Source organism: Nelumbo nucifera, chromosome 8 (assembly GCF_055504915.1).
Source record: "Nelumbo nucifera cultivar China Antique chromosome 8, China Antique-T2T, whole genome shotgun sequence".
NCBI lineage: Eukaryota > Viridiplantae > Streptophyta > Magnoliopsida > Proteales > Nelumbonaceae > Nelumbo > Nelumbo nucifera.
This window is the reverse complement of record NC_142656.1, coordinates 9,379,096-9,450,140: the sequence shown is the minus strand read 5'-3', so window position 1 is coordinate 9,450,140 and position 71,045 is coordinate 9,379,096. Positions and strand designations below refer to the sequence as shown.

Sequence of the window (71,045 nt, the reverse complement as noted above, 5' to 3'; positions counted from 1 at the left end):
TTAAAAACACTAGTTTTCCTCTACAAATGTAGCAAATCATCACATCTAAATATAGAAATCTTTTGCATATATTAATTTCATTATTTTCAAAAATAATACCACAATAAGTATTTAATAGAGCAATTCATATCCATTACCAGCTAAAGAAGGTCATTAACTTTATATGATAAGTATTCAAGATGGAAAGTAAATAGAAAAAAACAAGGATGGAATCTCTGTTTTATTTTTTGGAGAGAGAGAGAGAGGAGAAGAAGAAGAAGAAGAAGAAGAAGAAGAAGAAGAAGAAGAAGAAAAAGAAAAATAAAAGGAATCCATCTATACTTCTATTCTTTCTTTCCTTCTTGCTTTTTTCTTTCTTTCTTTTTCTATCCTCAAAACCCTTTGATCTTTTAAATTTCAATAGTAAAACATTAAAACAAAGTATAAATGATATATAAGCATATAATAAAATGTTATGTATTAACACGCATATTAATAAGATGCAGCAATATAAATGATATTATATAAGGCACCCCACCTTGTCATTTTTGTCGACTAGGCAGGTGCCTAGTTGCTATAAATCAAGACGTTTGGGCAACCTAGTTGCCTAGGCGATGCCTTGACAAAAGGTGAACCCTTCAGTGGGTCCCTATCAGATTGACAGTCTGGATCATCCAGAGAATCTCTCCATGTGGCAAAGTGGGGGTTGTGTAAGGAAACTCCCTACTTGACCCAATTAGGAAAGTTTCCAAATTGGTTCAAGTATGGAGCTTCTCTACACATTACACAACCTACCTATTTCTGCCATGTGAAGGGATGATGTGACAGATTTGAACTGTCCATATAGAGATTATCTGAATTGGCCACCTGTGCAATCTTCAGGCCAAAGCAGCCTGTGGTCTACTTTGTATTAGTTTCTTCCACAAGTAATATTGCCATTGAAAGTTCTAATATTTTGATTAAATTTTGCTAAAATCCAACAACGTGGAAGGTCTTTTGAGTTCAAATTTGCCCCGTCAATGGGGGATAGAAAGAGGAACATATGGGACTTTTTGGACCCCATACCAACTTGCCACATGTTAGATTCCTTGGTCATTCAGCATTCTTCTCTAGAAGACTCAACTAGTAAAACCACCCCTTATAAACAGACAAACACATATGTATATAGTACCCTATTTTGGTATAGAATATATACAATACACATTTTAGAATATACAAATGTGTTCATCTTAGTCTAGAATATACAATATGCAGCTTATTAAATTAGTTATTCATGTCTGCATCAGTAACCAAGCAATCATCATAACTAGGAGTGCCTAGTTGTTGGCCAATTGCCTAGGATCCAGGCAGGTATATATACTTGCCTAGGCTTTCAGGCAACATCATCAGATATCATAAGATCCCTTAATTGTGGATTCATTATGGAGATGGCTTGTTCAAGTCCAAGCCATTGGATTTAAAGACCCTTTTTAGTGGATAATATGGCCCTTTATCCTCTATAACATTTCTCTGAATCAATTATATCCTATTAATCAGCTCGAAAATAACCTTAAAGATAAAGGTAATAGATATGAACTGTGAAAATTGATTTAGTAGAAGCAGATCCTCGACCCAAAGAAATGTAATGAATCACCCAAAAGCAAGACTAGGACAGAAAGAAGAGCCTTTGAAGAGTTCAAAGGGAGGAGGAAGAAAGAAGAGAGGCTGAAGAAAGCTATAGTAAGGGAAGGAGGAGAGGCATGGAATGAGGAAGCTGCAGGGCAGAAAGAAGTGCTTGATGGGGAGGATTAGTGGTGTTATTTGGAAGGGGAGGGGGCATGTTTCTTTTGTGAAAAACAGAGTTGAGAAAGCAGTGGAGAGGTGCTGATTACAAATAGGAAGACCGTTGAGAGTGTTTTTTCCTTTTGTGTTGTTAGTTCCCTGTTAGTTATTGGGTAAAGGTATTATCTTAGCACCTTATTGGTGGTTGTAATCAGCTTCTTTTTCTTTGAATAAATTCTCTTTTCTTTTACTAAAAAAAAAAAAAAAAGGAGCAAGACTAGGGCAGACTGCTATTATCACCTGACCCAGGGCCAGGAGCATTTTGGAATCAAAGACCTCCAATAAATGATACCATGTGTAAGGCTTCCTACAGATGCCCCATTCAGGCAATCAAATACTGAAGATACCAGAAATGCTATTCAAATATCACATGTTCATAAAAAGAAACTGGAAAACCCAAGAATGAAATGAACCTTCTATCTTTGATCAGTGGAAATAGCGAACTTGACTTAGGCAAGTATGTAATCAGTGCTTAAAGGCAAGAGACACGAGAAAAGCACAAGGGCCTTCTAGTGCCCAAGAGGCGCACACCCGGCCAAAATAAGATGCAAATTTTTGGAAAAAAAATAAATAATAAATAAACATTACTCATAAAAATGGAAATCTGAATTTTAAAAGAAATTAAATATTTTCAAAAGCTTATTAGTTTACATCAACATATATATAAGTATAGCATATAAAACAAGTTCAAAGTGAAAGTGAAATAAAAAATGGAGAGTTGTGGGCCATACCTAAGTGCTTCAAGAACTCAACAATTCAAGCATGTCAAACTCTCATATGTTTGTCTAACTCCTAGTTGCATTACTTCAAGTAGCTAGTAAACAAATTCAAGTAGCTAGCAGACAAAGGGGTATATTTCTAGAACTACAAAGACAATTTTTACCTCATAATGTTTGAAGAAAAGATTACTTGGTGCAATGGTAAAATCTTAGGCTCTCAAGTGTGAGAAAACAGGTTTGAGTCTGAGAGCAGCCACTTTGTGTGAAAATTTTCTAAAGGTTAGGACTGTATCCAATCCACCCAGTGATTTAAAAGGTGCGCGCACAGGCGAGGCGCATTTTGGGGTATGTGCCTCGCCCAGGTCCTAGGCACACCAGGGTGCGCCTAGGCGTGCGCCTGATGCGCCTTGCGCCTCAGTCCTATTTGCTAATGTTGTTCATTCATTCATTGCAATAAAATATCTTCTTAAAAGGCAATGAAAGTTATAAAATCATTTTTTTATATGAGAAATAAGAATTTCAGACCCTAACATAGACTTGTTCGGGCTTGCCTCGAGGGGCGTGGTACAAAGGCGACTCATAGAATCAAGAATGCAATATGTTTTACATCACATTAGCTACTTGAAGCAATGCAATTAAGGAGAAAAAGAGATTGTGTGTTTTACATGCTTGAAAATGCTTTATATGTTTGCTTTTATTTTTAAATTTTCATTTGAATACGCTTTACATGTTATGTTTATGTATTTTAATTTTAGATAATAGGTTTTCTAAAAAATTTATTTTAAAATTTAAGTTCATATTTTTTTATTAACATTATGTTTAATATTTTCTGAATTTTTTGCATTTTTTTGAATTTTCTGACTTTTTTATTTTTTTAGCTTTTTTTGTAATTTTGTGCCTTTCTTAAAAAGGTGTGCACCTCGCCTTGCGCCTTGCGCCTCAAGCGCAAATTGACCCTTGCGCTTTTTTTGCGCCTTGCGCTTTTAAATCACTGAATCCACCCCTACCAAGGCCCCAGATAGCTGGGACCAACATTAGGTAATGGCCTTTAATGTTTGAAGATAAGATTAAATAGCTCAAATAAGTTATGTTTATATGGAGAATACTTAATTAAAAATAATATATTGATATGTAAATTTCTGGTGTATTACCTATGTACAAAAACTAGAGTTCAAACCTTCTAGTCAACTCCTACTTTCCCATTTTTAATATTGCCATCACTTTTTTATCTCATTCTAATTTCTACTCTTTATTTTGTTAACTTCCTTGTTGTCATTGTCATTCCTTTGCACAACGATATCTCCTACCAAAAAACTCCTCCTCTTTATGTGCTCCATCTACTTTTAGTATCTCCCCCCCCCCTTCTCATATGTTTGTTTATTTCCTTTTCATTTCCAGCTACACCCCCACTATATATAATAACACACTTTCTATCTCCCCAAACATCAGGTATATTAGTTATCTATTTACCAAATTATGTATGCTTTGCTCATTTTGGTTTATTGCACATGCTACAACACACTTACAGATGACTAGATGATAATAAAAACAAAGCATAAAAACAATTTGTTGCTTTGTTATACAATGACTGTTTAGGCTGATCTCCCATTCAACTAAGAAATAGAAAAATTTGAATATAATTGTATCCATAAATAGGAAATGTATATATGGAATGGAGGCATTCCATGAGACTACTTGGCTGTCATTGGGTGATTCCTTTAGACATCCTCATGCTAATTTGGAGATGGCCATCTAGCAGTCAGAAGAGGCAAAGCATTATTGATTCTCATTGCTTTTGGATTGTGTTGGAGACTGGAAGGAAGATAAACAAAGGCTCTTTGAAAGCAGGAGATGCATGATGGAGCAAGTGATTAGCAAGATAAAAAGCGGCAACACACTATGGATGAGCAGAAAACTTAAAGCCTAAGGGAGCTTAGAGAACTAAAGTTAGGTCATTTTTTGTAGTGATCGGGAGGATGTTCATTTATTTATTTGTCAAAAAAAAAATGAACATAGTGGTGGCGTAACAAGGAGAACCATTTGAAATCAGGCAGCTCATGCATAAGACAAATATTGGCAGTCTCATTTAGGGAAAACCTAATTTATCATGCATACATGGAACCATATATTAATCATATTATCAAATACCTTCCAATTAATTGTTTACATGCATTATATTGCAGAAATAAATGACCAGAGCATTTCAGGAATAAACCTCGTTATTATATGAAATGAGACATCAGCTTATAGTCATTTCTAGGTCAATTTCGGCCCCATGCACTTCATATGAGTGTCAGACACCAATGCACGCCATAAAGTACTTATTACATGAAAAGTAGCATATAACAACCAAGGCATGATTAAAGAATGCCTAATATGTAATTGGTCTGCATTTGTCCCATCATCATGCTTTCATGTTTAATGTTGTGTGGTCTTAATTCTTGATATTCAGAAGAACTTGAAGCATCAAAATTAAATTGAAAAAGAAATAATTAACAGAAGGTAGGAGACAGATATAAGATCTTGGAAAATTAAGTACCTGATCTCCCTCAGTTGTGCAAAAAGATCAACAGAATACATGTTATAATAATCTGCAAAGTATACGATTCCATCAAGGCGGTGTGTTTCAATGTGAGATAATGCTACATTTCTTTGGTGCACTCTTCTATCTCTTATACTAGTGAGGTTCTTATCACAGACAAGATGTCTGTACATAACTCCCATTCTCCTCAAGATATCAGCTGTTTCAGTAGATTGGGCTGACATCTCCACGACTATCCACAGCATAGGCGGAGGGACCAATCTTAATGTGTGAGCCAGACGATTCAAATAATAGGCTTGAAATGGAGAAGTCTGTGTTGGAGTCACAACTATCAAAAGCTTTCGATGCACAAAATCTGATTCTAGAAAGGATAAGTCAGTAACAGAGCTATTATCAGAAATCCCATTTAACATGTCCTCCCCCTTCAGCTCTGTCCCCATGCTGCTATTGTCCTTTACTGGGGGAATTTCAATTAATGATCCTTCATTCCTGGAAGTGCCATCATATAGTTGTACATTTCTAGCTGGGGGAATCAGCTCAAAGGAAAAGGCTTGGTGTTTGGATACGAGATTTATGGAGAAACTCATCGAGACAAAAGGGGTAAAACCAATGAAAATCCCGACCATAAAGCAAATGAAGAAATGGAGGAATGCCCGTCTCCAGGATTGCCCCTTAGATTTTGACCTTTCCAAGGGCCGAGAAGATCTGTGTGAGAAAAAGCCAAGCACAACAGAATGGATTCTATACAAAGATGAATGGGAATCCACCAAACCAAGCAACGATGATGATAATCCGCCCGATGGTGCATGGTTCAGAGAACAAGAGGATGACTTTGACAAGGGAGAAGCAACCAGATGTGCCTCCCCATTCTGCATAGCTCCAGCTCGTGGCACCGGAGACAAAGTTCTTCTAATTGAAGCCATTTCCCCAATCAACTGGATATCCTTCAAATTATATAGACTTGACCTCCAGTTACTTAACAAAGCTATTCGACCAGTCAAGAAGAACTAAAAATTTTCAAAAGCAAATACCAGTCTCATCTTGCAAATCTGCCTTGATGCATTTCAATTCACAGTTCCACAAGAACTACCTATCAGACCAACGACAATGGAACCTAGTCCAGACACGCAAGTCTTTTGTTCGAGCATATAATCAGCTATATGTTACCGATCGTCTGCAATCCAAAGTAACCCAACTCAAACACTACATTACAGAGAAGACCCCAAAAGAATAAAGCGTTGTCCCGTTGGCATCATAAACTCAAATCAGAAGGGAACCAGCATTCCGAATTCAATATCTTATTTCAAGAAGGAAAGCAAGAATATAGATCGCACTTACTAAGACGTTCTCTTCGTACTCAATACCCAGAAACCATTCTACTCCGAAAAACACTTGAACCGAACAAAATATATTCCAACCCACCACCTGGAATTTTCATCAGTTCCGTGCTTTCTCTACGCCACAACATCACTCAAACACAACTACTCGGAAGTCGGAACCCAGATCGCAGAGCAACTTCAATTTTGAATCAAGCAACCCAACAAGGATTGTAAAAGCGTTGAAGTACCTGATCTGCTGTAATCTGCGCCTCTGCGGTAAACAAAGGAACTTCAAACTAAAGCAGCAAAACCATCTAAAACATAGCCAGTGAAATCACAAAGCCGCCTGCAAAAAGAGCACCAAAAGTTAAACAGTTTAAACCCCGAATCAACGAGGTATCACTTGAAAATCCAAGATCTCAAACTGTGAACACCAAAATCTCTACTCCAAATGAGTCAAGAGAGCACTTTACCAATAAACGCGATATGGGTTTTCGATATTTTCCAACTTCCAAGTAAATGAGAGTAAAGAAAGACCACATTTAACGATCCGCCTCTTGGCCCTGAAAGAATCTTCGGGGTTCCGGATCTCTTTGCGACGCTATCCGAAATTTTCCGATATGCATGGGCCAGAGTGAGATTACTGAAAGTAAAAAACAAAAGGTTTCAGAATCAGTGAATCACGGCAAAATCTTCAGAAGGTAGCAATGCTGCAAGGAAGATGGTACCCGTGTAAACCCAAACACAGCGACCCAAACAGGAAAAAAAAATGGGAAAATAACAATTTCATTTGATTTCTTTTCTTACTTTTTCATTACAAAATAGAAAATTAAGGTCGAAAGTCGGAAACTCGATTTAGCATTCTGTCTGACCGCCAAAGAATGGATATTTTTCTTCTTATCGCGAGAAACCATTTTCTCGGCTAGTGAAAAAATAAAACCAGCAGACCACCAAATGTTCGTAGAACGAATAGGGATATGCTCCTCACACACAGCGCACCTCCTATCGACCTCACAGACACATCAACCCGTGTATTGGAAATATCTCCGATGAATAATAATACATAAATACAAGAGATGTTCCCCAGTTACGTGCCAACCGAATAGAACCTTGTCAATCCTTCAAATTCCGTTATGGATATCATCATTAGTAATTGGTTAGGGTGCAACTTGGCAAGCCACATATTTGGACCGGGTCAGAAAACTTAAGCATGGCTTAAACTTGGATTGAAGTATCGGGTACCCTAAACCCGACCCAAGCGTGACCCAGCCCAACTTCAACCCAATTTAACCTGAGTCGATTCGAATAAATACATACATATGTATTATATTTATATAAAATTAGATATGTTGATGGGTCGGGTTGGGCTTTCACTTGTTACAAGTGCAATATATTGAGGCCCGAGGCTGAACCCGAACTAACCATCAGGCCTAAATCATAAGTCCAAGGGCTAAGCCCAATGCCCGAAGTTCGATAGATGATTCAAGAAAGTTACATTTCTAATCCAGAGATTGTTGATTTGTCACAGGAAGGGTCGGTAGTCGATGAACTAGAGAGAGAGAGAGAGAGGGAGGGAGAGCTCGGAAATAGAGTTCACTGGTTGTTGCTTGTTGGCTTGCCATTGTAGATGTCGACGACCATTGTTGGGGAGTGTTGGGGACACTGCTACTTTGGAGTCTAGATCCAGAGCTCGAAGAAATGGAGACGTTGTTGAGTACTTTGAGTCAGAGCTCAGAGTTGGTTAGTTGGCTTGCCGTTGTAGATGTCGTCAACCACTATTGGGGACGTTGCTACTTTGGACTCTAGAGTCTGGACTCAAAGCTCGAAGAAATGGGGACGACGGGAGGCCACTAAGTACTCGGAGTCGGAGCTTGGAGAGATATCGTCACCAGCTCGCTGCTTGTAGTATAGAAGATAGATAAACTACCGCCAGTCGCTACTATGAAAGGGAAGAAGTTTCAATTCGTTCGAACAAAACAAGGATGAGGAAGAGTGAAAGGCTGTCAATTTAAATGAATAAGGGTTAGAAAAAATATATATTATTATATTATATATATATATATGTTAGTATTTAAATTATTGTTGGGTTGGGCCAGGCTTTTTTGTAAAATCCCAAGCCCAGCCTGAAATTAAGTTAGGCTTAGATAATAGGGCTCGAGCCTAAGCCCGGGCCCATGGGCCTAATAATATGTCCAAGCCCGATCGCAGTCATATCGGGCCATCAAGCTATCTGGCCCATGAACAGGTATAATAAATATAAATACCCTAATTTTCTATTTGATTGAAATACTCCAATTTTTTAATTTGATCCCTCTCTAATGGTAAGGACAAAAATGTAATTTGAATAATCACTTTATTCCTCATTTGAATTCCTCTCATGAAGTATTGTTTTAAGATATTAACTTCCATTAACATTTAGTGATTCATATTTTTGAATTTGGTCCCTCTCTAATTGTGAGAGCATAAAATATAAATTGAATTACTAGATTTCTCTCATTAAGTCTTATATTTAAGGTATTAACTCCATTCGTTCAATGAATTCTATAATAATTAATCATATTAAAGAAAAATAGGTGTTACAAAGAATAATTATTTTTATTGATGATATAAATAAAATACAAACTTAAAACCAACCCAATAATGGAGTTGTTTTCTTATTTGGGGGTGAGTCAACAATTCAACCTTTTTGGGTCAAATGTGTCAACCCTTTATGTTATAATTAAATAATAATAATAATAATTAAAAAGATGAAAACATGCACAAGTATAAAAAATACAAAAAAAAAGGTGAAAACCAATGTTTCAACTTGTTATTAACCTAGTCAACTGAGCTAAACGAATTATCACTTGGCCTTGATTTCAAGTCCAGTTCTGTTGAAACCCTTGTGTTGGCAAAAATGTTTACCTAGTAAAAATTTGTTTGACCTGGGTGGTTCAATCACTAAACCATTCGACCCGGTGACTAGGTTGTAGGTTGCATAATTAATGTATGTGCAAACTTCTAGAGGCCATAACTTTGCACTCCAATGTTTGATTGGGGTGTTTTTTTTTTATTTTGGGTAGCTTTTCTAGACCTATGTGTCCCAAGGGACCAAAGGCACCTTGCCTCGCTATTTTTTTTTCAAAAAAAAAAAACCCTTTTGGACATTGAATTACAATTTTTAACATTTTTACAAATAAAAAGTTAAAATTTGAATGAATGAATATAAGTTAAACATAGAATAATATTTAGATATACATATATTACATCTAAAAAATAATTATACATTTTTTAATGGTAAAATACATGCTTATCAAACTAATGACTTACAACCCATAGGCAAAAGGAGGTCAGCCTCTAGGTCGGTTTTAAAACATCGGTGGAAACATTTGGGTACATCTCTAATGTCATATATTTATGATGTTGAACAAAAATAAGTATGAAAAATATGATTTATTTTTATAGACATAAAACATAAAAAAAAATGTAAAAAAATTTGGAAAACTATCATCATCAAAATTTGCCACGTGCAAAAGCACATGCAGAGTTACTAGTAAATGCGTATATGTGCACTTGTAAATGAAATTTATACATGCATACAATATTAAAAGATGACTATACAAAAAATATAAGGTAAAGTACAAAGACCCCTATACTATGGGGTTAATGGCAAATATCCCCTGTACTTTCATTTGTGACAAAGACCCACTAAACTTTCACTTTGCAATAAATACCCCATTCTATTAGAGTTCCATCAATTAACTTTGAAAAAGATTCTCATTCAGTTGTTTAATTTTTTTAAACCCTTGTGCTACATTTTTCTTATTTATCTAAACAATTTACGATTCAATTAGTTTTCTAAATATAATATTGAAATCTTCTTAGTTGCTCTAATAGATCTTGGAGGTTTCTAGCTGGATTCAATATTCAGATGAAATGGTAGAGTTTTCTTTTTAATAGGTATAAATTTAATGCTTCATTTGGTTTTTCTTAATTTATCAGAGAAAGGAGTGAATAATCTATATATTTTAAGATGAAGAGAAAAAATCATTTTAGTGAAATAAACAAGAATTAAAAAAAAAACCTGTTTTTCTATGTCAATAAAATGATTCTTGTTATTTTAGTTTATTTTCTTTTGAGAAAATTGAATATTTATGGGTCAATTAGGGTTTAAAAGAATTTGGATGAGGAAAAGAAAATAAGGAAAGTTAGGTTGGTAAGCAGCATTTGTTACAAAATGAAAGTTTAGGTCTTTATTGCAAATGAAAGTTCAACAGATAATTGTCATTGACCCCATAAGACAAGGAGATTTTATAATTTGCCCCAAACACTACAAGAAGAACAGTCAAAGTCAGCAGTCTGAAAACTACTGGCTTAGGCCATCTGACCACGGCCTTAGATCTAGGGTGGCAGTCAGTTGCCCGCCCCCTATTCCACTGCCAGCTTAGATAGAAAAGGCCGTATTTAAAACCTTAGTTCGAATTTGATAAATTTGAACTTAACATTGGGTTGAGCTTAGTTTAACCTTCAACCTGATCCAATCCACCCAAATTGCATACCTATCATTAGTGATCACACAATGAGAATAGATCGGGTCCATAAGATCCACAATATCCAGATCGCAGTACATCCATGTTTCCCTAAAACAGGGCAAGGGGTGGAGGAGAGTGCATGTGCAGGTACAGCGTTACCCGAGTATATGGCCCTAAACATGCTTTGAGTGGCATTATATCCAAACACTGGCCCCAGATGAAGAGGCTCCAGCCCGGCTGCCCGGCTTTGTGGAGAGAAAAAAGAAATCCGGTGTCGGTTGTCAACTTGACTCGGTTATTTTTCTTCCATCTTGTTTGGGGAGACATTGAACATGAAACTGCATGCCCTTATCATAAGAGAAAGAGAGACAGGGAGGAGAGAGAGAGTATTTCTTACTAGTCTCATTTGTGGCCCATAAAGAAAATATCCCTTCGTCTGCTATGCTATGTGCATGCATGATAATTATTGACAGCATTAATTGCGAAGTTGATACTAAATATCGATGGTTGGATTAACTCATAGTCAATGGCTTAATTGATATTATGTTTCTATGCAAGTTGGGTAAGTCTAGAGCGATCATGGCCCGAGCCGGGCCGGGTATTTATTAGGATATCAATTGTATTAAGGCTATCAATTGAGGGTTCGCTCGTTGGTGTATTAGCTGGGTTGTTTCAGTATTGACGTGGAATCAAATCCCGCAATCAGTACGTTGGGAAAAAAGAGGGTAAAGGGGAAAGGGGAAAGTTATTGCTAATTAACCAAAAAAAAAATTTGTATCAAGGTTTGCTCGGTTCCGACCCAGTCCAGCCCTCACCCAGGGTCTGATATTACATGTTTGGGCATGGCCTCAAATCAGGCCGGGCCAAACACCCGGATTGGTCCATATGAATTAAAACTAAAATTTTAATTTAATTTTATGTTCATAATTATAAAAAACATATTTAAAAGGTTATTATGTATGTAAGTGTATATAATAATATATATTTAATACCACATATATATGTCATACATACTTTATATAAGTGTATATTTAGTAAAATATTATATCAGGTTGATCCGGGCCTAAGGCTTGGTCTGCATTGTGTGTGGGCTTGATGCAGGTCTATGCTGGGCTGGGCTTGATAGAAATATAACTGCTCAGGCCCATAAACTTACATGTCAGGCGAGGCCAGACCATAAAAAAATCATTACTAGCTAAGTCTAGGGGTGGATTTGAGCCGAGCCGAGCCGAATAGCTAGTTTTTCGAGCTCAACTCACCAAAGCAGTACGAGGTTTGAGCTTGAGCTTGGCTAGGCTCAAGTTTGACTTGAGAAAAATGTTTTAGAAAAATAAAAATATATATATATATATAAATATTTTTATTTGATATTTAAAAAATCAAGAATTATAATAATTAGTTATTATTACATATAAAAATAAAATATTATATATATAATATTTTCTATAATTTATTATTATTATTATTATTATTATTATTATTATTATTATTATTATTATATGTAGCTATTCAAGCTCAGCTCGCGAGTCTTATGAGTCGAGCTTTATTAGGCTCGAGCTTGGCTCAATTAGTAAACGAGCCTGTAAATTGAGCTCAAGCTCAACTCGAAGCTCAGTTGAAACTAAGCCAAACTGAGCCGAACTTGAATAGCTTATGAAGAACTCGGCTCGTGATCACCCCTAGATAAATCTAATTAGATCATATTTGATTCAGGACCTCAAGGCCACGATTGGTTTAATAGAAAATAAGAGAAACAAAACTTCCCTCAACTATGTCTGTTTTTCTCTTATTTTCTATCAAACCAAACACAGCAGAGAGTTTGGATCTGCTAGTAATAACAAGGTTAGACACACATATCATAGTTTTCTGCCATTTGTCTTCAATGCTTGAATATTTCTAAAAAAATACATATTATTCATGCATAGAGAACAAATGAGACAAGCTTACAATGTGTGTGGCTAGTGTTGTTTGTTACTTACCAAATCTGAACTCGCCTTAAGATGTGTGGGACAGGTGCAGTTTTCGGGTGCCCAAAACTTTGCATAAATTTATGATTGTTTCTTTTCTTGCTAGTCTTATTAGTGGCCGTCAACATACCCTTTAATCTAACATTATAGGCTTGCCCGATGTGCTTGCATGACAATTATTAGCAACTTCGATGGATGAGTTCATATTAAATTCTGATGTGCTGGACTAAGTCATAGAATTAATGAACTAATTGAAAATTACAAGCCAAAGGCCATACAAGTTAGTTGAGTTTAATAGGGCAAGGTGACAACTGATTAGTTGGTAAGGTTGAAAGTTCGTTTGGTGGAAAACCCACAAAGCTAAGGGTAAAATACAAAAGCCTTCCCTAAAGTTTATGATAATCATAAAAACTTTCTCTATAGTTTTATTTTAGCAAAAATCTCTCTTTTATTTTTGAAAAACTTAACAAAAACTTCCCTTCTGTAAATTCTAAAGCCCTCCATAACAGGCCCTATATTCAATACATGGCTCTAAAGAGTCAATGCTAGGTACATAATAGTTTGTGCCATGCATCCATCTTCAATGCTTGAAATATTTCACAAATATGTATATGTGTGTATGCGAAAGAAATAAGAACATATATCACACATTTATTAAAGACAAATTGCACCAACTTGTGATGTGCCTAGCATTGTTTCTTACTAGTAAATGTGGACTTGCCTTAAGATATGTCGAGCAATTGGAATGCTATAATTTGCAAGTGTTGTATTCTAGGGGTATTACCCCCACCCATCAATTAGATTGGCATGTTACATAAGATTTAACCATCTTATCCTTGCATCTTATATTGAGTATTCATTATTTAAACTGGCAGAACTTTCTTAGTAGTGGAAAGAAGCTAGGCTACCTAATCCAATCAAATGGAGGGTTAATTTCTCTACGCAAATCCACTTTTCTCTCCCACATGAAAGAATGTATATAGGTGATCTTGACTGTTGATAAGATCGATTGGGGATTCACTATATTGGTCAATGGATAGAAGATAGAGAATAATTCAGGAACTCCGCTTGATACACTAATTTGCTATATGTAAAATTCCTTACTAACTAATGACCCGGCTTACAACCCTAGCCCGTTTTATCATGTGCACAACAAACAAACATATGACAGTTTATTTGGTCCTAACCACTGAAACACAAATTCAAGAATTTGGATTCAGTACTTACAAAACTGTACTCACAGCTTCCGTAGCTGTGCACGGTGTGAGGATAGTTTTGTAAAAATTGGTTCTGAATTTCAAATCTGGAGTTTTTTTTGTCAGAGATGCTATTAGGAATGGCAATAGGACGGGTTCGGCGTGGGGATCATGCATATTCCTCATCCCCGTCGGATATAAAATTTGTCCTCCATCCCCGATCCCCGATGGGGATGGGTTCCCTGTGGGGACCCGAATCCCCGAAATTTTTTAGATAATAATAGTTTTTTTGAAAAAAATAAATTTACTTAAAATAAATAAAAATTTAAATGATAAATAATGTTTTAAATATACTTTGATATATATAAATAATATATATTTAATATAAATAACATTTAATATATAATAGGGGTTGGGGCAGGGCGGAGACCTCAATCCCCACCTTCGGTTGAGGATTTCTATTAATCCCTGCCTCTGTCCCTACCTTACCTTGCCAAAACAATCCACATCCCCAACCCCATCGGGTCACAGAAGTCAGGTCTCCATTGAGGATGGAGAAAATTGCCATCCTTAAATGCCACTTGTTGTTGCCCCTGTAAAGACTGTCAATGCCATATTAATGGTGTAGTTTTCTTTTCTTTTCTTAAAAGGAATGTTGAATAGGTCAGGCATGGATGCATTAGTTGACCCAACTCCCAAGGAAGTCCGATATATGAGCCAAGGGAGTATAGAAAAAGAGATCATGTAGTCAAGGCTCAATTTGTTTGCAATGCAAATTTCATTTGAATCCGTGTAAATGCTTGAGAGTGCAAATAAGTTGAGTGTAGATTCTGATTTAGTTTTGCTTTAGATTTGATTTTGTTTTATTTGTTTGTATGACTTGTATGAAAGTGAAATGTAGTGGTGCCTGTTTGGGTTGTGGTCGAGTTGGCCTCCGGGGCCATTTTATCTCTTCGGCCACGTTGGCACCATGTAGGATGGATAAACACGACCAAGAAGAGAAGCCCCATATGGATAAGGATGACAACTCTGCCAGGGATTAGAACTTATCCCGAAGACCTCAGCAGACAACCTTATCCCGACAACCTCGGAAGCTTCATCTGAATCGGACATGGATCTCCAACTATAAATAGGTAACCTCCACCCAAGGTAAGGGACTTTTGACTCTTCAAACTCCATACTATTATTTTGCTTCTACTCGGACCAATATTTTTTTCAACTGCTCGGCCCGATCTCCCGTCTCTTCTGTTACTGACTTGAGCATTGGAGTGCCTACCTGAGGAACAACTCCTTAGACCTTTGATCATTTTCTTGGTTTCAGATCTTATTACGCGACTTCATTCTTCTACCTTGGCATCGCCAGTTGGAAGGACTATCTGATTGTGATTTTGATTAGGAACACCTCAGATTGGACAATATCAGTGCCCACTTTATATGAGAGAGAATGGAGATATATAGGATGCTATGTATTTGAGAGTGTGATAAGAACAAACATAGATGAGAGAAAATTTAGATAGGAGGAAGGTGGTGCAGTGTTGAATATAAATGGCATAAAAGTGTACTTTTTGTAACAAGTAAGAGCATAAATTATAGCTACAAACAAATAAATGCAAAACTGAACCGTATAAGATCAAATTTGTACTGCAAACAAAACAAAACAAGCACATAACTTCAACCGATTGAACAGTCCCATCCTTTTTCTAAGTGATGGCCCATTATCACTAGATATTAGAAGCTCGTAATGAGAAAACGTGGTGAATATTACTTTAAAAAAAATAAATAGCCATAAATAATTATTGTGGTATATATATATATATATATATATATATATATATTTAAGAAATATATACATACGATGGGCCAATTTGTGCTGTTAAAAAATCAAGAATCACTGATTAATGGCGAGACAAAATTCAAGCTCACAAGTCACACCGGATGGATGGGTTTGGATGATCCGTTAATCACAGTGGTGGACCCATCTATTCTGTCAAATAATCAACATTCAACAGTCAGTCAGTCACAAAACACGTTCATCATGTCTAATACTGACCGGCAAACATTCAAGAGAAAAAAAAAAAAGGGTCAAAAGTCAAAACCGTTGAGAAGCTTTGGGCAGAATTCGGGTCCGGTGCTTGTATGAAACCCGAGGCAAGGCAAGAAGTTTGAACATAACCCGTGGCTCAGCCCGAGAAATTGAGAGGACTGATATACTCATATCGTAAAATCTCTCAAGAGAAATTGAACCGGTTAAATTTGGGAACCCTGCTTTAATTACCTTCATTCCTTGCGTGCTGATTCCCGAGGGGATTCATAGACCATAAGCTGGCAAAACAATGAATCCAGTTTACACATACAATTCTCTCTCTTTGTCTCTGATGAGTGATGACCTTCCAACTTCTAATTTGCAAATATAAACATGACATGGTCAACTAATAAAACTGTATATTAGTTGAAATCTTACGTCTGCTAATGATTAAAACTTATAACTAGAGTGGAGATTACGTTTATTTTGTGATGAACATGATATTTTATCAAAAACAAGTGATGAACATGAGATGGAAAATTTTGCGTGCACGGGATCTTTTAAGCGGGTCCCATGAGATGGGAGATTGGGCGCTTCTGTTGCTAACTCAGATTCGGATCGAAAATAATTTAAATGAGAATTCGCTCAATATTTTATTAGTTATTTTTTAAAATATATAAGGTAAAAAAAAATCTCCCTGAGAATTCTGACAATCATAAAATCCCTAATAGTTTTATTTTAACAAATACACCTCCCCTGAACTTTTCAGAAACTCGACAAAAGCCTCTTTTTTGTCACCGATTCACCGTCCCAAATGAAAAACGTTAAGACTCTGATGCACCAGTTTTTTCTAAATATCCATTCTACCCTTTTATAAATTATATTACATATAAAATTATTGAAATAATCCCATTTTAACTCAACAAAAATACATATTTCAATAATTTTGTATATAAAATTATTGAAATGGTTGCTAAAGGAGGTTTTTATTGAATTAAAATGGGTTATTTCAATAATTTTGTATGTAAAATAATTTATAAAAGGGTAGAATGGATATTTGGAAAAAAACTGATGCATCAATCTAACGTTTTTCATCTGAGACAATGACAGAAGGGAGTTTTTGTTGGGTTTCTCAAAAGTTTAGGGGAGGTATTTGTTAAAATGAAACTATAGGAGAGGTTTTTCTGATTGTTAGAAACTTCAAGGGAGTTTTTTGTATTTTACTCAAATATATAATGTATTCACGGTTGTCAATGACTCAAATGGTCGGAAATACCTGATAAAACCTAACCTACCATACTAATTATGTCACTTCTAGCGGTTCTGGTTCAGTAGTTTGTGTAGTACAAATATAAATACATACAAAATAATACAAATTATAAAGTTTTGCAAAATTAAGCTGAAATAAATTAACATAATAGAGCAAAATTGAGTACGTGGGTGGAAACAATGCAATGCAACTAAAAAAATAAAAGCATCTAACTAGTATCTCTTTGTTTTAGGGAGATTGGAAAACTCTTGATCCCCTTCCATTTGGGGGTAGTTCTCTTTGGGCAGGCATCTCTTTTTATGAATGGGATCATTTTTAAAGTCGGTAAAGGGGATAGAATTCAGTTTTGGAAGGATTCCTGGTGTGTGGAGGGTCCCTTGGCTGAAGCCTTTCCCCGTCTGTTCCAAATTGTAGTGAATCAAGACTCTTCAGTTGCTGATAACATTTGCATTTCTGGGGACTCTTTCACTTGGACTCCCCTATGTAGGCAAAATTTGTTAGACTGGGAAGTGGATGAGTATGTAGATCTGTTGGGGCGGATTCAAAATCAGAGAGTTGACTTGAGTGTGGAAGATGAATGGACTTGGAAGTCGAATGTAGATGGTAGCTTCTCAGTTAAATCCCTTTTCCTCAAGATGTGCAATTCAGGTCAGGAGAGCTTCCCTGCTAGGCATATTTGGAATCCTATCAGCCCCTCCAAGGTTAATTTCTTGGTTTGAACTGGATAAATGTTTAACTAGGGTTAATTTGGAGAGAAGGGGTGTTCAGATTCCTGATCCCTCCTATGTGTTATGTGGAATTTGTGTAGAATCTACAGAGCACTTGTGTATTCACTGTCCAGTTTCCTCTTCAATATGGGGACATTTTTTCAAGAAACTGGAGGTTTATTGGTCTATGCCTAAGTCTGTGAAGGAGCTGCTAATGGTTGGAGATTGGAGGGTCTTAGCAAGAAAGGCAATTTTGTTTGGAATACCATTCCGTAGGCTGTTCTTTGGTCCATTTGGATTGAAAGAAACAACAAAATTTTCTATAATCAATCTAAAAGCCCAGAAGAGGTAGTGCAGAAAGTGGTGTGGAAAATTTGTTCCTGGGTGTCGATGAATGAGGAGTTTACAAATCAGAATGTATCACACTTATTTTGTACTAAATAATGGATGTTCTTGTAATCTGTTTTGGGTCTAGGTAGCCCTAGTGGCTTGGGCCTTGTTGTAATCTTCATTCTCTCTGAATAAATTACTTTACCTTTTTTTCAAAAAAAAAGCTTTTTAATATTTTAGCCTTTCAGTTTTTATTGTTTATGTTTTTTCTTCAACCTTATCGAATATTGGGTGTTCTTTAGTGTGGATGAGAAATTGGGTGGTGTTTTCTCAACCGATGTGGTGTGATATTGTAGTTGAGAACACACCATGCCACAACAGAATATGTGTTTTGTATTGTGGACAAAAATAGGTAGCCTAAACCACACCACACCCATATAGGCATTATGCAGAGTGTAGTGTAATGTAGGGATGCAAACGGATCGAATTCGAAATCAGGGTATATATGAATCCAATTCGAAGATCCGATCGGATCTCATAATTACTTATTCAAATTTGAATTCAATCAAGATGTTGGATATCCGGATATTGGATCCAATTTCATTTTTTTAAAAAGTACTAAATTATTAAAGGGAAAAAATATAATAGTATAAATAAAGAAAAATAAAAGTATTTTTTCAATTATTTTTATCAAATATATACATGTTTTTATAAAAATAAATAAATATAAAAATTTTACAAAAAATGCAACATAAATAACATATTTATAAATAGATACCATAAATATATTCATACTTTTAAAATTAGTAAAAACATAAGAAAATAAAAAATCCTACTTTTAATACCAATTACTAACATTTGTAATGGTAAGATAAACATTATTAATTAGATATAAGACAAATAATTAAAAAATATTGTATGAATTAACATACATGCAAAGTACTCAGATAAGAGAGGGGCTTGTGGTGTAATTGGAACTATGAATTATTGGTATGGTCAATATTTTGAGGTGTGGTATAGTCCACACCACAAGGTGGGTTTTGAATCACAACACGCCATAACCAAATGCATTAAAGTGGTGTGGTGTGATTTGAAACCCACTATCTCATGGGTTCACTATAGTACCGAATGCCACGACAATTGTAGGTAAGTTTAGATATGTAATCGTTGTGTTGTCCGTTCCTTGGATATTTTGTTATATTTTATGTCTAAAAAAATAAATTTTATAAATAGTATATAAGAATTTTTTGAGTAGTATATGATGATGCGCAATCCGGTCGGTCCCAGCTGCCGGTCACTTTGTCTTTGACAGAGATGAAGATGCCTGAAACAAGGAAGGAAATGGAGACTTCCGGGGAGGAACCCAGTAGAAACACTCCGAATCTCAAGTTAATGCTCTTGAGAAGGCAAGGAAAATGATGGATTGCAAGACCAGAAAGCACAAAATATCACATACCTCTTTCTCTTGGGGAAGGAAGGCCTCTTATAGCCACCTGGTGCACTTACTCCCAAATTTCTGCTAAGTTAGGCATAACCGCCTCTGTGGGGGCAGGTATAACCGCCATTGTCCTCTTTGTCAGGGCCACCTCTACCATGACTGAGATGGCGGTGGCAGGTGGCCGTTACGGCGTGATTGCCGTCTGTCAGACCCAGATCAGTCAAGCGTGTTGTCTCAGAGTACGGATGTCAGATATAGTTTCACAGTCGCGCGACCTGGAGCCGAGGTGCCGGAGTGGTGCACGAGGTGAAGTCTTGAGCTCGGATGAGCAGATCCTACTGTCCTGAAGTACTAGCACATGATCCGAACTTGCTCGAGGTGGGCTGGCCCCGGCCTTGCCCCTCGCGGGCTTCGTTGTTACCCTCGGGATCCTTTAGGGAGAGCTCGGGTTTCCGTTTGGGGAGCTCGGGAACTCGGGCCTCTCTTTGGGGAGCTTGGGAGTTCGGGCCTCTCTTTGAGGAGCTTGGGAGTTCGGGCCTCTCTTCGGGATACGGCCGTGCTAAGTCATCGTGCCGAACTGGCGCTCTTGCCAGGTCATCTTGTCTTCTTCCACGTGTCGCACAGCCAAGGGGTCGGGCCAAATCTACCTCCATCAATTGCCCCCCACTCCCCATGCCCGGGGTCTTGACCCGGTGTGGGGAGTTTACTGATTGACGGGTGGATTTGCTCCGTGGCGTGCTTAGTCCAGTTCAGAGATTCCCCGGTCTGACCTGCTTATGTTCTTGGCTCCACCAGGGTCAGCGCAGCTCGACCGGAGTCAGATCGGGTCGCGTACAGCTCACGCACGGACGCCAAAAATTTGTGCTAAACTGATTTCACCTCGGGGGTCGTGCAGCCGGTTTTCCTGAGAGCCGTTGGATGGCTTTGATCTCGACCGTTGATGTGCAGGTACAGTGGCTATAAATAGTGGGGTCCCTGGTCACTTTTCCTTCGCCAAGTTTCAACGATCGTTCCTTGAGCTCGCGTCATTCTCCTTAGTTCGGTAGCGTTCTCCTTGGTGAGTCCCCTTAGCCTTTTCAATTTCCTCTCCTTTTCCTTTTCTGATGTCTAGTTCCAGTAGTTCGGGTAGTTTAGATAACTTTCTAGAAGGGCCTGAGGTGGGGACCTCGGGCCGGGCTGACTCCTTTGACAGCCTTCTTGATGAGCCCGAGGTAGGGCCTTCAACTCGAGCTACCCCGGGTGGCCTAGAGTCCACCTCGCGTTAGGTTCGGATGCCGGACACGTTCGGACCTTCTATTATGACGTTTGAGAGACTTCGGTCTCTTGTTCATCAATTCAACCTGCCCGAGGAGTATGCATATAGCTTACCTTCGGGCAACTTCCCTTGGGAGCACAGTCCAGATGAGATCGTGGTTTTCCGGGAGCAGCTCAATGCCGGGCTGCGCCTTCCTCTTCACCCTTTAATCGTCGAAATCTTGAACCACTTCAGCGTCTCAGTAGGTCAACTTCACCCGAACTCTATTCCCAACCTTGTCGGGACCATATCCCTCTATTGCGAATTCGTCATCCCTTTAGACTTGGGAATTTGTTCTGTCCTTCTTATGCTTAAGAAACAAGCGAGCTACCTTCCCGAGCACAGGCGGGCTTACTACCTATCACCTCGCCCGGGGTTCAAACTCCTTCACAAACTCCCAAACAAAGTCCCAGCGTGGAAGCGGGACTACTTCGTGGTCCAAAGTGTTACGGGGTGGCCGTTTCCTACCCATTGGAGGGTGGCCGTCCCTGATCCCGGCATCATGTTAGACAAAGACATGGTGGAGACCTTTCAATCCTGGGCCCAGGTCGGGCTCGAGTGCGAAGAATACCTCACAGAGGCCAAGCTTATTCAGGTCGGTCTGAGTCCAGGTAGGCTTCTTTACTTATTTTTTTATTTTTATTTTTGGTACTGATGCCAAGCTCCTTTTTGCAAGTATTATGGAAGCAGAGAAGACCCGCGGCACCAATTTACTTGCCAAAATGAAGAGAAGGAAGCGGGTCACCAAGCGAGCTCGGGTGGAGTCTCCTCGAGCCATGGAGCCCGAAGTCCCGAGTTAGCCTCCGGTCATCAACCTGGACTCTCCCAGGGAAACCGAGGCGGCGGGGCCCATCCCCAAGATGGCTGCGGAGCCCGGCACTGCAGAGGCTCGGGAGGCTGAGACTACGGAGGCCTCTCGAACTCCGGCTGTTTTCTCCAGCTCGGGGAGCCAGGAGGGGATTGGCAGTGTGCTAACTCCGAGTTGGGCTCTTCGCAAGAGCCAGAAGGCCGTGTACTCGAGCGAGGTCGCGGCCTGGTCCGAGCTCCCTCTCAGCCACATCGCCGCACGTGCAGCGTCTCACGTCATGGTGGTAGGTTATCGAAGTCTTCCCTTTGTGCTTTTTTCATTCTCTTTCATGTTCTTGTCGAACTGACTCTTTGCTTGGCAGGCGAACTCCTCTAATCACGCCCTGACAATTCAGGCAGAGAAGAACTTGAAGCAGGCACAAGCTACCGAAGAAGCTTTGGGGTCGGCTCAGGAGCGGGCGCGGACTGCCGAAGAGGCTCTGGGGTCAGTTCGGGAGCGGGTCCACCGCCTTGAAGGTGAAGCTTCAGTTTAGATGAGCGAACTGGAGAGACTCCGGAGGGAGAATGGTGCTATGAGGCTGGTCGTGAAGCACCTCACGACTTTGAAGGGCGTCCTGGAGCACGAGGTGGAATACCTCAAGCCCGATATCAAGGAGAAATCCGAGATATTCTTCCAGGCCCTTGAGGATACAAAGGTGAAGGCCGTCGATGATTACATCGCGTCGGAGCGCTTTGACGACCTGATGGTGGGCTCATACTGGAGGGGCTTCAAGCTGAGCCGGTGGATGATAAGGCACACCAACCCCGAGCTCGATATTCGTGCCATCACCACCTCGCGCATTACTCCGGAGATGGCTGCTGCGGCCGATGAAGATCCGGATTCTGATGACGAAGCCGATTCCCCGAGTGCTGTCGATGTCCCTTCTGAGGGTAAAGGGGATGTAGCCCCGTAGTGATGTGTACCGGGCCTGTGAGCCCGAAATGATGTATCGAGCCTACGAGCTCATTTCTTCTTTCTTTTCTTGTGAACATTGTAAAGCAAATATTGGTAATGAAATACCTTTTTGTTCAAGTGTTGTGTACCTATTTCTTTTTTGCCGAAGTGATTATGTTGCCAAACTGCATAGAGTTAGGTCCCCGAGACGGGGGGATTCCTTGAGCCGAGCTGACATAGTAAGGCTATATGTCCGAGCTGTTCTCTGCCTGTCTTGGAGTGAGCTTTACACCCCGGGTTTCGTATTCGTGATGCCTGCTCCTTGGTGCTAACACTTAGCTTGCGTTGATGAGTTCCCGAGGTCATCCTCAACTCGGCGCTTTAATTCATGATATCTTCCTAGGTTTCTTGCCCATGCCGAAGAGGTGGCCGGGTCCGCTTAGTTCGGCAATTTATAGGTAATATCGCCTTAGGTTGACGATGTTCCAAGCTCGGGGTATTTGCCTACCCTCCAAGGTCTTGAGCTCGTACGCTCCTCCGAGTGCTCTCTTTATTCGGTAGGGTCCTTCCCGGTTCGGCCCGAGTTTGCTGACGCCGGGCTCAGGTACCATGACCTTGCAGAGAACCAGGTCGCCGGCGCGGAAGTTTCGCCTCTTGACTCTAGTGTTGTAGTACCGAGCTACCCTTTGCTGGTATGCTGCGGTCCTGATGTACGCGAGGTCCCTCACCTCGTCAAGCAGGTCGAGGTTGATACGTAGCTCATCGTTATTAGTATTGTCGTTGTATGCTTTCAACCGAAGTGAGGGGATTTCGATTTCGGTTGGGATGACTGCCTCCGTGCCATAGGTGAGGTTGAAGGGGGTTTCTCCAATGGCGGTTTTCTCTGTAGTTCGGTATGCCCATAGGACGTTGGGCAGCTCGTCTGCCCATAACCCTTTAGCTCGGTCTAGCCTGGCCTTTAGTCCACGGAGGATAGCTCTGTTCGTGACTTCTGCCCGACAATTTGCTTGTGGGTGCACCACCGACGTGAAGTTTTGCCGGATCCATGGCACCACTCTTGGAATTTGATATCCTCAAACTGCTTGCCATTGTCGGAGATTAGTGCCCGAGGTAGCCCGAAGTGACACACTATGTTCTTCCAGAAGAAGTTCTGGACGTTTCGAGCTGTGATGGTTACGAGAGTTTCAACTTCAACCCACTTGGTGAAGTAATCTACTGCCACTACAAGGAACTTCCTTCCTCCCGTTGCTGGCGGGAATGGCCCGAGTAAGTCGATACCCCATTGTGCGAAGGGCCATGGGCTGGTGAGATACTTGAGATCGGCGACGGGCTGGTGGTGAATATTGGCGTGCTTTTGGCACTTATCGCACTTCCTGACTAGCTTGACGGCGTCTGCTTTCATTGTTGGCCAATAGTACCCTTGTCATAGTGCTTTCTGAGCGAGGGCCCTGCCCCCCAGGTGTCCACCACACAGGCCTTCGTGAATGTCGTGGAGTACGAGCTCGGCTTCGGAAGGCCGCAAGCAGTGTAGGTGGGGGAGCGTGTAGGATCTTTGGTACAGCCGTCCGTCTATCATGACGTACTTGGCTGCCTAGCGCTCTACCCTCCTAGTAGCGTTGCGGTTTGCGGGGAGGGTTTCGTGTAGCAGGAAGCTCGTGAGTGGATCAATCCGGCTCGGCTCTTTTTGGGCGACAAGAGCGACCTCCTCTGCCCCCCGGAGAATGCTAGGCCGAGGTAGGTCCTCTATGTACACAGTTCTCATGGTGTTGTCAATGGTGCTGGCTAACCGGGACCGGGCATTGGCCTCAGCGTTCTCCGACCTCGGGATTTGCTTGATGAAGTGTGACTGGAAGCTAAGCAGAGCCTCTTTTACCTTTGCCAAGTAGGCGATCATAGTTGGCTTGCGGGCTTCGTATTCTTTTGTAACTTGGTTGACCACAAGCTGGGAATCGCTGCAGATGACTATGTGTTTTGCTTTTACCTCTCACGCCAGGGCTAGCCTGGCTATCAACGCCTCGTATTCCACCTCATTTTTGGATGCCACGAACTCAAAGCGTAGCGTGTACTCCAGTTTCGTGCCACTCGGACCGTGAAGAACTACACCGGCTGCGTTGCCCTACTGATTTGAGGAGCCATCTACGTGAAGGATCCAGAGCTCTTCATCACAGTCCACGCTCGGCCTAACCAGGAGAGATACCGAACTGGGTCCGACCTCACGGGGCTCGGACTCAACCGGCCCGGGAGCACCGAGCTCACCCGAACTGGGAGCCTCGTGCTCAATCGGGAGCACCGAGCTCACCTCGGAGCTGAACGTGCATTCTGCAACAAAATCCGCTAAGGCTTGGGCTTTGATAGCGGTTCACGGCTTGTACCGGAGGTCGTACTCACTGAGTTCGATGGCCCACTTCGTCAATCGACCAGAGACGTCGGGCCTGAGTAATACTTGCCTCAAGGGTTTGTCGGTGAGGACGATGATGGTATGGGCTTGGAAATACGGGCGGAGTTTGCAGGCCGCAATGACCAGCACATATGCTAGCTTTTCTATCTCTGGATATCTCGTTTCTGCCCCCTGCAATATTTTACTAACATAGTAGATGGGTCGTTGGACCCGATCTGCTTCCTTTATCAGTACCGAATTAACCACCTCGTCGCTTGCCGAGAGGTACAGTTCTAAGACATCGCCCTCTTTGGGCCAGGTCAAAACTGGGATACTGGCGAGGTATCTTTTGAGCTCGTCAAATGTGAGATGGCATTCCAGGTTCCACTCGAACCCTTTGCCTTTTATTGCCTTGAAGAAGCGCAGGCAACAGTTTGCTGATTTAGACATGAAACGACTCAGAGCGGCTATTCTGTAGTTTAGCCTCTGAATTTATTTCACTTTTTGGGGTGGCCTCATATCTAGGATGGCCTTTATTTTGTCCAGGTTGGCCTCAATACCGCGTCGGTTGACGATGTACCCTAGGAACCTACCCGAGGTGACACCAAAGACATACTTATTTGGGTTTAGTTTCATGCTAAATTGATGTAGAATTTGAAGGACAGAATGCACGTCTTGTATTAATTCATGCGAGAACTGTGTCTTGACGACCATGTCGTCTACATAACATTCTATCTTTGTGCCAATTAAGGGTTGAAACAACTTATTCACAAGCCTTTGAAAGGTTGCCCCAGCATTTTTCAGTCCGAAGGGCATAACCTTGTAGCAGTACAGGTCGAACTCGATTATGAAGGCGGTTTTTTCCTCGTCGGACGGGTCCATCCTGATTTGGTTGTAGCCCGAGTAGGCATCCAGGAAGCTTAGCAACTCGTGTCCCGAGGTCGCATCCACTAGGCGGTCGATCCAGGGGAGGGGGAAGCAATCTTTCGGGCAAGCTCGGTTCAGGTCGGAGTAGTCGACGTACATGCGCCTTTTGCCGTTTGCCTTCTTTACCAGAACAGGGTTGGCCACCCAGCTCGGGTAATGAACTTCCCTTATGAAGTTTGTTGCGAGGAGCTTCTCGACCTCCTCGTTGACCGCCCTCCAGCGCTCTGGGGCTAGGTTGTGTTTCTTCTGTCTAATGGGCCTAACTACAGGGTCAGTATTCAGCTTGTGAGTTATAAGGTCGGGGTTTATACCAGGCATCTCGGCCGCGGACCATGCAAAAACGTCTAAATTTTGGAGTAAGAAACTTAGCAGTTCGGTTCGTAGGGGTTCTTGGATGGAAGCACCAATCTAAAGCGTCCGAGCTGGGTCTGCGGCTAAGGTCGGAACAACGACCGTTTCTTCCGTGGGCGTAGCTCGTTCTTCGCCTTGCTCTGTAGGCCGCTCTAGTTTGAGGTCGTGGGCCACCTTGGTCTTTCCCTTTAGGGCGGCAACATAGCACTTGCGGGACTCGAGCTGGTCGCCCCGCGCTACCCCCACACCGAAGTCTGTAGGAAACTTCATTGCCAAATGATAAGTAGAGACTACCGCTCGTAGGATATGGGTGATCGGCCGACCTATTATGGCATTGTATGGGGAGGGGATTGCGACCACCAAGAAGTTGTGGTTGAGCCTAACTACGCAGGGCCATGTGCCGACTTCCACAGGTACTGTCACTTTTTCCGAGGGGCCTGACTTCTTCTCCGCTGAAGCCCAGTAAAGGAGTGTTTGCGGGTTTCAAGTCACTTCCCTGCAACTGAAGCTGGTCGAACGCAGCTTTGAAGAGAATATCTGTCGATCTACCCGAGTCAACCAGTACGCACCTAACCTCGAAGTCGTTGATCTTTACCTTTATGACGAGGGCGTCGTCATGAGGGTAGTGAACCCCGTGCGCATCGTCATCGGTAAAGAATATGGGGTCTTCCGTCCTTGGCCGCTTTGGGGGATTTTGTTCTTCTCTGGCGGCCTCATGGGTTGATGCCCGAGGTGCACCCTACTACAATCAATCCTCCAACGATCACATGAAATGTTCCCTGAACTGGCCTTTCCTCCGAGGGCTGTTTCTATGACTGTTCTGTTGGGCGGCTGCTGGACTCGGGGGCATCTCTGTTGTGCTCCCCCTGCCAACCTACTTTACTACTGTTATTATTATTATTATGTTGTATAAAATTTCTTAGGTATCCGCGACGGATAAGTTCCCCTATCTCGTCGCAGAGATTATTACAATGTTCGGTGCTATGACCGTGGTCTCTATGAAAGCTGTAATACAAATTTTGTTCCTCTCATTCGGGTTCCCTTTCAGACGAGGGGGCCATTTCACGTACGGGGCGTCCTTGATCGTCATCAGGATCTCAGCCCGCTTTGCGTTCAAGGGCGTGTAGTCCACCCGATCCGCCATGGGAGCTCGGAACGGCTGACTTGTCTTCGTAACCCGAGTTGAGTCTTTCTTCCTCCTGTCATCCTGGCTGGGGAGTTCGGTTTCCCTCTTCCATTTTTCAAACCCACCCTCAGTCCTCTGGTTGATCTCCTTCTCTGTCCTTATGAATCTGTCCGCGAGCATGAGGAATTCAGCTATGGTCGCGGGCTGGCTAACCACCATGTGCCATTTGAATTCCTTGTGCGTCACCCCCCTCTTGGCTGCTGCGAGCTGTACTGCGGGGTCTAGGCACGGTATCTGCAAGCACGCATCGTTGAACCATTTGATGTAGCCTCTGATGGATTCTCCTTCCCTCAAGACTATCCCGAAGAGGCTCTCCTCGGTTCGGGGACACCGTTTGCTGGTAACAAAGTGCGCGGTGAAGACTTGCACAAACTGGGTCCAACTCCTTATCGACCCGGGGGCCATATTCCTGTACCAGGTGCGGGCAACTCCCCTGAAGGTGGTGGTGAAGGCCACGCACATGCAGGACTCGCTGGCCCTCGCCAGTGCACCTGGGACTGGAAAGCATCAACATGATCACTGGGGTCAAAGGACCCATCATATTTGTCTAGTGGAGGGAGTTTGAAGTCCTTGGGCATGGGAACAGCGAGGAGTTCTGATGACAAGGGGGAAGGGACTGAAAGAATAGGAGCAACCTTTACCTCGTCCGAGTTTGCTTCTTCTTTACCCCGGAGCTCGGGCAAGATGCGGGTGGTAGTTCGGCGACTTCGTTGGCGCCTCCGCTGCTGCTTGGAAGGCCTGATATTGGCGCTGCTGGCCTCGGTGTTACCGAGCTCAATGGGCCTGGACTGTTGGTGGTAGTTCGCGACCAGGACGCCGAATTGGTTCTCTATGAGCGGGAGCCCGAACTTAGAGTGCCAAGGTGCTGACCTGATCGGCTGGGAGGTTCCTGATCCGTCGACGAGTTGCGAGGCGAGGGTAGTTAGTCTTTCCCTCCGGCTCGGGGATGAGGCCTGGCTTCTGGAGGGGTTGATCGGTTGGGAAGCTTCCCCTCGGCGAAGGCGCCCGCCTTGAGGAGAGGGCTTGACCGGCTTGACAGCAAAGTGCCGAGGTGGGAGCTGCAGTTGGTTTAAAGGCAGTTGGGGGAACTGCTGTTGGTAGTGACACTGAGAAATGTGGTGTAGTACTTGCTGCTGATGGAGTTGATGTTGCTGGAACTGTTACATTTGGGCTTGCATGGCCCGCATGCATTGCATCAAGTCATTAAGCTGATTCTAGCTGGTCGCTAGAGGGACAACGGTCGGTTCGGCGAAGGTTGTTTCAATAGGGAGGGGAAGAGGAACATTCATAGGTGCTACCGTGCTTGGTGCATTGAGGCTAGGGATTCTGTCCGCCGAGAGGGGGACGGTGAACTATCCGATGCATACAGTGGCAGGCTGAGGGTGTTCCCCTACAACATTTAAGTCGGTGTTGTGCCTGTTACTGCTAGAAGAAGCCATGGATACTAAAGGTTTCTTCGAGAGAGAGAGTTAAAAGTTAGGGGAGGCCTTTTGAAGTCTTCCCACAAACGGCGCCAAATGATGATGCGCTATCCGGTTGGTCCCAGCTGCCAGTCACCTTGCCTTTGACAGAGCTGAAGATGCCTGAAACAAGGAAGGAAATGGAGACTTCCGGGGAGGAACCCGGTAGGCACTTCGAAGCTCAAGTTAATGCTGTTGAGAAGGCAAGGAAAATGATGGATTGCAAGACCAGAAAGCACAAAATATCACATACCTCTTTCTCTTGGGGAAAGAAGGCCTCTTATAGCCACCTAGTGCACTTACTCCCAAATTTTTGCTAAGTCAGGCATAACCGCCTCTGCGGGGGGGCAGGTATAACCGCCACTGTCCTCTCTGTCAGGGCCGCCTCTGCCATGACTGAAATGGCGGTGGCAGGTGGCCGTTACGACGTGATTGTCGTCTGCCAGACCCAGATCAGTCAGGCGTGTTGTCTCAGAGTACGGATGTCAGATATAGTTTCACAGTTGCGCGACCTGGAGCCGAGGTGCCGGAGTGGTGTGCGAGGTGAAGTCTTGAGCTCGGATGAGCAGATCCTACTGTCCCGAAGTGCTGGCACATGATCCGAATTGGCTCGAGGTGGGCTGGCCCCGGTTTTGCCCCTCGCGGGCTTCGCTGTTACCCTCGGGATCCTTTAGGGAGAGCTCGTGTTTCCTTTTGGGGAGCTCAGGAACTCGGGCCTCTCTTTGGGGAGCTCGGGAGTTCGGGCCTCTCTTCGGGATACGGCCGTGCTAAGTTATCGTGTCGAATTGACGTTCCTGTCAGGGCATCTTGTCTTCTTCCACGTATCGTACAGCCAAGGGGTTGGGCCAAATCTACCTCCATCAAATAAGATATTTTTTTTTGATTAAAAACACTTTTGTTTTTATGAAAATGAAAGCCTAAGTTATTGTTAGGAAAGGTAATTATAGATGTTCAATTCAAACCCAAAATAAATAATTGTGGCGAATTGGATTATTTAATTTAGGGTATTTTGATTGCGGGATTTGAATCCGCGTCAACGCCGGAAGAAACCAGCTAAACGAGCCCGCTCTCGTTGGTTGTTACTTAGATACGCTACGTCCAGATTTGTCATATGAATCCCAATCTTTTAAAGTTTTGATTGTAATATTAGGCCAATCACCACACATCTATATCAAGTGGGTCCCACATGTACCAGGTATGGATTGGGCCAATACAACCCTAGGGGATCAAGAGATTTTACATACATCGCACTCAAATCAATTCTTTTTTCCATATATACCAATACCAGGGAGATAAGAGAAATAGGCGCGTTGTTGTCAAATGAGGGAGTAGATGGGCTGAATCGTATGTTATCCCGTGAATGATAGAGCATGAAAACGACAACACTTGGAGACTCGTTGGACCACCAGCTGTGAACTGTTCTTCCACGTTGTCATTCGTAGACGTGTACAGTGTATGTTCAAGAGATCTTTTTTATTTTAAGTTCAGTAGGCGCCCGTTGGATTTGAATCCTTTTTAACCAATGATAAGTTGCCACGTCATTAATTGAGATGCATGATTGATCATGTTTTCATGTATTGGTAGTTGTGTTTGAATAATTATGTCTATATAAAGGTTGCATTTGGCATGCTTTGAAAGAACTTATGTTGATAAATTTTGTGATTCTAAGCAAGGTTTTAAAGTATTGGAAACATAATTAAATGTAAGAAAAGTAATCACAAGTGACTATTAGAATATGCATGGATATATGATGGAAAACTTAGGATATATCTGGACTATGGTCTATGGATACAGTTGAAAATTCAAATTAATGTCGAAAAAGTTATAACACTAAATCATGGTCCTAAATACATATTTTAAGAATATGTTTGGGGTGCAAGTATATCAGTACTAATGCATTATATCTCATTAGAACTCTAAAGTTAAGTACGATTGAGTAAGAGTAGCATTAGGATGGGCTTCGTATTGCACCTAAACTTTTATTTATATTATTTTAAAAAGCATAAATAACCTCAAGAATATTTTTAAATTTTTTTGAGAATAAAACTTATCCTTCTATATTTAAATTTAATGATAAAAAAGATGACAAATATGGTAGTTGGTTATTGATATTAAATGAGTTGAAAAGAGGTAATTTTAAAATATTAAATGCTCATTAAATCCAACATTTAATGTATTAATTTGCATTGACCTTCATTGAATCATATATTTAAGGCTTTTTTTTGTTTTTTCTCATCATTAAATTCTATAATTAAATCCATACATAATAAATTAATAATTTCAATAACATAAAAACTTATACTTTTAATATCTAGGTAGAAAAAAATAGTGCTTTCATCTAGGTGGTGGTAAGAAATTAAACCATTTGAGTCAAATGGGCCAATCCATGTTGCCATAATTAAATAATAAAATTCAAAAATATATAAAATGCAAAAAATATAGAGATTAAAAAATGAGAACATTTTTAACATCATATATTTGACATATTAAACAATAATAAGTATGATAAACAATGTTTTAAAAAACAACTTGGAGGCCAACCCACTTTTTCCTTCAGGTACATGTCATCGGTTCAACTATCAAGGTCAAACGAGTCAAACCGCTTTGCGTCAACAGTATATGTGTTTGTGTAAAAATACATATTTTATCAATAAATAGTATAATTATATTTTACATTATTATAGTTACATTTTACGTATATTTTATAATTATGTTTTACATATATTATATATAATATATGTATTATGTTACATTTATTTATGTTTTTTAATTCAGGTTTTAATTTTTTATTTATAAAAATATTAAAATTGCAATTTGCATGGGGCAATTTTTTTTTTGCGAAAATAGCAAGACAAGGCACTTAAGGCCCTTGGGATGTATAGATCTTGAAAATTCACTCAAAAAAAAAAGATAACCTTGATCAGACATTGGAGTGCAAAGTTATGGCTTCCAAAAGTTTGTACATAATTAAGTGCCCTACAACCTGTTTATTGGGTAGAACGGGGCAATGGTTGAACCGCCTGGGTTAGATGGGTTTTAACCAAAAGGGGGAGTTTCAACAAAACCAAACCCAGGATCAAGGCTGAGTAACGGTTCGAACGGTTCAATTGGCCAGGTTAACAACAGGTTGAAAACTTTGATGATAAATAAGAAATATTTTTTATTAATGATGGAAATGGATAAAATTTAAAACCAATTGAAAGTAAAACTATTGTCCTATTATGTCTCATCAAATATCATATCTAAGGTATATTCTTTTATTAAATCCTATATTTAAGATATATTTTTTCTTATTATTAAATTCTACTGATTAAATCCACACCATTAATTTTAATAATATAAAAATAAATAGTTTGAAAAAATAATTTGAAAACAAAACCATTTTCTTCCCTCTTGGTGGTGGGTATGCAATTCAACCATTTGCGGTCAAAGCGTTAATAAATAATACCATATTTAAATAATAATAAGCAAAATATATAAAATATAATACAAAAAAGAATTGAGCATGTCACTAATGTTGTATATTAATTATACTGAACAAAAATAAGTATAAAATATAAGAAGTATTTTTATAAGTGATGAAAATGGAACACCAAATTTAAAATCAACATAAAAATGAAGTGATGTCATTGTCAAATATTATTTTTTTTTTTAAAATAGAAAATATAAAGAATCACAAAATTAAATGTTGTACATAAGATATAATGTTATGTATTTATAAAAATAGAATATATATTGCATACATCTATAATATTATACATTCATTATATTAAACAAAAATAAATATTATACATAAGATATAATTTTATCAATAATGAAAATATAATACAAAATTTAATGTCAACCTACAAATCAAACTTTTTTTTGGGTCGTGGGTTAGGTCAAATGGATTAATCGATGATATGACAATTAAATAATAAATATTTAAAAAGCAGTAAAAAAGTACAAGTAATCAAAATAATATATAACAAAATATATATTAATTATGTCAAACAAAGATTAAGTGTGATAAATAAAAATTATTTATATAATGTAGATTAAATATATAATTTAAATGTGATCCGAAAGTAAAGCTATTTTCTTATCTAAATGATGGGTCAATGATATAATTTTTCAAAGAAATTCATGATGTCATAATTGAATAATAAATATTTAAAAAAAGATCGAACACAGAAAATAAAAAAGCATAGAGTTTTGTTAAAGACATTTCAGAGCATTTCTAATGTTATATAATCATCATATTAAATAAAAATAATTATTAAAATAAAAATTATTTTTATTTAAGACATAAATAGAGCACAAAATTTAGTAACAACAACAACAACAACAATAATTATAATTTAAAATTTCTGCAAGTGCACATTTAGTATAAATGTTAAGTTTATTTTGTCATATTATTACTTTTATTAATTTTAATTTTTATTCTGACCCTAGGCTGAACAGTCATTCTCCCAAAAAAATTTCATGCATGCAATGCAAGAAAAAAGAAAGAATGTGTTTAATTTGAAAGAAAAGGTAAGGAAAGGTAGGCCAACCTTTTCTTTCAAGTTTCAAGATGGTGGTTCGTATCCCAATGCAATTAAGAAGGGTGTGAAGTAGGGGTGATCATTTCAGCCCGGCCTGAAAATTCCGGGCTTGGGCCTGGGTTTTGTGTTCAGGCCCGCAAATTTTAGGACTAGGCTTGGGCTTAATACTTCAAGCCTGATCTGACCCGCATATATTTAAACTTACATATTTTATGTATAATTATACATATATATACATGTTATTTTACATTATATTATATATTTTATATATAAATATTATAACATGACATATATAATTTATATTATATGTAAAATTATATATTATATAATGTATAAAATAAGTTTATATACATATTATGTTATTTAATATAAAATATTATAGATATATAATATTTTATATATGAATGACATTGACTTGGAATCAGGCCCGGGCCTAAACCTAAACTATAGCCCTTATTATAAGTGCAAATCCCAGCCCGACCCAGCCCATGATCATCCCTATGTGAAGGTGGGAAATCGTTACTACTGATTTTGATGGTACGGAGGAAAAGGTGCGATATTTAGTAATGTTGGAGGCCTTTGCGTAGTACGAGGTTTAAATGTGATTGGTTGTTGGATGTTTTATTCAACCTTATGGCATGTTAAGGAGTTTAGATCTGCTGCTACGAACATTTTTATCAAAGAAAAATAAAAAGATATGCTAAGAACAAACAAATGCTCAAAACACTATTCGAACTGGCCATGACAGTTGCAGATCATCGGGGAGACAAGAACTAACTCCTCATGAATTATTAAAGAGATATTCTCAATGTTTGGTTGCTGTGGCATGTTGGAATAATGTTGAGAATGTTTTATTGGTAGTAAATCCCTACCCGAATTTAAGAGTTGGCAATGAATATTTTTTTAGTTGAATGTTATCCAATCTCTTTTCAATAACATCTTTTGCAAGAGGAGTTTCGCTTTTTTTCTGAAAACTCTACGTCGTGAATACACCTCCGTTGATTTCTCTCTTGCCCAAATGCGTTTCTTCTCCCATACTCTTCCATTGTACTTACGGAAACCCTTGGCGTCGGCCCCTTTTGTAACCCACTCACCAAAGATTAATCCGGTCGAATTCCGCCGGCCGATACTGATATTCATACCGGCAGGAGGTAAGTACTCTATAAGTTTTTCTCATTTCTTATATATTCTTTTGTTTTTTCTCATTCGTTTTCTAACATTCACAGATCTGAACCCGCTGGAGAAGACAAAATTAGCAGAGGCAGCGGAGGGAGCGGAAGAAGAGAACGCTGCTGAAGCTGAGAGATCAGTACCAGAAAGAGATCGACCACTGGGAACGCTTGTCAAACATGTTACAGGAGATGGAGAAAAGGACCCACCAACAACAACAGCAACAAACTTCTGTTGAATTTCCTTTGCAGTCGTTGCAGACCTCAGGTTCCGTTTGCTAGCCATCGATCGACGACCTCTTATTACAGGTACTCTTTCCATATTTCTCTATCTAGGGAAAAGTTTTGAAATGTATGTTATCCCTCTCTCTCTCATTGTTCGGCAGTTCTTAAGCTCTTAAACGAGACTCCACAAAATAGAAAAAACCTAAACCCGGTGGGAGCAAACAAAAAACATCGATTTTCTGAAACATCCTTTTTCTTTTTGGGAAATTTTAAACTTTCAATTGTATTGCAAATTTTACATGCAGGCGGAAGCCCAAGAAGCTATTATTCAGAATCTTGCGAACCTATGTGATGTGGCGGAGGCTATGTGCAAGGCGTCTGATGAAGGCTTGAAGCAATCTTTCTTCGAACTTCCAATATGGGGCACTGCTGTGGCCTCATGGCCTCTCTGTCCGACGAGTGATCTATTGCGACAAATGCCTTTGTAATGATTGTCATGTATTTTCTCATAAAATATTAAAGTTTTTTTTTTGTCAATATTCTGTCTTTCTTTATTATTATCTGCAACGATATCTCTCTCGGAAGAGGTAGTTGGTTTCAGCAAAGATAAAATTTTTTAAGTCTTAGGCTGCATTTGCCTCACTTGCCTCTTTTTGCAGTTAAAAACTCTGCCTTTGGGCCATTTTAACCGCAAAAGGAAGATAAGCGAATGTTGGAATTTTCGAGGGCTTTCAAATTCCGGGGGTGTCAAGGGTTTGAAACGGCATCAGGGGGCTCCTACGCCAGTGGGTTCAGATCTGTAAATGTTAGAAAATGAATGAGAAAAACAAAAAAGTATATATAAAAAATGAGAAAAACTTACAAAATACTTATCTCCTGTCGGTATAGCCGTTGGCGTCGGCCGGCGGAAATCGACCGGATTAATCTCCGGTGAGTGGGTTACGAAAGGGGGCGGGCGCCAAGAATTTCAGTTCGAAGTAGAATGGAGTATGGAGAAGAAACATTTTTGTGCAAGAGAGGAATTAACAGAGGTGCATTCACGGCGTGAAATGAATTTCGCACAGATTTCGCTTAATGCGCGTGTGTCATGACACTCGTCCTATTCCGGGGGCAAGTATGTGGGGGGCGGATGCCAACCTTAACAAAATCTAAAAATTACCAAAATTTTTTAAACCTATGTTTATATTTAATTTATATATATATATATTACAACTTATTTTTAGTTCTTAAAAATCATTTTACGTAAGTTGAATAAATCTAGAAAACAAAACCGATTAAACAATTGCAATCAATTGATAATCAGCTGTCTTTAACTAATCGACGAGGTCCAGAATACATATCAGCTAATGGGGCTACGGTGCTAAGTTGTAAATAGTAGTACCAGATAATTTATCAGTTGACTCCAGAAATCTGGAGCCGTCGTCGGTTCGCACTCGGTCCCTACATCACAGTGTGCGTACTAACTATCACGCTGTCCTTCATTCACCGGACGTCCACTGTCAAAGTGTCAAGCTTTTGCTGTTCCGTTAACATGTAGACTTTCCTCTCTTCATTCAGATCTGGCTCCCCATTGTCTGGGAGACTGAGAGTAAAATCAACGTATCAATGGCGGTCAGGGCTTTTCTGCTTGTTACGTTACTCCTCCTCTCTGCAATACTTAGCTCTGCCTTATATGAAGATCAAGTAGGGCTTGCTGATTGGTTCGTCTTCTATCACCCCTCTCGTCAATTGATTTTTTTCCTGTTATTCATTTTCTGAACTGTTTTCTATTTATAATCCATCCCAATTGATAGTTTTTTTTTTTTTTTTAATTTCTGAAAAAATTTCAGAGCTTTCGAGCTCTGTACTTCCGATTTCTCTATTGCATTCAGGAGAATTTGTGGCCAAGTTCAATCTTTGTTAGTTAACGAAAGTTCATTCATTGTTTTTTAAGAATTTCTTTCATCGTTTCCCTTTTCTGCTGTGAATATATCGTGCACCTTAAATTTTTATAAAGCTTGTTTAGTATAGATGCATTACATCGTTGATTTGGGTTTACAGGCATCATCAGTACATTGGAAAAGTAAAGCACGCAGTGTTCCATGCTCAAAATGCTGGTGGGAAGCGTGTTGTTGTCTCAATAGAGGAGAATGTTGTTGCTTCACTTGATCTTAGTAGGGGGGGGGGGCATATGTAAGTTTATATGTCTATTCCATTATGAGTAACTGTATTAATTTCAAATCTCCTGTTTATGTTGACTTTCATGATATAATTTTTATGAACCCATGATTGTTTAATTACTCATCATCTTAAATACCTAAGTAGATTCACTGAGATAGTTTTTTGGTTTTGGTTAAATGCAGTCTGGAGACATGTCCTTGGGGCCAATGATGCTGTGGACAAAATTGATGCCACTAGAAAAAGTAATGCTAACATGTAGTTTTAATTCTTAAGAATATTTATTTTACTATTGCTTTTTTATTCTCCTAAGTTGGTCTTGTTAAATAGCTGAATTAGATAGGAGCAAATAGGATAGCCATACATTTTCTAAGCTCTCATGGCTTAAAAAACAAGCAGAGAATGATAAGATAGTGAACATTACTTCCATTATAAACTCATATTATAAGTCATTGTGGATTACTACAATACAATAAGCTACCTTTTCCTCAAAAAAAAATGTACATTTCTTCTGTAACATTATCGTTACAAGCAATAAAAGTTCAAGTTACTGATAAAAAAAAGAATGTATTAGTATGGAGGGATGTGCCTTAGTCCTTGTGGCATGTTATTTGATAAGTTAGATGCTTCAAAGCCAGTGTGAAAATCTTATTCAACTGGCATATAAGATTTGCCTATGAGTGAGATGTATCAGGGCAACAATACCTTTCTAGTTGGTGGTCTTTTTTTGGGGAGGAGCTCAGGTTTCCTGCCCACAAACTCTTCCCACATCCCTACCTGCAGGACATTACAGGTGTGCATTGGGAATATCTCCCTTGTCATTCATGTGGAGATGTTTCCAATACATGGAAATAGTGTCTCTTGGGTAGGAGATCCAGAGTGGACGCTGAGTGGGTCAGTCAAAGGGTTTCCCTTGTTTTTTTTTTCTCATTTGGTGAGGTTTGCTTACCTGAATGAGGTGTTCACTTTGGGAACCAAGGCTTTGGTCTTTTTGATGATATGCATAATGCATGATAGCCAAGAGCCATCTATCTTCACTCTAATCCAATTGATAACCATCCATGAATTACCTTCTATTCACAGTCTCCTACGTCTGTTCCATTAGAGCAAAGTATTCATTGATGTAAATGAAGCAGATAAGAAGTGGTCAGGATGGTTGCTTCTCAGTTTATTATTTCTTTGTAAAGTATCTTGGTGGTTCCATCATGAATCCTTCTTTCCCATGCAAAGTGGTCCGGGATTCCTCTGTTCCCTCTAAAGTCCCATTCTTGGTTTGGACAGCTGCTTTGTGGAAGTGCCTGACAAAGGATGTACTATTAAGGAGAGGGTTAATCCTGAAAACCCTATCTTAATTTTTAGGCTGTCTCAAAAAATTTGGGTAAATAACCTTGCCACAACTTGAGGAGCCTCCCACCTGCACCCAAAGAGAATGCACAAAACCATCCAAACATAATTCACAACGGTACATGAGATTTAGGGCTGTAATTGGATCAGATTTGGCAGAATCCTAATCTGATCTGATTATTGAAAACTTGCATCTGAATCCTATCGGATTTGAATTCAAATCCTAATGGACTCGGATCGGATTCGGATTTAATGTGACTTCGCAAAATAAAAAGTTAGTTACTTTTCAACTTGTATATATAATAAATTAATGTAAATATAACATACTGAATTTATTATATATAAATTTATATATAATATAATATATAAAATTGAAATCAATAAATATTTTAATATAATCTTTGTAGTGGTACTTAGATTAAATTTTGGGAACATGTTTGGTTAAGGGTCTTCCCCTTTGAAGAACAATTGCCCTCACTTTTTACACACACTTGTACTAAAAATAAGCCCATCTCTAAACTCTTGATTCCTTCAAACTCAAGTAATGGCTTTAATTGGGATTTGGGCTTTTAGAGGGGTAAAAGAGATTTTAAACTCTAGAGTGTAACTACTTCAATAGTCGGAAGAAGACTTTCTTGGTCCTTCTAAGTCAAATAACCGAATTTTGACTTGTACCACTTCAGGCATTTTGTTGTGCTTTTTCAAAGCCTTGTCCTAGCCTCTCTCTAGTTCTTTGCCTTCTTTTCCAGTTAAGGAGGTATGGTGTAAGCCTATTCCTCCTAGAATTGGTATTTTTTGTTGGGAAGTTGTCTATGAAAAGATTAAAACTTGTGCTTTACTTAAAAGAAAACAACCAAAGTGGTGTTTATCTCTTCGCTAGTGTACTTTGTTTAAGGATAATGGTGAAAGCTGCTATCACCTATTTATCTCCTATTCTTTCATTGCTTTTATTTGGGAATGTCTTTCTCCTTATTTGAGTGTAGATGGAATCCGCCAGCAGATGTTCAAAGCCTATTTTCTCCAACTACCCTTATAGGGCCAAAGAAAAGGGGAAGACTCATGTGGAGGTGTATAAGAGTGGCAACAATTTGGTAAGAAAGTAATCCTAGAATTTTTCTAGAGAAGGAGAGAAGCAAGGAAGACATGTTGAAGACAATTATGATTAGAGTGGCACATTAGTTGAAATCCTTGGATACCTTTTCAAATGTGTCAATGGATGATTTACTCAAAAAGTGAAAGGAAGTGACTGAATCTTGCTCAACCAAGATTATCTCCAATTACCAATGGTCTCCACCGGAAAGAGGGTCCATCAAACTTAACTTTGATGGCAGCAGCACAGGAAACCCAATAATGTTAGGTATTGGTAGTGTCTTTGGAGATGAGGAGGGCAAGATAATAGCTCTATAATCAGGATTGTCTAGGGAGGGAGACTCCCTTAGAGCAAAAGTATTGGCTTTGCTGGAAGGTGTACAAAGGGTGTAAGAATTGAACATTGGGAACTTGATTATTGAGGGTGATTTGAAATTGGTAGTGAGCTGGATACAAAGTGAGGAGTTGAAGCTATCGATTTACAACAAAGAAAAGAAATTCAGATTGTTGACAAAAGACGGAAGTCTCTTTCAATTGGATTAAACGATGTGCTAATTCCTTAGTTGACACTTTAGCCAAACAAGGGGTGGGGAGACTTTATTTTGGACACAATTGTAAGTGAGGGGAATTGTTGTGGGGAGAACTAAAAAGGCTTTGGTGGGGTCTAATGGATCGCATCTCAAAGGGAAATAGGATGAACAAGGGGAATTCTGTTAAAGTGACTCAATGAAGGTATTAAACTGGAATGTCAGGGGTTTGGGTGGTCAGCTCAAAAGAAGCTTAGTGAAAGAAACATTGAAGAGAGAAAATCCAGACATAATTGTCCTTCAGGAATCAAAAAAAGAAGTCATCGATAGAAAACTTATGAAAGCCATATGGGGAATAAGGGGTAGAAATTGGACTGCTGTTCCAGCTGAGGGATCCACTGGAGGTATCATCCTAGGATGGAAGGAAGATGAAATTTCAGGTTTGGAGATTGACAAAGGTGAATTCTCAATCTTGGTTCTGTTCACAAATACTAAAGATAGATTCAGCTGGATCCTCACTGGTGTGTATGGTCCTAACTCTCCCTCTGATAGAGTGAAGTTTTGGGCCGAGCTGGAGTCCCTGCATGAGGAGGAGGACATACCATGGTGTTTAGTGGGCGACTTCAATGTCACTAGGTTCAGTTCGGAACATTCTAGTGGTAGAATCCCAACCAGAAGTATGAGAAATTTCTCTAACTTTATTGACAGACACAATCTGTGTGATCTCCCCCTTACCAATGGACTATTCACCTGGTCAAACATGCAAGAAAATGCCATAAGCTGCAGACTTGATAGATTTCTACTATCCCAGGATTGGTTGGAGAGATTCCTGAACATGTGTCAAGAACTTCGTCCAAGATGTACTTCAGACCACTGGTCCATATTGCTGAACACTGAAAGAATCATCAAAAGAAAGACCCCATTTAGATTGGAAAAATTCTGGCTACACCACAAAGATTTCAGTAAAAAGGTTGCAACATGGTAGGAAGACTGCAAAGTAGAGGGGTGGGCTGGTTTCAGGCTTCTTCAGAAATTAAAAGCTTTGAAGAAAAACCTTAAAGCTTGGGGGAGAGAAGAATTTAAAGCTGGTGAAGAAGAGAAGAAAAGAATTCTTTCAGAATTAGAGGATTTGGATAGTAGAGAGCAAAATGGGACCCTTAATGCCTTATACAGAAATAAAAGAGCAGAATTAAGAAAGGAATTGGAACAGCTAGTTAGAAGGGAAGGAATCTATTGGAGACAAAGATCAAGAGTGAGATGGTTGAAAGAAGGAGACGAAAACTTTATTTCTAAGCTATGCCTCGGGAAGGAATAGGAAGAACTTTATTTCTAAGCTCAACCTGAATCAGATGGAAGTGGAGAATCCTGAGGAAATTTTGGAAGCTTTCCTTTCCTTCTTTAAAAACCTCTACTCCAAGGATAGTGAAAACCAGTTTACATTATATAATTGGGAAGGCACTACCCTATCGGTTGAAAAGAGGGATTGGTTGGAAAAAAGATTTGAAGAGGAAGAAGTTAAGAAGACTATTTTCAGCATGGACGGAGACAGGGCTCCAGGGCCGGATGACTTCCCTATTCTTTTCTTCCAAAAGTGTTGGGAAATTGTAAAGTCAGATCTCATGGATTTTTTCAGGGATTTCCACTCCTCTGCCATTGTTAACAAAGGCCTAAACTCTACCTTTCTCTGCCTCATCCCTAAGAAAGGGGGAGATTTGGAAGTTAAAGATTTTAGACCTATAAGTCTGGTTGGGAGCATACACAAAATTTTGGTGAAGGTACTGGCCAACAGACTTAAAGAAGTCCTTGAATATCTAATTTCCTCAAATCAGTTTGCTTTTGTAAAAGGAAGACAAATTGTGGACAGAATTCTTATTGCAAATGAGTGTGTGGAAGACAGAAAATCTTCTGGGATCCCGGGGGTCCTTGTGAAACTTGATCTAGAGAAGGCGTACGACAAAGTGGATTGGGACTGTATTCTTGAGTGCTTAAGACTAAGAGGCTTTGGGAGAAAATGAATCAGGTGGATTAAAGGTTGTATTGGATCTCCTTGGTTTTCAGTATTGATAAATGGTGAAGCGAAAGGTTATTTCAAGGCTAGTAGGGGTCTAAGACAAGGTTGCCCTCTTTCCTCCTTACTATTCACTTTGGTGGTGGATATATTTAACTATCTTTTTGACAAGTCAATTCTTCTCAACTTGGTGAAAGGATTTGAAGTGGGTAGGGATAAGATTCACATCTCTCACTTACAGTTCGCCGATGACATAATCCTGTTCTTGGATGCCTCCACAACTAACATCACAAACACTAAAATGGTAATCGAATGTTTCGAGCTTCTCACTGGTTTGAGAACTAATTTTTGCAAAAGTAGTATTGTTGCTCTTAACTCAGTGGAAGTGGAACTTCCAGAAAACTTCAAGTCTTTATTGGGGTGCAAAGAGGAGAATCTCCCCATTACCTACCTTGGAATGCCTCTTGGAGGGAATCCAAAATCCCTCAACTTCTGGAGACCAGTGATGGAGAAATGTGAGAAGAAACTATCGACTTGGAAAAAGTGTTATCTCTCAAAAGGGGGTAGGCTTACTCTCTTAAAGGCCTCCTTATCAAATCTGCCAGTCTACTTTCTTTCAGTCTTCCAGATTTTGACCAAAGTCAGAAATCAGATTGAGAAGCTTCAAAGGAACTTTCTTTGGAAAGGTGGTGGAGATAAGAGAAACCATTTAGTCAGCTGGAAACAAGTATGCAGACCTAAAGAGGAAGGCAGTTTGGGTATTGGACAGCTTAAAGAGAAAAATTCTTCTCTCCTAGGCAAATGGCTCTGGAGATTTCCGAAAGAACCCAATGCTCTTTGGACAGCTGTCATCTCAAGTAAATATGGATGAAATACAAACGGGTGGGATTGCAATCTCCATTTGAATAGGATAAAGGCCACAAATCCTTGGAGAAGTATCTGTCCCATTCATACTTCTTTCTTTCCTTTTATAAGGTATAAAGTGGGAAATGGTTCTAAAATTAAATTCTAGAAAGATCTTTGGTGGGGGGAATCTACCCTGGAAGCCTCTTTCCCTAGGCTGTTTAACCTTACCCTTGATCAAGAAGCCACTATTTCTTCCTGTCTTCCAAACCAAACTGCCAAGAATTCTTTAAACCTCCATCTCAAAAGACCCCTAAGGGATTCAGAGATTTCTGATTTAATAGCCCTAATTCAAACCCTCAAAGATGCCTACATATCCCCCTCTCATTCTGACACCCGAATATGGACCCTTCACCCAAATGGCGAATTCTCTTCTAAGTCTATGTTCAGGGCTTTGATTGCTGAGGAACAGCATTCTTCTTTTCCTTACAAGAAAATCTGGTGTAGCCACATCCCTTCAAGAATTTGCTTCTTTGTTTGGGAAGCTTGTCTCCAGAAAGTTAATACTTGTGATCTCCTACAGAAATAAACTTTTGGGAAGACGCTCCATATCTCCTCATGTTTGTATTTTATGCCTCAGCGAGGGTGAATCTGCAGATTACATCCTTCTTCACTGCAGTTTCACCCAAAGGATATGGTCCCACTTCTTGAAAATGGCAGATTATAGCTGGGCTTTTCCAAAACACATTATGGACACATTGAATCAATGGCAAGGAACAGGGCTAAGCAAAAGGGGTAAAGTCTTTTGGCAATCAGTGCTACATGCAGTGTTGTGGGGTGTTTGGGATGAAAGAAACAGTCGCCTCTTTGACAATAAAAGCAGAACCTTGGAGGAATTAATCTCAGATATTACCTACCTTTGCATCCTTTGGACGGTGAATTCAGCTCTGTTCAAAGGACTTTCAGTCAATGATCTTATCAGAGATGTTCACCCCTTTCTGTTTCTCCCTCATCCCCAGCAAACATCCTTGAGGCATCCCGTACCCATCAGTGAAGGAGTGATAACCCTTAATTTTGACGGTTGTGCCTTAAGGTAATCTGGCCTTTCTGGTATTGGAGGTACAGTAAGGGACGAAAGGGGCAATATATGCTGGACTTTTAGTGGTCCTATCGGCTGGGCTGACTCCACAAAGGCTGAAGTGATGGCTGCTCTCACCAGAATCAGGACAATAAAAAATTTGGGAATTCAGAATTTGATAATTGCAGGTGATTCAGCAAATACGATAAAATGGTTAATTTAGTTTGGATTCCTAGGGAACACAATCATACTGCAGATGGCCTAGCTAAATTTGGTGTGTACTTGGAGCATTTGTATAGCGACAAGCTTCCTCCTTTGTAACTTGTAGGGGTTCTCCCCCTGCTTTGTATACCTCCCCTTGTTCCCCCTCTTTTTCTTAATAAATTCTTGTTAAATTTTCTCAAAAATTGTTGTGGGGAGAGAAGAGATTTTATCTATCACTGACCTACTTTACACCTTTGTATTTCTATATTTTGTACAATCCTTTCTACTTTATCATCAATAAAATTATGCTGTTATTGATCAAAACATATAGAGGAAAATGATGCACTTTATTCATGAAGTCCAATTTAAGGCAATGTTTTCAAGCCATCATTGACCCAGATGGTTGAACCATTCAACTCGGAAACTGGTCCCATTTACTCTATAACCCTGCATTGTGAGAAAAACATGGACAAGATGTAGCACCGTGTGGACAACAACTTGGACTTCTACATGGACTAAAATTTGCCTAGCGTTTTGGATTCCTTAGATTGGAAGTGGAAGGGGACTCTCAGGTGGTCATCTCCTGGATAAGATGTAGCACCCAGACCCCGTGGATCTATAGGCACACATTTAGGGAGATTGAGAGCATTGCAAGGGAGTTGAGTGTTACTTTCAAATAGTTGAGAAGAACAGCGAATGAGATGGCGGATACTCTAGCTAAACAAGGGGCTATGAGACATCAAATGTTTTGGGCAAAACTGTAAAACTGTATTTTGGGGTTCTCACCCTGTTGTAACTTTTTTTTGATCAATCACCATGTTGTAACTTTTCTTATTTGGCTCTAATTAAATATTTTCTTATTGATAAAAAAAAGGAAAGAAAAACTGTCGAAATAGTTAGCAAACTGTCAACCCAAGCGTTTGAACTGTTAAATCGTTTGGCCCGGGTGATGGCTTGCAAGTAATCACTATCTCTCTCCCTTAAATGTGGTGTTATTCACATCAATTAGTGGTCATAACCATCACATTTCAAACCTCAATAAATAGTAAGAATCATGACGTGATCTCTCTCTCTCTCTCTCTCTCTCACACACACACACACACACACACACACACACACACACACACACACACACACGCACACACACACTCTCACTCTCACTCTCTTGCGTGTGTGTGTTTCTGATTGATTGAGTGATTGACTCACATCGATAAAATCATAAAGTCTGAATGTATTTTCTTTTGTTCTTTTTTTTTTTTTTTGAGAACTTGTAGTTCCTTGTGGTATGTTATTTAAACTGTTTTAGGAATATTTGTCTAAGGAAATCAATCTCATCATATTTTTATATGTTTATGGGTCAATCTGTTTGACCTGGACAGTTGAACCACTGACCCGTGACCCAAAAGGAAAAGCGGTTCCATTTCCTGTTGTTTTTTAAAACATTGAATTAAGGTACAAATGGAGCCATCTTTAAATTATTGAGAGATGCACATCTATGAATTAAACCTATCAAAGGTTCAAAAGCTCCTTTGTAACTTGAAACTATGCTGAACACAATTACTTCAGCACATTTTATTGATGTTATTTACTAGAAACTGATTTTGTTATATCTAAGATTTATTCATGCTTGAAACTGAATATATTTCCCCTTTTTATGTTTCCATGTTTGAAATCAAAGATTTTGTTGTTTCTTTGTTTCTTAGCTGATATTGGTCTCCACTTTTGTATTCTGGAAAGGGAAATCTTTTGAAACTCAAAGGAACTCTGATGCTTGCATGCCCTGATGACATAGCTGCTGTACAAGGAATGAGGATGAAAAACTCTGAGAAGAACAAAATGACACGAGACCACAGTGGATTTTGAAAACTGCTGATAGTTCTTACTAGAGTAGGCAAGCTGTATGCCCTGCATACAAGAGATGGATGAGTCATTTGATCTCTTTTACTGCTTTCTCTTCGTAGATCAGAAGCCTGTCAATATCCCACTGGGTTGGACATATATCAATGGCGGAAATCCATCTATTCTTGTTGTTGGTAAATGTGGACTTGGTTTTGATGCACTTGGTGTTCTCTCTTTTGTTGATTCATACACTGGGAAGGATTTTGTCTCTTTGAATCTTGCTTATTCAGTAGCACAAGTTATTTCATTGCCATTTACGGATTCAACAGAACAATGACTCCATCTGCTTATGGATTCTGTCAACCATGTACACGTATACCCCAGAATTCCTGAGGCTATTGATATCTTGCAACGTGAGCTACCAAACATATACTGGTATTCTGTTGAATCTGAGGACATCATTAGAGGGCATGCAATAGAAGGAAATTGTATTCTTGAAGTGGAGGATGACTACTGCTTTAACACCAGAGAGTTGTTGTCTGTTGTATTTCCCTATGATTCAGAAAATATATTGCAACTGCAACATGGAAATTAGATGAAGTTCACAATATTATCCTAATTACTTTCTTTCTTTTGCTACATGGTAGTTCTTTATAACTATTACCTATTCTATATCTTCTTTATATACCAAATGTCCTTTATTTGGGTGGATTCTAAATTAAATGTTTTAGGCTTATCCTCATTTGTTCTTCTTGACTTGGTTGAGAATGCCAGCACAGTGATATTTTCATTCTACTTATAACCTTCGTGCCTCATTTGGTGGAGGAAGACAACATATTATGTTTAGGTTGAAAATGAGGATAAAGGACTGTTGATTCTTTATAAAAGAAGATATTGGTTTAACTTTCTCCAATCTATAACCTTGTTAAGATGAATGTTACATGCTTCCTCCAGCTTGTCATTAATCTATCATCCCATTTCTTTAGTGAAAGTTTGTACCTCGAGATATGTCCTTGAATCCTGCATGGTGCATTAAGTTTTGACAGCATTTCATCCTGCATTGAACTTTAAAATCAAAAGTATACATGGCCCTCTGTACAACAAGTTTCTATAGTATTAACAACCCATTGAAGGACCCCTAAAAAGTCGACATCCAAAAGGAGTAGGGCTGAATCTTGGAAGCATAGATAATTAGAGAGATAGCAGGAGACTGTAACATGTACAAGTTTTAGATGAGCCCCAAGGTACCAAGAGGAAGCAGTTGTATTGGGGAAGGATCCCTCGAATTGGGGACTTTTAGGAAAGAATTGATGGGACATTTCTTCTGTTTTTTCTTTCTTTTTTTTCTTTTTTTTTTGATTGATGGTAAAAAGTATTGTATTAAGTGTGACTATAATGAAGGGTGAGAGACACTCAAACACGTACAAAAAGTGTGCCTATAAGTATGCCCAGCATTTACATTCAGCTCCCATACATTTCTTCTGTTTCTTAGGGGAAGGTTAGTAAGGGCTAGGCTTTGTATCAGGGTGCTTGGCACAATCTGCTTTATGTTTCATTCTTTTCATACATAACAAATAAAACTTCATCGCTACTGATAAAAGAGTGTTGGTCTTATAACTGTTTTATAGAATTTTCCCTTTTGTCTTCTTGCATTTGCTAATCACACAGCACAGTGGATTCATTATCCAATTCAACCACCCTGAGCTAATGCTATGGACAACATCCTCTTTAATTTCTCTCTCTCATTATGGATGGTTGATCCAAGTTAACAAGAGTAGTTAGTTTGGGGTATCTCCTTGTCATCAAATCTCAATTGCACTACCATTTAAGAAATTTCTTTTGCATACATGCTCTCGAAAGGAATTTCTTTATAAATTAACTAACAGTGCTTTTTTTACATGCGGGCATTTATCTATTAACTGTGTATTCTACATGTACACATGTAGATAATATTATTTTTTTGATAGGAAATGGTAACTTCATTAAACAAAACTTAAAATACAACTGTCACCCCTAGAGTTGGGTTTGAGATACAATCACTGAGTCACAACACTGCCCAGAACATGTTCCCCCTAACAGCCCCCTGTTTAGCTAATGTATCTGCTAATCCATTAGCTGATCTTCTTATCACTTGAAGTAGACACCAACCTCTCTTGTTAGGCTGATAATTTCCCTCATCGACTGTCTATGTATCCATGCCCTCAAATTACCTGATTGAAGCCACCCTTTTACCAGCTTTGAATCCTCTTCTACTTCTACTTGTAGTCCTAGCTGCTTTGTGTATCTTACACCTTATAGTAACGCCATCAATATGTAATAATTTATATATATATATATATAGATAATATTATATATAATTTCTTAAAATGTTATTACTTAATAGATATTAGAGAATATATAAACCATGGAACCAAGTTGATTCCTCATAGCTTTATTAGATCATGGGAATAATTCATTTAGGAACTATTTAATTATAATAGGGCTTACTGTACATTACTTTTTCTCTTGTTGCATATATTCTTAACTATTATCCATGCTTAACTATTCTTTGTATTATTGATAAAAAAAAACTATTCTTTGTATAGACTGAAATCATTTATGACTTGTGTTCACTAGGTGGTTTGTACTCAGGCTAAGGTTAATAGCATATCAAGATGTGATGTGTAAATATATTTCAAGAAATCTGCTCTTTGTAGCTGCTGTTTCACCTAAAGGTGCTGGTGAGATTGGAACAACTACACCGAGGAATCTTGGTTGGTAGTATATCTCATTGACATCATTACCGATCGTATCCTGCACCGTGTGACTCATTTTGGTTCACAGGGTCCTATCCATGCTGTAAGTGGTTATATCTTTATTTTCATCGTTGTGTATTTTTATGGGTGATGGAACTGATCCCCCCTTCTTTTTATTTCTCAAGATCTTTAGTGAGAACTGGATTGTATACCATTACTTCAATCTTAGAGCACACAGATATGAGATGTCTGTAATTGAGATCTATGATCAGTCTCGGGCTGTAAGTATCTTTTCAGTTCTTATGAATTCCTTTTTGTACTTGTACTTTGTACTGTTTAAATGAATCTTTCTCTGTATTCCCAAAATTGGCTTCTGTACCCAGGATAACAAAGATGTTTGGAAGCTTGTTCTTGGAAAGCATAATCTTACTTCAGCTGTTTCTTCATATTCTCGGCCAGAGGTGATGGTGAAATCCCAGTCGTATTTTTTCACTGACTCAGTCAATGGCAGTGACTTCAACAGCCAAGGGTATTACTTCCAAGCAACTTCTTATTGGTACAATTGGTGATCAGGTCAGTTGAAATCTACAGACAAACATTGATTCTTGAATGCACTCTTATTAAATTCTGTTGTGCAACTGGAACATTTTGCAGAGCAATTTTCTATGTTTCCAACATCTTTGTCTGTGTGTATGTGTGTACTGACAGTGCTGCAATTTTTGCTGTATAGGTGCTGGCACTTGATAAACGTAATTTAGATCCTCGACGATCGATCGATCCAACACGAACAGAGAGAGAAGGAATAATACCTTTAACTGATTCTTTGCCAATCATTCCTCAGGTACATTACCTTTTCTTTCAACTATTCTATGTCTTTCTTTTCAGGATTTTTTTTTTTTCTTTCATTCTTTACAAAGAAAGCTCCAGGAAGATTACCTGGGATATCTTTTTCCACAGACATCTTTACAGTTTACCAGACCATTAGATGGATCTAAAAGTTTATCTAGTTGTAATATGTACAATATATTGTTGAGTTGTTAACTAACCTTCATTGGAGCCATATAGAAAAGGACAGCCATTACAAGTTGTAATTCCTGGGTAGAGAGGTGGTTGCAAACACAATTCTCAGCTTATCTTTATCACTATTTTAGTGTGCCTGGAATGAGTTTCTCTGCAAAATTCACTTGCATTTAATGTACCTATGTTATTTCACTTGTGTGTATTTGTGCATGTATATCTGCAGCCATACCGACCTTGGCTTGGCTTGATTATTAACTTAAAAATGAAAAGGACAACATCTCTATGCCAGTTCAAGAAGCAACAGAAATCAAGAGGATCTATTTAGAAAGGACATTCCAATGCTAGTCCACTGTTGAGGACTTGGGAGGGTTTGACTGGAGACAGACCTAAGCTCTGCATTCTTTCACATGAAGTGTCTGCTCTCAGTCTCAAACCTGTATAGTTGCACTTGTCAGCCCAAGATTTTACCATCACAACCAATAGCCCCTAAATCAGAAGCTTCTTTCTACAAGATAACAATGCAAGTTTGTTTGTTATATATATACATGTAGCAGACCAAAAGAGGAAGAAACAAAGGTTGAAAGAAATTGGGTGTAGGACTATATGTTTCACCCCCCTTCACCCCTCTTTATCTGCTAAGTTTCCTACCAAAAGATCTCTGTAGGGACATTATCCAAATGTTGTTCTAGGATATCCACAATTTTGGGAGGGGTGGACTGGTTATGGACCTAACCTTTGACATTTTTTTTTGCACACAATTTCTGTCAGACTCAAACCCGTTTTTCCATGCTTCTTAGCCTGGGATTTTACTATTGCAAAAGGATCTCTACCGTCTGTCAAATTTAGCTGATTGTATTCTCCATTCCTTTTCCTTTTATAAATACATTCATGAAAAAAGAAAATGAAGAAAGAAGAAAGTAAAGCTCTATGATGGATTCCCTAGTCCAAGTATCTTTCATACCATATTCCAGGGTTGTTGCCACCATGTTTCATAAACTATGTAATGGATTGAGCAAGGAACAGAAGTAAGATTACAAGGGAGGAGCTACAGTGAAACATCTTTAAGGTCTCAATATGAGATACAGACTTTTGCTTATCTATGTTTTCTTTGCTAAAAAATACTTATGAAGCTGTGTATGTGATGACTCCAAGTGGAGCGGGCTCCAAGGCATGTGGCTCAAGTGACAAAGAAAGAAAATAGAAGAAACAATTCAAAAGAAAGAAATAAGAAAAATGAAATTGGATGGACTTTATAGATGGAGATTGATTATATGGAAATGTCACAAGGTTTGTATACCAAAAAAATATATATATATATATATATGTATATTACAAGGTTTTGGGACTCAATCACCCAAAGAAGAGGGGATTCACTTACCCAAAAGGGTTCTCTCTCTCTCTCTCTCTCACACACACACACACACACACACACACAAACGAAGGCCCTTAGCTCTTACAAAGAATGGATAATGTGGATCCCTCATGCTTGAGGTTATATGCCTTTTTATAGAAGAAATATAGCTGTTGGAGCATTTAAACAAAGTTAGCTGTTAGAATATGGTTAAGTGCTTCTTGCAACATGATTATATGCTACATCATATACTTTGTCCTATGCTAGTTTGGTTTTTATTGATATAAGGGTTGTTTCTGCAGTCTTACGTGACACACTCACTCAAGGTGGAAGGGCTATGGGGCATTGTAACGGTTCTTGCTAAGCTGGAGTCAACTAGTCTTGTCTTTGCATATGGAGTGGATCTCTTCTTTACCAGAATTGCACCTTCACGTACCTATGATTCACTAACGGAGGATTTCAGTTATGCTTTGCTTCTCATAACAGTTGTTGCATTGATTTCAGCTATCTTTGTAACATGGATCTTATGTGAGAATATGGATCTGAGAGACAAAAGGAGGTGAGTTGGTATCTCCTTTTTGGTTCCTTTTTTGTCCTCTTAATTTTTTTGTACTTTCATCAAGTTATTTTTGTTTCTTTTTCATTGTATCATTTGAGCCTTAGTTTGGGACTTAACCCCACCTTGTAATATTACATTTTTTCTTAATTTGGTATTGCGCCATTGCATGCAATTTAATTTCTATAGTTTCTAAAACAGAAAATTCAAAGGAAAAGCTCACATATTGCTGGTAAATTTCATTTTGGTTTAAAATCATGCAAAAATCAGGTCCATCAAATACTCTAGTACAAAGCACTGGCACTTGAATTGAAAGTACTTTTTTTTTTCATCATATGGATGACTTCCAATCAATAATATCACAGAAATTAGATATTTCTGAACCAGTAGGCTCCTGCACTTGAACCTTGAACACCTTATGCAGCTGTATATCACATTGTTTACCTCTAAAAACATTATCGTATTCAACTGCTAGGAGAACAAATAACAAGGAAAAAGCCTCTAGATTGACTGTGACCTGTTTCCCTCTTTTTTGGCCAAAGCTCTTGTCAAAAAAGAGGGAAACAGGTCACAGTCAATCTAGAGCTTTGGCTTTGCTTATACGTTTGAGGCTTTATCAGAAATGATTTCAACAGAGCCACTTAGGTGGTAGTAGTGTTCAAGGTTTAGCTTTTATTCTTTGTTATCTTATCCGAAAAAGATTAAAAAGGAAAAGAAAGGTTGGATAAAAAGATATGGCCTTATTATGTAGCAGCTGATACAAAGCAAACAGAGGAGGTGGTAGATGCCCTAAATGGATCCTCCACACCAATGATTATATGTCTCGAGTCTTGTCATCTCTGATGGTTAGTATGACGCAGCAGGATGGAGCATCTGACATGGAAAGTAAAAATACCTTAGGAATAATTTAAAGCTTTTCAATTAAGTTCAGAATCTCCTTTTAAAGTTTCAACAGTGTTAGATGCTTGACTAATTAAAGCAGAGGCATGAAGGAAATCCCTTGTGTTCTCAAATGAGAGATTAGAAGGAATAATACTTCCATGCCATATCATAGTTGAACTATACACATGAAGTTAAACATACATGCTAGAGAACTCCACGACGTCCTGGATCCACTTTTGTTACCTAGATAAAGTTGAAGGCTTGAAGCTGGGGCTGGAGAGTTATTGACAGTAAAAATTTACTTGGATAAAAGCAAGCTATTCCCATGAAATGCCATATGATATCTTAGTGCTTTAATTGATTCTATTCACACCCATCCCACATGGTGACCCCACCGAGTGTCGATGCTTTTCAATGATATGATTCACAAGCCTAATCATTTATATGTAATGCGTCAACCTCATTCCTCTATTCAAGTATTATTGGCTGTGATGTTGCAGTCAAGCAGGCAGCTACCTGCTTGATACTTGATACATGCTTCCATTGCTCGTTCTGTAATTTTCATATTTTTTTGGTTGGCCATTATTGTTATGCTCATCCCCCAAATTTGCCCTACTATACAACTATGTACTTGACTTTTTTTTGCCTTTTATTAGTTATCATAGCTGTCAGTTGTTTTGTTGGATACCATAAATCCACTGAAATAGTTTATCAAAATATTATAAGGTTTGACAAGTCTTTTTGTGTGGTCTTTTGGTTTTTTCAGAGTTCAGGAAACCAAAATTTGGTCTTTTTCCTGTTTGGCAATAAAAGATGGAAAAGCCAGAAAGACCCTGTTATGGACGCCTTCCTCAGGAAGACGTACCATCGCCGCCGGCAACAACAGGCCCCGGGCCCACCACCAGCAGCAGCAAGGATTCAGTGATGCTCATCATACCCAGTTCGGCAGCAGCAGCCTTATCTATATTAGATTAGCTCATTTTGCTTGTTCTTATCTCTTATCGTATCTTGTTAATAGCTCATCAGATTAGGATTAGCTTAGCTTATCTTATCTTGTTAGTAGCTTATCAGATTAGGATTAGCTTATCTTATCTTGTTAGTAGCTTATCAGATTAGGATTAGCTTATCTTATCCTTAGCAAGATAGAACTGGAAGTTTCTCTATTCAGCAAGGAGACTTCCTTTGATTAGGACTCTTGTAATCTCCTATTTAAGGAGACCCCATTATTGAATGAGATATCAAATTATTCAGTCAAGAGTGAGTTAGGAGAGTTGGTGATCTCTTGGACAAATCACCGAAGGCGCCAAGATAGGTTCATCATGAGCAGGAAGGAACAAGGGAAAACAGGAGGTTTTCCCCGTGGACCGACCCGTGACGAGATCCTATTCCCGGGCCCTCAACAACTTGGTATCAGAGCAAGGCGTCATGGGAGATCTGGAGCAGCTACCTTCCAGGGTCCACGACCTTGAGCACCAACTCGTGGAGACTAGCTCCGAAGTTCGTGAGATCAAAGGTGAAGTGCGAGAACTGCGACGACTAATGGAGATGTTTCTTTCCAACAGGGAAAGGAACTCTGACAGAGGGACAACAGCTAACGACCGCCGACCAGATCTGCCGGAGTCGTCCGACGAACAGCAGTCCGTCGGCCATGGAGCAGCCATCATCCCCAAGTACAGCAGGCTGGAGTTCCCATCGTACAACGGCAACGGAGACCCCCTAGGTTGGCTGTATCGCTGCGAGCAGTTCTTCCGGAATCAACGGATAAATGATCAGGACAAGGTAAGCCTAGCCGCCTTTCATTTAACAGAAGAAGCACAACTTTGGTTTTATCGGTTAGAGCAAGAAGAACCTGGGCTCAGTTGGCCCCAGTTTAAATCCTATTGCCTTCTTCGGTTCGGACCCCCATTGACCAGCAACCCACTGGGCGAGCTAATTAACCTTAAACATACCAGAACAGTTGCTGAATACCAGTGACAGTTCCAAACCCTCCTCGCGAGGGCATCCTCCGTGCGACCAAACCAACAAGTGGATATGTTCACAGCAGGGTTAGCAGAACCCCTGCGAGTGGATGTCGAGATGCAGAATCCCCCAAATTTGGTCACAACCATGAACTTAGCCCGCGCATTTGAGCGCAAGCTGCAGCTCAGCCGCGGAATTTTTAATGTGGGTCGTCCACTGAACTCGTGGGTGCCCCCAAGACCAGCAGCAACGACCCCCTCTTTTTCTACCAGTCGGGAAATGAAGCCTCCCACGACCACCACCTCTAGAGCAGTGACAAGTACAGGCAGTAACATGGTCACTCCTCCCATCAAGCGCTTGACCAGGGCAGAAATGGCAGAGCGCCGAGCGAGAGGTCAATGTTTCAACTGTGATGACCTCCACTCGGCAGGACATGGATGCAAGAGGCTTTTTTGCCTTCTCATAGACGAGCAAGAGGAGGAGGAAGGGGAACCCGTCACATTCGAACCAGAGATCTCTCTCCATGCGATCACCGGTATTAAAACCTCTCAGACCATGCAGTTATAGGCACAGATCGCAGGTCGGCCGGTGTGCATTCTCGTCGATTCAGGGAGCACACACAACTTCATAAGTGAACATGCAGCCCTGCAGTTAAAACTACCAATGGAACTCCGGCCGCGACTATAGGTAGCCGTCGCAAATGGTGAAAAAGTTCACAGTCCAGGGATTTGTAAGGACGTCCCAGTATAGGTCAATTCTGAACTAATTCTTGTTGATTCATTTGTACTCTTATTGGATGGGTTCGATATTGTTCTCGGGGTCAAATGGTTAATTACCCTAGGCCCGATTTTGTGGGACTTCAGCGCACTCACCATGACCTTCCACCTGAATGGCAAGCAAGTTTCATGGCATGGTTACAGGGTTAAAGAAAAGACACCGCAGGTTCATGCACTCCAGACAGAACCGGCAGCCATGGAAAAACTTCTTGCCGAGTTTTCAGATCTGTTCCAGGAACCGAAGGGCCTTCCCCCTTCCTGAACTTGCGACCATCGTATTCCTTTAGTGGTGGGTTCAACACCAGTCGTTGTCAGGCCTTATCGCTACCCTCACTTACAGAAGGATGAGATAGAAAAACAATGTACAGCGATGCTGACCCAAGGGATCATACGCAAAAGTCACTCCCCCTTCTCTTCGCCGGTTCTGTTGGTGGTGAAACAGGATGGAACGTGGAGGTTCTGTGTTGACTATAGAGAACTCAATGACCGGACGATCAAAGATAAGTTCCCTATTCCCGTTGTGGACGAATTGCTGGACGAGTTGCATGGTGCCCAGTATTTCTCTAAGTTGGACCTCAGGTCTGGATATTTCCAAGTTCGCATGGCTCTCGGTGACGTGAAGAAGATTGCTTTTCGCACCCACCATGGCCACTTCGAATTTTTAGTCATGCCATTCGGACTCTCCAATGCACCATCTACATTTCAGGCACTAATGAACGAGGTATTCCAGCCCCATCTGCGCAAATTTGTTTTAGTTTTCTTTGATGATATCCTCGTTTACAGCAAATCATGGGTAGAGCATGTCCACCATCTGAGGACCGTTTTCGTACTCCTACGCCAACACAGCTTATTCCTGAAACAATCCAAGTGCTCCTTCGGGGAACGACAGGTTCTTTACCTCGGCCACATCATCCATGGGCAGGGTGTAACAGTTGATAGTTCCAAGATTCAGGCTATAACAGAATGGCCCAAACCTCAATCCGCCAAGGCCTTACGCGGGTTCCTCGGTTTAATGGGTTACTACCGCAAATTTGTACAGAACTATGGAGTGTTGGCAGCCCCGTTAACCAACCTGTTGAAGAGAAACTCCTTCCGGTGGGACGACGCAGCTGATGAAGCTTTTCTGTCACTACGAAATGCACTGTCTTCAACCCCTGTCCTGCAATTACCTAATTTCGCCTTCGAATTTACAGTCGAGTGCGATGCTTCCGGAGTGGGTATCGGGGCCATACTACAGCAGTAAGGGCCGATCGCTTTCTTCAGCCACAGATTGGCTGACCGGCATCTGAAGCTTCCAGCCTATGAGCGCGAACTAATCGGCCTTGCCCGAGCCATCCAGCACTGGAGGCCGTATTTGTGGGGGCGGTCGTTCATCGTCAAAACTGATCATTACAGCCTCAAATACCTGTTAGAGCAGCGTCTCACCACTTCCCCTTAGCAGCATTGGGTTAGCAAACTGCTCGGGTTTGACTTTCGGGTGGAATATAAGGCGGGATCCTCTAATCGCGCAGCTGATGCCTTGTCTAGGCGAGAAGAAGACGCGATGGTTCTATGTAGCATTTCCCAACCTCGGATCTCTCTGTTTGACGACATTAAGAAGGCAGCACCACAGTCCCCGGAATGGTCGCTCTTACTGCAGAAGATCCAGACCAGCACGGCCGACCCCGATTGGTCACTTCACGGCGGGTTGGTACTGTATAAGGGACGAGTCCATCTTTCAGCAAACTGCCCGTTGATTCCCACCATCATCACCAGCATCCATAACTCCACCCATGAGGGCATTCAAAAAAACACTACACCGCGTCCGGACTGATTTCCATTGGCGAGGTATGAAGACTTCTATTCGAGATTTTGTCCAGAATTGCTCCACGTGCCAACAGCACAAATGGGAAAACCTACACCCGATAGGCCTCCTTCAGCCCCTTTCCATCCCATCGCAGATCTGGGCGGACATCTCCATGGACTTCATTGAGGGACTTCCCAACGTAGGGGGCAAATCAGTTCTCTTTGTGGTAGTCGACCACTTCTCTAAATACGCGCACTTCATTCCTCTATCACACCCGTACAGTGCCACTTCGGTTGCCCTCGCCTTCTTTACACATCTTTCGCTTACATGGGTTGCCGGAATCCATCGTCAGCGATAGAGACCCGGTCTTCACTAGTGCCTTCTAGAAAGAGTTATTTCGACTACACGGCACCACCCTGGCCTACTCATCAGCTTACCGGCCACAAACCGACGGTCAGACGGAAGTGGTTAACCGCACTATCGAGATGCATCTCCGCAGTTTCATAGGCGATCAACCTCGACGGTGGTTGGAATGGCTTCCTTGGGCCGAGTACTGCTACAACACAGTCTACCATTCCTCCCTCGGCATGACTCCCTTTCGCGTTGTTTACGGCAGGGATCCTCCCCGCTTGCTGTCCTACGAGCCCGGATCTACTCGCTTGGACGCAATCGATCACTCCTTACAGGACCGCGACGCCCTCCTCGCCGACGTCCGCATTCGCTTACAGCAGGCCCAGCTCCGCATGAAGCTCCACTATGATAAGCACCACCGGGAACTGTCGTTCGATCCAGGACAATTTGTTTGGTTGAAGCTCTAGCCCTACCGGCAGCGCTCCTTGCGCCACAAGGCTGCCCTGAAGCTGGCCCCTAAGTTCTATGGGCCCTACAAGGTTTTGCGACGAATTGGCAGTGTGGCCTACCAGCTGGAATTGCCAGAGACTAGCCGCATTCATGATGTCTTCCACATCTCCTTGCTGAAACCATTTACGGGTGTTCCCCCGGACCAAGTTCCCTCCCTGCCACACTTGAAAGATGGCAAACTGGTTCCCCAGCCTAAAACTGTCACCCGCTCTCGTTTCAATCGTGGAATCCTTGAAGTCTTGGTGGAATGGTGTGATCTACCACCAACAGAAGCCACATGGATCCCATTGGCAGAATTCCAAGCCACATATCCAGCTTTCGAGCTTGAGGACAAGCTCGTAGTCCAGGAGGGGAGTAATGTTATGGACGCCTACCTCGGGAAGACGTACCATCGCCGCCGGCAGCAACAGGCCCCGGGCCCATCGCCAGTAACAGCAAGGATTCAGTGATGCTCATCCTACCCAGTTCGGCAGCAGCAGCCTTATCTAGATTAGATTAGCTCATTTTGCTTGTTCTTATCTTATTGTTCTTATCTCTTATCTTATCTTGTTAATAGTTTATCAGATTATGATTAGCTTAGCTTATCTTGTTAGTAGCTTATCAGATTAGGATTAGCTTATCTTATTCTTAGCAAGATAGAACTGGAAGTCTCTCTATTTAGCAAGGAGACTCCCTTTGATTAGGACTCTTGTAATCTCCTATTTAAGGAGACCCCATTATTGAATGAGATATCAAATTATTCAGTCAAGAGTGAGTTAGGAGAGTTGGTGATCTCTTGGACAAATCACCGAAGGCATCAAGATAGGTTCATCACGAGCAGGAAGGAACAAGGGAAAACAGGAGGTTTTCCCCGTGGACCGACCCGTACGAGATCCTATTCTCGGGCCCTCAACAGACCCATGCCCCAGAAAGCTCATGAAAGCTTTTAATGGCTGAAAATCATACTTTCCGTGTCTAAAATCTTTCATTTAACAGTCTGATAGACCGCAGCAGACTAGGATTTTGATCTTTATAAAACAAGACCCCAAAAACTCAAGTATGCCTTTTGGCTATTTGGGTTGTCTGGAACATCTTGCTAAAAAACTTGCCAAACACACTTATATTTCTTAACTGAACATATGTTTGTTTAGATTCTCTTGTATATTTACTCCTTCACTACGTCTCAATTTTCACCCCTTTTATCGGTCCCTCTCAATTTGCACATTTTCTTGTATTTTTAGACCGCACGAGACAAGCTGTAGTCTTGTAGTTCAGTTGAATTGTTGGATAAAACTTTCATTGATGCGTGCAGACATGTGTTTGTGGGTAAGGGGGTCAATGGACCGGTTTTGGATTGGACCCGTTCAGTCCAAAATCAATTTGGGCAGATTGGACAGACCAATAAGGCATATTAGATTGGACCGATCCAGTCCAAAATATTTATTAGATTGGATTGGACTTGGTCCGTTCATAACAAATTTATATTGGATTGGGTTGTATTAAGCCAATATCTGGTCCATTGATATAAGATACGAATACGTGTCAATGGATCGGATTTAGGTTGAAACCAATCTAAATCAAAATGAATTTGAACAGATTGGGCGGTCCAGACATTGAATTAGATCGGTCCATATTAGTCCAAAACATTCATTGGATTAGACCTGATCCATTTATAAAGGACTCACATTGGACTGGATCGGATCAGACCAAATCCAATTCAATTGACACCCCTATTTGTGGGCCGTTATTAAGGCCTTATAATTGTGGTCATTAGTAGGTGTAAGAAGTCAAAGTCATTGGACCTGTTATTCTCGAATCTCAATGTTGCATCCTTTGTTGAATGGTTACTGGTGAACGTGGTCTGGGCCTACAAATAATTCATGGTGATACTTTTGGATCCCCTAGTGGAAGCACATCGAGTATGGGGTCGATCTGGTGGTGTCCATAACTGGGCTAGAACGTCAAGCTTGGATTCTTGTGTTCATTGTGACACCCTCCCACCCACCGTTGCAGGTACAAAGTATTACATCCAACATGTGACTGGACCTTGAATCCTATCCATGATCTAACCTTTCGGTAAAAAATGCATGGCAATAAACTTTTCTTACCTTCCTAGAGAATATGCTCACTAATACATAATAAGGTTTCAAAACACTGCAACATATTGGTGCATATTGTACGATATGTATTGATTTTTTAACCCATTGAAATATTCTTTATAGTTATTTAGTTTTTTATGAATTTTAGGTTTTTTTTTTTTTTTTTTTTTTTTTTTTTTTTTTTTTTTTTATGTTCAAACATTCTAATCCTACCTAACATGTTTATCTAAGCCTTGTTCCAACTATATGGGGTCGATTACATTATGAGTGCTTTAAAGTTTTTTTTTTTTTTGTATTAATAATTGCCTGACACCCCCATAGGGGCTGTTATTTTTTGAAGTAAAAAATACATTACATCAACAACCTCAAATAATCACATAATTCTTTTTCTTATAGATATAAGAATAGAGGGATTTGAAACCGCACCACCAATAGGACAATTCATCCAACGCAGCAACTGGGCTACCCCTCAGGTGGTAAGCACTTTAAGTTTGTTATTCATTGTTTTCCTAATCATCACTTCAACTTGCAAAAGATCATTTCTTAAGGGATAGTTACTCTTCAATCTCCATATGATATTGATAATTTGATACACAGGCTTTCCACCTTCCATCCCATCAGCTACAGTCTCCTCCAGAAAGCAAAATCCTCTCCCTCTTGACACTTGATTTTGGCTGGCTTATCATCCATCTTAGCCAGGAACAGAGATATGCAAATTGAGGGAGGTCATTCTGTTGTGCTTTCCAGTTCCACTCTTAGTGACGTGATCGTTAACGCCCAGGGCAGACGGTAGACCATGGGGTTAGTTGTTCAGAGGTTATCAAATCAATGGTGATTGGTGAAGGGGAATCATCATCCTCTACACTATGAGACCTGTCATAATTTGATTCAAGAAACAACCACTGTCCATTGATTTACAGGAGTCAAAAAACTGAAAAGAGGTTAAGTCTTAATTTTTCACCTCGTGTCCTTCTCTCTTGATTCTTTCTTTTGACTCCTCAAAACAAACAAATTTGGAAGTACAGTGATGATGGGCATCAGCCATGAACTCATGAGCATAAATCCTCCATGGTTCTTGTATTGGGCCAATCACCTACACACAGACAGGCACATAAAACCCATCATGCCATGAGTGTGAGCTGGTCCATGATGGGTCCCACAACCAGGCTGACGGGGGCATATCTTGATTGGCCCAGCAGTGTCCGGCCCAAAGAGGATGTGAAAGCCCATTTGTCTCAGAAGAAGGCATCTTTTAAACTTTAACTTTTAAAGTGATACACATGTACTGCTGGTGCCGGGTCCCACACGCATGCGTGGCTAGTGTGTAAGTAAATAAGCTATTGACCACAAAAATGCTACATATTGATATTTCATTCAATAATGGCGCATTGGACCAGAAACCAGAAAGTAGGCCGATTCCGGTCACTTGTTACTGTTGAAGCAGCTTCAGGACTCTGGGAGTCAGGTGGTGCGTGCTAGAATAAGATTCATCCTGTCTCCGTAGTCCGTCCTACTCCTGCCTGCCTCTCCAAGAATCAATCGTCAAGTGTTACTCCATCCAGCTCTCTGTATATTATATATTATTCCCCATCCCATCACCTCTTGCTAACAATTTCTTTTCCTCTTTGTTTCCTCAAAGTCAAATCCCAATTTCCCAAGTTTAATGGGTCTGTGAAACAGCTGGGCAAAGGCCCATTTGTTTTTGGGTTTAGAATTTTGGACTTTGGATGGAGGTGTAATTCAGTAATTGGACGGTTGGACCTTGCCGTCACCTTTCAGCCTTTGGTGTTACTGTTGGATAAGGGTTAAGGAAAAGAGAAGAAACGACGTAACGTAATTCCGTAAATTATCTACCTTGTCCTTGAGCCGCGTGGGGCTCACTGTAGCAATCGTGCGCGGCATGTAGGACCCACAATTGATACCACCAAAGCGTAGAGCTGCGTAGGATTGGGATTAGGATTTAAGAGGAGAGGGTGAAAGATGCCTCCGTTAAAAAAAAACGCCCATTTCAGTATTTCACTTTCGGGAATCAGGCATCAGCTTTCTCTCATCATGAGTCAGATGATGCCTGATGCGCTTAACTTAGTCAACCAAAACGTAAAATAACCCCAAAACAAAATATTCATGATGTAGACAATTTGATTGACCCGATCCATTTAATTCCGGTCTGCTGCATCGAAAATAGTGTATTATCATACATTTAAAATGGGTCAGGCCAGGGTCCATCTGAAAACCCACATGGCTGGAGTTCTTATCAATATGTCCTTAATGGGTTTCTTTTTTTTTTGCGGTTTTGAGTATAAAGCTCAGATTTGATCAGGAGATAAACAGAGTACAGTTTTTTGCTACTCTTGATAATTCTTGGCCCGTTGGGCTTTAAAGAGAATTCATAAAGTCAATTTCACGTCACGTTGATGGGTCGTGGGTCAATCAATTGAATGGTGGATGATGCTACTTATCATGTACACAAGTACAGTTTCATTATATTATCAATGATAAAGTGCTTTCCTCACGGGAATGCCTAAAGCTAAAGGGTTTTTACTTTTTACTTTTTTTATTGTGACGTTTATTGTTATGGCTTTTAATGAAAACACGCTCATTTCAAAGAAGAGCTCTCAGCTCTATGGTGAATGGTGCTAGTTGGTGGTACGAACTACGAAGTACGAGCCAGGCCAAACTACAACGAACCAGACAGTCTCTGCAGTCTGGACTCTGGATGGGTATTTACTTATTACTGGATGTGGGTCAGCGGGTGGGCCTCCACTTCCCAGTACCCACAGTGCCTCTACGGACGGAGCATTGCATTGGATAACAGGCTCAGCCGCTCAGGCAGCGAGCGAGCTCTTCGACTCCGACTTTTTTGTTTTTAAATTTCCGTAATATAAAATGTGTTTCAATGAAAAGGAATTTTACAGAAATGCCACTGAAAACGACACAGGAGTATTTCTGTCTAAGAACCCCCCGACAGATTCCATTAACGAATCGGGGGGATATCTATCAACCATCCCTTTCTTGCTTTTATGAATGAAACTGATACTTGTATACTTGTAAAAGCCCATTTTGCTTCCAGCCAACGCGTATTTAAATTAAATTAAAGCTTTCCAAAATCAAAAGCAACAAATCACCCAATTAAAGCAAGTCAGAAACGACCTCTGTTATTCCCGGAAAATTACGTGAAAACGTCTCTACTTCCAGAGTCCAGAGTATGCGTATTAAGCCAGGAATAGCTTAAGCCATAAGCCAATGCCAATGGGGTCCTTCCCAAACCCAAAACCAAAAGCTAAAGGGCTTTGTTAGTTGCCTGGGCTTGGCCCTACCAGCTTCCATTCGATCCAACCCAACCCAGCCCGATCCAATTATGAAGAAGTGTGACAATGTTATCGTACATAGGTTGGCATAGGTGAATTTTCTTCATTGAGTAAATGAGAAGCTCCTGGAATCGGAAGCCCCGCTGACCGTCTCAAAAATTATAGAGTTTGGACTTACAAAGTAATTGTACACTTTTTTTTTTTTTTAATTTTCTGCTTTGGGCCTACCAACTAAGTAACTCGGCCCCTTCAGATTTCAGATAGGGATAGAAATGATGAACTTGATCCATCATGTCTTATCGATCAAGCCCATTCAAGGACGCAACTAACTGGAGTATTTGAATATTTGATACTACTGGAACCAATTTGACTATTTGAGTAAGCACCTGAACCCGATTCCCTTTAATATATGTATATGGCCCACTAAACCGGGCCTCAAAACCAGCCAACCTCTCCCTACCCCACCACCCAAAGAGGAAAAAACAATATGTCTGGCCGAGGTAACTGGAAAGCTGGTATTTTCCAGGCGACCTGATTTGTATTCCCTGGCCCATGAACGGAATGATCAACCTGATCTGACCCACCAAAATTACCATATACAAGTGTATGTGTAGGGAATCCTATGTACTGTGTATATCACTCTTCAGAGGCTTCAACTTTGAAGTGTGGGCCATCCATCATGGGCCACAATGGTCAAATCTGATCGGTTGTTGTTGTTATTCTCTGGGTAAAACAAGTACTTTTGTGGGTTAGCCCTTGGAAACCAGATTGGACTCACGTGGGTTGTGGTCCAATTAGAGTTAATCCTGGTTTTGGGTTAGAGTTTATGCAAAAGCTGTGCTGCAATGCAAACAATGAAATATATCTGTGCTAGTGTTGTAACTTATAGGTTTATGGGACCCACTTATCTTTGTCGACCCACCAAATTTAGGTGATCAATTTGACAGTTATTGGCTATTTTGTTCGACCTTCTGAAGAAATGGAAGTGGGCAACAATCTGGACATTCCACATCCATTGAAGTGCTTTCCTTTCTTTAGTTGATTCATGGGGTTTTGGGCTCGTCAATAAGATGTGTGGCTCAGGCCTCGGAGTGATCCTGGCCCATATATAGGCCCTGTTTACACAATAGAGAACCGGTGCCTTCTGGTTCTGGATACGAGAAGGAGAACCGTAACTAATACATGTCTACGCAAGTGTCCATGTACTGTTAATTTACAATAAACGAAATTCAACTGCAAAATAATGTAGAAATTAAGTCAAAATCCAAAAGGTAAGGAATTCTAATTCCATGCCTCAGAATCTCAAATCCTGCCTGTAAAGTGGTGGATCTGTTCCATCAAGTTGGATTTGGGCCGACGGCTCATGACTTCTGGATGAGTCTTGTCCAGTTTGGGTCCAAGACTGACACAGATGGTTCCTGCCTTGAGCAGTAGCCAACAGTGGACCATATTGTAGGTGGAAAACACCAAAAAATTTGAATTATTAAGAAGGAATATCTGAATAGGATAGTCCTTACAATTAAGGGTCCGGGTTTGAATTGGCTGAACTGAATTGCTTATTAGTTGGCCTTTTTTGTTGGGGGTGGGGCGGGGGGGTTAAGGCATTAAATTTCTTTTGGTAGATAAAATAACCACGCTGACATGCCATTTAGCCATTTCGGTTCAGACGTTCATCCAGTGATAAAAAGAGGATAAGAAACGGGTTATCTCATAGGGTGTGACTTGTGAGTATACAAACGGGTTATCCATGCCCGGTCCATATAGGGGTAATGGATGGACCCGCTCAATTTCATGCCTCATCCGGTTTCCTGTTTTCATTTCACGCCCGGCGATGCACGAGTGGTGATTCGTAATCGGAACGCCGGGAGATGCCAAAAGTAGTAGCCGGTGGCAGAAGCGTTGAGCCGTCGACCGGGACCCTGGGCCCTGACCACCACAGTACCTGTCGTTGCTGAATCTCAACCCAACAAAGCTTCTGGACCGCTGTTACTCCGATCGATCCTCCGATCGCTGACTTATTTCAAGTTAAAGGAAAAAACAATTCCACTTTTTTATCACAGTTTTACCGCATGTAAAAACGATTAAAAAGTAGAAATTAAAGAGAAAGTACAATTTTCAGATGATAATGCAGTGAATATTCTTCAGGGTTTCGAGATCACATGTTGAACTCTTCAATTCTACCCTAAAATTAATCAAATTGTCTTGAAAATTTCCTTTTTTTTCCTGGTTTGATCTTTAATCATCAATCCAATGCATATTTTTTTTTTCAGATTCGTTACAACTTGATTTTCTAGGTTTTACTCTCGAGATCGACTATTTTATTCATGCCTTTTTTTTTCTGGTGAATATCAACTTTAAACAGGATTTTTTTTGGGGGGGAGAGCTCGCTCAGTCGCTGGTCTGGTCTGGGATGGTGAAGATTACAACTCAGGTTTTCCAAGTCAGATCGTTGAACCTGAAACAGACAACGTTCTGCATCTCAACTGCCGTTTTTTTTTTCTTTTCTCCGTCCTTGTTTTTCTTTTCTGAGTCTTCTACGTTCGAGTGGTGTCAGCTTTCCAGCAATTTCCTTCAACTTCTCTAGGGTTTCGAATTCATTCTCCGTTCGGTTCAAGCCTCTACCTCTTCCCACCCGCATTACTTTAATCCTAATTTTGTTTTTTTCTCTTTTTTTGCACGCTTCAAGTGCGACGAAATATTCTTAAAAAACTAAAAATAATTACCTGGCGAATCTCAACAAGAGATCAGAGCAGGCCAAATCTCCAAGAACTATAATCGTGGATCTGCAAATTTGTCGAGTTGAAAATCCGAAAAGAAAAAAGAATCAGGAGACAGCATTCGTTCAATCCCTTTCTACATTTTTTCCTTCCCGCCTTTTCTCTCTCTTATTTCTCTATCTCCGATTCCGTGCGATTCGTTTCGGTTCCCTCCAAAGCTGCTCCTCTCTCTCTCTCCTCTTTACTCTCGCTATAATGCGCTGCTTTCATCCGCGTATCTTAGCATCACTTTTTTACTTTTTCGTCCGAACAAAATAAATTAAAATGAGCATTATTTCGGAAGACTGCCGGAAACGTTCGGTTTCAGTAACCTGTCGGTGAGGTTGCCGAAAAGGGTGAAAATCGGGAAAAAAACCAAAAGAAAATTACGATAAAAAAATTCCCCAAACCGAAACTGTTTCGGTTTTCTCCTCCCTGTTGCTGTAGAGAGAAAATATAAAATAATAAAAAGCCTACAGAAGGGCCAACGAGACTTCTCTTCTATACATCAACTAAAACCGGCTCGTTTAGAGGTCCCGAAAGCTTCTTTATCCTGCTCTGCTCTCTCGACTCTGGTTCAAATAATCTCTTTCTTCTTCTTGTGCATATTCTTTTTATGCTTTCTGGTTTCTTCTGTCAGGTACTTAGGTGCCTTTGCTGTTGAAGTTTAATGTCTAGGCCCTTAGAACATGATTACATAGGCTTATCAGAGGTTTCTTCCATGGAAGACTCTGAGAAGATTTCTTCTTCCTCCTCCACTGTTTCTACCGAAGAGGAGGAGAAGAAAAATGCACTAAACCTCAAAGAGACTGAGCTCAGACTTGGGTTGCCTGGTTCTGAGTCTCCCGAGAGGAAGGCTGATGCTAGGGTTGGAATTTCCCTCTTGGGGAGGACAGTGGAGGATAAGAACGGCTACTCACTTAGTGTACTGAAAAATTTTGTTTCTGGGGCTAAGAGGGGATTCTCTGACGCTATTGATGATTCTGGGAAATGGGTTTTCTCTGGGGCGCCTAGTGGATCTGAGGTTGATTTGGGGAAAGGAGCTGTATTGTTCTCTCCGAGAGGTGGAAATGGTGGCAAGTCTCTTGCTGTTTTGGAAAACAGTAACCAGCAGCCGGCTTCGGCTGTTCCTGCGCTCAAAGACTTTGTTCCACCGTCGCCCAAGCCGGTCCAGGACAAGAAGCCCCAGATTTCTGCCGCAAATGACCATGTTGCTCCTGCTGCGAAGTAAGTTTATTTCCTTTTAGTTCCATTTCCACATTTTTTCCATGCATACCTAACCTGTGAAAGGGGAGAAATCGACGTATTTGTTCATTTTCTCTTGCTTTCAGCTAAGTAAATTTTTGAGATTGCTGCTTTGCATACAACTCAAGTAAGCCTTGTCTGACCAACCATATCGGGTCGGTTAGATTGCAGCTTTATATGGCAAGAGAAAATTTGGCAGAGTTGTTCATGGGTTTCTTAATTTTTCTCTATGATGTACTCTCCCTCTCCCTCCCCCTCTTTATTCACTTCGCAGATCAATCTCTTTTTTGTTCTTTCTTATATGTTTTAATGTAATTCGCCACACATTGTTTGGACGGACAATGGTTTCCTTCTTCTGAATGGGATGTTGAAGCTCCTCATTGGATACGGGATTGAATTTTGTATGAAATATTATCAAATTTTCTATGCTTTGGTTCTTTACGTCTATGCATTCGCCTGGTTTATTTCAACTAGATGCAACCTTTCTCTCTACTTTTCTGTATTTGTGCTTGCATTTTATTGAGCTGATTTCAGAGGGAAAGAGGGAGTTGATTGGTGTGAACTTTCAGACACGAACGACTTAAGTAAATTTGTTTTCTTTTCTTAATTCCTTGAGCAGGGCTCAAGTTGTAGGATGGCCACCAATTCGATCTTTTCGGAAAAACACCATGGCTACCAACCCAGCAAAGAACAATGATGATGCTGAAGGAAAGTCAGGATCTGCTGGATGTCTATACGTTAAGGTTAGCATGGATGGTGCTCCATATCTGAGGAAGGTTGATCTCAAAACCTATGGCAGCTATACAGAGCTTTCAGCAGCGCTTGAGAAGATGTTCAGCTGCTTTACTATTGGTAATCTCCCCTGTCCCTTACGTGGTTTTTGTAAGGCCTTAACATGATTTATTTTGATGCCAAGATTATGTAAATGCTTGACTCTAAGATGAAAACCTGTTAATACAATTTTCCCATAGAAGTTAGGATAGCCTGTAACTCAGAAAAATAATTTACATTTTGATTACTGAAGAATGCGGAAGACATGGACTGCTTCATTTCTTTCTCTTATATTCTCTAATTATAATAACAATCTTTGTGAAGTAGAAGACTGCACAAACGAATGCCTCTGTCAAGTCATGATGTCTTCCTAGGTTTACCAATTCTACCTTCCCTGTGCTAAATTTAAATTAAAAGCAGGATTGTGACCATTGAATTTTTCAATTATTCCTTCCTCTTTCCTTTTTCTCTTTGATTACCAAAGTATTTCAGAGATTTATGACAGTTCCAAATAATTCTTCACACTCACTCTCATAATATGAAAAAGGTGTTGATTACGCTTTTGCATGGATATTCCAGGGCAGTGTGGTTCTCATGGAGTACCAGGTCGAGATGGGCTAAGTGCAAGTCGATTGATGGATCTACTCCATGGTTCTGAGTATGTTCTAACTTACGAGGACAAAGATGGTGATTGGATGCTCGTTGGTGATGTTCCATGGCAGTAAGTACAAACTCTATTTGATGTACTTGGATTTTCTTGCCAAAATCCCACAAGAGTTTTATAGTAAGATGAGTAAAATCATCCCACACCCAAACCATTCAATCTCAATATCCATTCTCTGGTTTGGTGGGATTTCTCAAAACGGGGCTGATACTATATACTTATCTGATGCAAGTATGCAGCAGAAATGCATAAAATTATGTAAAGAAAGATAAAATACAGAAGTATCACCAATTACTGAGAATCCTTTAACCTGGAAAAAAAGCAAAATGGGAAAAAATAAGAGAAGAAAACGAAATGTTTGTTCTGTCTATTATTGTCTAGAACCATCTCAACTGCAACTTGGCAGTTGGCATGGTTATCTCATAATTCTTGTATCATTTGACATTACGTACTTAGCGACCTCAGTCTACATATTATTAACTGCTCTTGTGGCGTTAATTCAATAAAATGATGAAATCTTTATATGTTATCTTTAGCTGTTGAAACGGTATCCTCTGCTTTTTCTTTGACTGTTTGGTGAGAAAACAGTAGTTTTCCTTGTGATATTTTCTTGCCCTCTGCATTTTTTTTTCAAGGCTGTGTATCTCCATATGAATTTTCTTTTGTTGTTGCTGCAGGATGTTCACCGACTCTTGCAGAAGGCTGAGGATCATGAAGGGTTCAGAGGCAATTGGACTAGGTATTTACTGATATATCCAAAACCTTTCTATGGTATTCTTGTTACCAAGAAGGTACCATGATCTGCCCTTTGACCTTCAACGTCAAAACAGGAACAGGTCCTTGACCATCAGTCACGCCAAACCCCTCCCTCAAAGCAGGCAGAAAAAAGGAAAGAGGAAAAAAGCAGATAAAAAAAAGGGGGGGGGGTAGGGAGGGGTGATGGTGGTCTGCCTTGATTGCCCTGGAGCTTTAACATGGGCAAAAGCTCCTTCTGGAGAACTGATTTGAATCTGTGATAGTGTCTGTACACATTTGTTACTCATTTGCATTTTCCGAATTTACCCTTTATGACGGCCACCACTTCCCACTAAATTAATGTCTATGACCTTGAGGAAGATCATCATGATGCTTTTGCCAACTGAATTGCCTGAATGGTTTTATCATGTCGATAAGCTAAAAGCCATTAGGAGGAGGAACTTCAGCATAATATGAACCTAGTCAGTAGGAGTAGATAGATGCTAACCCAGAAGTCAATATTGATTCAGACAACTTAAGCGCCCAAGTCTGGAGTTGACTTGCTTACTGGTTGGTGGCCTAGACTTTGAAGGCCAAGTGTAGTCTATTGTTATCTTTCCTATTTTTCTGCTTCTAGCTACCTGATTGTTTCATTGATGAAAAAATTTCGTCCTGTTATCAACATGTTATATGCTTCATGTTTACAAAATTCCACATAAACGCTGTGATGAAGTCTTCAATCTGTTGGGTTGCAGCTCCGAGGGCCATGGAGAAGTGCAAGAGTCGGAACTAGCGGCACCGCCAGGGGATTGAAGTTGAATGAAGCCAAAGGCATCTCTTTTCAAGTGTTTTTTAATCGGAGTACCTAGAACAAGGCCTTGGGAACGGGTTCTGAAGTTGGGTACTCTGTTTCCTAATCATATATTTTCTATGTAACTTTGAGGTTTGATGTCTTTCATGGACTGGGGAAAACAAAAGACTTCCTTGTAGGCTGAAGCTGAACTGAAGGTATCATTCATCTCTACGTATGTAAATGGTTTCTCTTTACTCTTGAGACCTTGTTTTCCATCCATTGACGATGGAAATTTTAAGCTAAAGAGAGCGTGATTAATGTCAGAGTCCATCACAAAAAAGTGAAGTCTTTTTGGGCCAAAAAGTGTCGTGTGTGTTGTTGTTGCTTGTTGGTGTTCCCACTCTTTTCACTGGGCAGCCATTATGGGGCCAAGCGACCAGGAACTCTGGTCTCTGAACGGTTTTCTTTTCCATAGTCGGCTCCGTTTTGGCTGAAACGTTCCGAGTAGGAACTATGGTTGCATGCGGCGGGGAAGACGGGCCACGCAGGAAAGGCGTCAGATTCTTGATGGGCCATTCTATGCTATATTATATGTGATGCAC

General features: G+C 40.3%; 2 protein-coding genes and 1 pseudogene across 7 annotated transcripts in view; 2 read left to right on the top strand and 1 right to left on the bottom strand.

The window, feature by feature from the left end:
- LOC104592132 (putative beta-1,4-xylosyltransferase IRX9H) overlaps positions 1–7,244 on the bottom strand; it is a 9,831-nt gene extending 2,587 nt beyond the window's left edge. Inside the window, exons 1-4 of one of the 5 annotated variants that reach the window (XM_088893727.1) lie at positions 7,109–7,194; positions 6,854–7,023; positions 6,400–6,726; positions 5,059–6,235 (exon numbers count right to left, since the gene is read on the bottom strand). In XM_088893727.1, coding sequence (XP_088749853.1) covers positions 5,059–5,984 — 926 coding nt within the window. In that variant the 5' untranslated portion in view covers positions 5,985–6,235; positions 6,400–6,726; positions 6,854–7,023; positions 7,109–7,194. Of the gene's footprint in view, positions 1–5,058; positions 6,727–6,853 lie in introns of all 5 variants that reach the window. The other 4 variants (XM_088893728.1, XM_088893729.1, XM_010251339.3 and 1 more) reach the window with 4 other exon arrangements.
- Positions 7,245–35,565: 28,321 nt separating this feature from the next.
- LOC104592130 (uncharacterized) lies at positions 35,566–52,333 on the top strand (annotated as a pseudogene). The gene is made up of 9 exons (XR_016079806.1): positions 35,566–36,778; positions 37,119–37,250; positions 37,421–37,480; positions 46,066–46,767; positions 48,784–49,005; positions 49,088–49,183; positions 49,286–49,475; positions 49,633–49,743; positions 51,576–52,333. The product of XR_016079806.1 is annotated as an uncharacterized LOC104592130 (transcript).
- A 13,503-nt stretch (positions 52,334–65,836) lies between these two features.
- PAP2 (phytochrome-associated protein 2) lies at positions 65,837–70,806 on the top strand. Its single transcript, XM_010251334.3, has 5 exons — positions 65,837–67,462; positions 68,100–68,332; positions 68,831–68,972; positions 69,593–69,654; positions 70,406–70,806. The coding sequence occupies exons 1-5, from the start codon at positions 66,906–66,908 to the stop codon at positions 70,441–70,443; spliced, it is 1,032 nt and encodes a 343-aa protein (XP_010249636.1). The 5' UTR covers positions 65,837–66,905; the 3' UTR covers positions 70,444–70,806.
- Positions 70,807–71,045: the final 239 nt, after the last annotated feature.

Coding starts and splice junctions, on each gene's coding strand:
- PAP2 (XM_010251334.3), top strand. CDS start 66,906: ATGTCTAGGCCCTTAGAACATGATTACATAGGCTTATCAGAGGTTTCT. Junction 68,333..68,830: donor GTTCAGCTGCTTTACTATTG/GTAATCTCCCCT, acceptor TGGATATTCCAG/GGCAGTGTGGTTCTCATGGA. Junction 69,655..70,405: donor TTCAGAGGCAATTGGACTAG/GTATTTACTGAT, acceptor GTTGGGTTGCAG/CTCCGAGGGCCATGGAGAAG.